The sequence below is a fragment of the Hyperoodon ampullatus genome, assembly GCF_949752795.1.
Source record: "Hyperoodon ampullatus genome assembly, chromosome: 18".
Taxonomy (NCBI): domain Eukaryota; kingdom Metazoa; phylum Chordata; class Mammalia; order Artiodactyla; family Ziphiidae; genus Hyperoodon; species Hyperoodon ampullatus.
In genome coordinates this window covers 2,028,308-2,083,711 of record NC_136931.1, presented here as the reverse complement: position 1 = coordinate 2,083,711, position 55,404 = coordinate 2,028,308, and the positions used below count along the sequence as shown (strand labels likewise).

Genomic DNA, 55,404 nt, shown 5'->3' with positions numbered 1-55,404 from the left:
TTTTGTAAAAATTGTAGCGTTCCACGTCCACCATTCCATACCCTGCTTAGTGGTACACACTGTTTATAAGGCGAGTCTTCCGTCTTTGTCTTCCTTTTTTTTGGGGTAACAGCTTTATGGAGACATAATTCACATACTGAACAATTCACCCGAGTAAAGCATACAATCCAGCGGGTTCTAGAACATCCGCCAGCGTTGCGCAGCCAGCACCACAGGACCTTCTCGTCACCTTGTGGGTCTTCACGGCTGCCTTGGACTCCATTGTGGGCTTGAGCCAGTTTCTTTAAGCAGCTTCCTATTGCTCTGCCGACGTTTCTGAGATCAGGCGGCCTCAACGCCTGTTTCCTGCTTCCTTGCGGTGGGCGCCCACGTCTGACTTCGACCCTGCACACCCATGGCCCTGGGAACCTGCATGCACCGGGCTTATCGGGTGAGGTTCTGTCTCCCCGACCGGACAGGCAGCTCCCATAACCCGGGGGCTCGTGGTGAGCAGAGGAGGGCGAGGCCAGGCTCTCCTGTCCACAGCCCGTGCAGGGTTCAGGCAGCAGCAGGCAGCGGGAGGTGGTGGGGTGGGGGGCGGCAGGCCAGGTACAACAGGAGAAAACACCCCCGACTTCATGTAGACGGGGCTGAACTTCACCAAGCCGCCATCCTGGAGAAGAGCCCAGGCCGAGCGCCCCTGCCCCGAAGGCCAGAGGACACTGCCTGGCTCCCTGTGACGAGGCCGGACTCGGACCCACGAAGGACCCACTCTTCCCCCCGACCCAGGGAACACATGCTCATAACCAGACTCTGGTGACCTTCCCTCTCCGCCCAGACCCCCGAACTCAGCCCCTCAGCCAGAGGTGACAGCCCCTCCTGGAACAGGCCGCCTGGGGGATCTTCTCTCCCCACGCCCCTCCCGGCCGCCCTCACCCCACCCCCGCCCTGGCCCTTTCCAACCCCTTCCCCTCCCTGCAGAGGAGACCCTAACCCTCCCCCAGCTCCCCCGAGACGACTGCCCGTCCTGTGGTCAGGGCCCATCTGCAGTGACCTTTCCAACATCCCTCCTTACTCAGGCCAGATCTGGCTTCTATGTGACATTCTTTCCCTGGGGGATTCGCAGCCCGAGTCAAGGGACCGAGCCCAGAAATAAAACAGGAGCAGCTTTACTGGAACAAGTGGGGACTCAGCCCCCCCGCCTCCGTGGCTCCTTGAGAACCAGGCAGGGCCGTCCCACGAGACCACCTTCAGAGCCTGGAAAACGTCATGGTAGCCAGAGGGACGGGCGGGAAACGCAGTCACGTCCAGCGGCACCCTCCCGCTCCCGTGGCCGCCCGGGACAGAGCGGCCCTTGGCAATGGGAAAACGTTCGCTCTCCGGAGGAACCAGCCTCGCTGGCGGTGCAGGAGGGGTGATGAGGTGGAGCCCTGTCGAGACGAAGAGCGGCCCAGCCTTCAGTCTCTGGGGCGGGGAGACCCAGTCGGCCCTGAGGGCTCCTTACCCTGGACTTGCTCCATTCCCAAGTTCAGGGGCCTGGCTGGTCCAGAGAGCACAGATGGCCACTACCTGCCCGGGCTTGGAAGGGTTGGGACCACGAGGTGGGCAGGGCCAGACCCACGCCGACTTTGGGCCCCAGAGCCCTCCTTCGGTGGGGGGAGGGGGCGAGGGTAAGAGCCTGTCTGGGGGCCACTTGCCATCCTTCGACCAGCCTGCACAGAGGTCAAAAGGGAGAGCGGCTTCTGGAAGCTTCTGTGCCCCTCTTTGACCCAGAGAGGATGTGTTCTCCGGTGAAACAGGTAGAGACAGGTTCTGAGAAGATCTGATCACCCGGGGTGTTGGTGTGATTTAGGCGTTTAAGTTTAATCACCGTTGAGTTCCTACTTGCAGGATTAAGTCACCCTGCGGCCGGAGGACAAAGATCTGGGTCTTGCCAGACTCTGGGCCCCAAGAAGTAACGAGTGCAGCTCGGGGCCTGTGTGGCATGGCCGGGCACATGAAGGAATTGAGGAGCAGTTTCTGGCAGGAGGGTGAAAGGTCCTGAGGCCCCAAGGGATGCTGCTAGCCTGGGGCAGCCCCACGAGTGCAGAGGGCACCTTTGGGGGTGAGGATGTGCTGCTTTCCTGGGCCTCGGGCCACGCCCTTCACCATCTTGGAGGCCAGGGAAGGGTCACAGGTTTACGACACACAAAAGGGTCCTGTCCAGAGGCAGGAGCACCAGGGGGCGCTGCTTCCTCCCCGGGGTCCTCGTGACATGGTGGGGTGTCTGAGCTCTCCCACTGGGCCCGGATGTCCCCCCTGCCCCCTCCCACTCTGCCTGGAATCCAGTTCTGCTTGCCTGGCCCCCATCCCCAGTCCGCCGAGGTCCCACGCCCCCACGGTGGTTCTGGCTAACCCCACGGGCAGGGCTGGCTCAGCGGTCAGAGGTCCCTGCCTCGCTGCCGACAGCCTGACCCCACTGGCCACTTCCCCAGGCAATTTCCCAAGAATTCAGGGACTACGAGAAGAGGCCTCCCCCACCAGCCAGCATCCCGCCACCTTCCCCACCTTCTCCAAACAAACTGCTCTCTCCGTGCACAGGGTTGAGCGATGTAGGTTGTCGGGCGAATGTGCCCCGGTCCCCCATGTGGAGACATTTCTCTTTCCTTGCTCCCTCCTGCCCCAGAGGACCTTGACCAGCCAGCTCCGCTCAGACCACACGTGTGGGGCAGTTCGTTCAGGTTGGTTTGAGACCTGTCCTTCCGTGTCCAGACCCTTTTCCATCAGGGACCGTGAAAGGCACACTCGTTGAGGGCCAAGGAACGACCAGGATGCCAGTGCCCTTTCATGTGTCCCACCTGCCCTCATGGAGACGGAAGTAGGACTTTCAACACACTAGTCGATGCATCACGGTCTGTGCATCGTATGGAGCTGCCCCTGGGATTTTGTTCAGCTGGTCTCCCTGAAGTAATACGTTTTCTCCAGCAGAAAGTGAAGCTACATGGTGCTCAGAGACCCTGGGCACCCAACCCGCTGGGGGCAGCACCAGGACCTGGCCCGTGGCTGGTACTCGCTTGCCCCAAGCCCAGGGGTTGGAGTGGAAACCTCCCCAGTGGCACTCAAGGCCCCTGGTCCCAGCAGCCTGGGCTCGCTCGGCAGCTGCCATGGATGAGCCTCCTGCCCTCGCTGAGGTTCAGGCGGCAGCCGCCCCGCGATGCCCTTCCCATCCTGGCACACCCGCGTCCCGCCATGAAAGGCCCCGCGAGGAATGGAGTTTGCCGGCATCGAGTGAGGGCGGGCAGGGCTCTGGGCCTTGCTCCACCCTAAGGCTGTGATGACTACCCTCAGGGCTGCTGTGGAAGCTTGTCCCTTCCCTCCGACCCCAAGATGGCACGTGCCTCCTCCCGCCCTGGCGCTGGTCCTGGCCTGGCTGTCGCCCCAAGGCCAGGCCTGTTCTCCTCGGTCCCAACTTCACGGTCCCTCCTGAGAGGTGGATCCAAATTCCCCCCGCTCATCCCCTTGCCTCCTCCCTGGCCCTGAGCACCCACCTGTGGCCTCAAGGAGGCTGTTGGCGAATGAATGAATGAATGAATGAACGAACTGGGCAAGGAGGTGTATGGTCAACCCCACCCCCACCCTGACCCCGGGGAGGCACCTCCAGGAACCTCCCTACACCCAGAATCTGGCTCTGAATACAAGACAGAAAACCATCAGCAGTGCTTATAATTCTTTAAAAACAAACAAACCCCCCCCCACAAAACACAGAACTCCCCATCCCGAACTAGCCAAGCGTGTAACAGGTTAGCGGTTGGCAGAAGAGAGGCGTGAAGTCACACACACGTCACTGCGCGACATCGTGGTGGGCGGCTGGCGTAGCTAGGACCCGCGGAGCAGCAGGGCTGTACGCCACTCCCACAATAAATAAACACGGTGCCAACAGCATCCCTTACACTACTGAGACATAAGGATGAAACAAAGCAGAACGGTTGCACACTTGTTACGCCAAAATTTGGCTTAAAGAAAAAATTAACCCACAAAGGTGAACGCTCAGGACACTTGTCAGTAGTGTGGTCAGAAGGAGTGGAGTCTCTGCCCCAGAACACAGACACGCCTGCCTTCTAAGGGGCGGGCAGGGTGGGGGCCCTGGGCTGCACAGGACCCCACAGCCCCAAGAATCACAGCCTGGGCCCCCCAACCTGCCTTCCCACATGCTGGGGAGAGCCACGCTTCAGAACTACCTCTGACCTTTCAGTGCATAAAGGGACCCCATCACTCCTGCAGGGGTGGCACCACCCCACTTCCCCAAGATGCACATGGTGGGAAGGCCACTGCAGTCTGGACAGGGACACCTGGCTCCCTGCACTCTGCCAGGTCACATCCAGAGCCAGTGGTCTGACCACGATGTGTCCTAAATGTCACCCCGACACCCTGGAGGGAAGAGGCCAAAATCTGCTCAGAGGTTGCTGGACCACCGCGGAAAGGCAGTGGGCAGTGCACCCCAGGCAGCACCCTGCCCGCCACCTGTGCGAGGGGCTGCGGTGGCTACGATGGCCACAGTCTCCTCCTGAAGGGGCACAATCCCACCAGGCAGGTAGTACAGCAGCTGCAGCCCCCATTTACAGGTGAGAAAACTGAGGCCCCAATACAGAAAGTCTAAAATCAGGTCTCTGACTTCCTGGGTGACATTCTGCCTTCAGACATTGAGCTGGGCCCCTAGATGCGTGGATTACAGCCCCAGGACAACTGAGTTGGTGAGGAGACTTCCGTGGACGTCGGTCCTCACGTCAGGAGCTACAGGCAGGCAGGGGTCTCCTGACCAGCACGAAGAGGGAGGGGTGGACACGTGGCCACCTCTGTTTCAGCCTCAATGCCCAGCCTGGCCCCCCGCAACAAGCTGCTTGTCAGGTCTCTCTGGGCCCATCGGCCCACGTGGGGCCCCGGAGCCCAGGTGGGTGGCGGTGGATGGACTGGCCACTCGGAACTCACGTGGCCCCTGGGAAATGGCTACAGCTGAGCAGTGAGGCTCAATGCCCAAGGGCTAGTCTCAACCTCCCCCTGGTGGGAAGGTCAGGGGTCAGAGGCCAAGGCAGAGCCGCCAGCGCCTAAGAGGGGCCTGGAGGGAGCCAATCTGACCTTGGATGACGCTGCTCCCCAAGCTGACTCTGTGGACAGTGACAGCACAGGAAAGCCAGCTGGTGGCCAGGCCAGAGGAGCTTCTGGGCCTCGGCTGCCTCCCCTGGGGAAAATGCTATGGGAACCACAAACACAAAAGCCTGCGAGCACAGCCTCTCCGGAGGGGAGGGTGGGCGTACCATGCTGGTTTCAGCGGGAGCCAGACCCCCTGAGAGTCAGGTGGCCTCCAGAGCAGGTGCAGTCAGAGTGCCGAGGCCTGGACTCTAGCTCCCCAAGCCTGGGACAGGTGACAGGGGAGGGGACAGCAATGCCTTGGCCAGGAGCTGAGAGCCAGCCCCAGATAGCTGGCAGGGCTGCTGTCCAGCCCTCGAGGCCCAGGAGAGCTGCCTTGGGGGAACACAGAGGAGAAGCCCATGAGGGGTCACGGCGTCTGCTTCCAGATTTCAAGTGTGAAGCTTTGAATGGCTCCAAAACCGATGCAGAACAGACCTGAAACAGCACTGCCCACGTGCCCACCATAGGAGCTGCTGGAATCTTCTGGCCTTTGCTCAGGCTGCCGTCCAGGGAGGGACTGTACAGTCAGGAGCCCAAAGGTGTCCTGAGTGACAGGGTCTAGCCCCCAAACTGGCCCCGATCTACACGTCCCGGTGGGAGGTCCGGGGTCTCCCAGCTGCCCCTGACTTCCGCTCGGATCCCCCTGCCTGCAGCAGGCACCAGGGCACCACTGTTGATCAGCCCAAGGCCTTTCCTCCTACAAGCCTTTCATTGAGATGTTCTTTCTTTTTTGGGGTTGGAAAGGGAGCTAGCGCAGGTCTTTAAGGCAACGAAACGTGAGCACGTGGGTTAGTTTCACGAAAGTCACTACATCTACAATAACAGAGAAACGGCAAAGCCGAAGCGCGTGTGTCCAGGCCACCGTCCAGAGGGCGAGGCCAAGCCCGGAACACTGCCAGGGGGTTCTCAGAACCCCTCCGTTCTCGGAGACGTGCCGGAATCTGGCGACAGGATCTGGTCCCTCTGAGGCACATTGTGCTACGGGTGGCATTAGGGGAGAAAACGTCGCCCCCCCCGCCACATTTCTTTAAAAAATAATCATCTTGGTGGCATCGACGCGACCTAAGATTAAGTTAAAACAAAAATAATAAAGGGACTTCCCTGGCGGTCCAGTGGTTAAGACTTGGTGCTCCCAATGGAAGGGGCACAGGTTCGATCCCTGCTCGGGGAACTAAGATCCTACATGCCGCACAGTGCGGCCAAAAAAAATAAAATAAAGTTTAAAAAAAGTACAAATACACAAAGGTGAGAAGAGAGAAGGCCTGATTCGGCAGGAAGCCCACGGCCTCCTCGGTCCAACGTTCCCGCCTCCACGCTCGAGAGGTATCCAGACATCCGTCTTCTGGGACTAAATTCGTACCAGGGTTCACAGTGGCCCGGCCGCCACCCCGGGGGAGGGACAGTGGGGGCCCCCAGCTGAGCTGCCTAGATGATGGGACCGGAGTCGCTTTCTAAGGGGTGGGTGGTTTAAAACAATCTCTGCGTTTTCTTTCCGGCAGCTTCTCAGATCTTGTCGCTTACGTCTCCTGGGGAACCACATGCATGAGCTTCTGGCAAAGGACCGTCGTGGAAACTGCCAGGAGAAGAGCGGAGTTACTTGGGGATCCTGTGGTCCCGGGCCTAGGGGGTCAGGGCAGCGAGGGACGTGGGCTCACCCCGCCCCGTCGTGATGCGTCCCGAGGTTTTAAGAGAAGCCAGAAAGCCAGCAATTTATGTGGAACCTCCCAATTTGCGTGTGTGCGCGCGCGCGCCTGCGCACATCGGGCCCGCAGGCCTCCTGACGGTTACGTTACTCAGGGAGGTGTGGCCAAGGATCCTGGCAACAGGCGGGTGCTGGCTCCACCCCTCATCCCGGTTCAGATCCCAGGAGCATCAAGAGACGTAACTAGATGGTGGCCCCGCTGCTGGAGGGCTGTGACACCACACGTGGGCCACTGCCTGGCAGACCTCCAGGACCGGCAGCCAGCACGCCCACCGCGGTCCTCAGAGGGGCTGGAACAGGCGGGTGTGCCGGCGCCCAGGTGAACCCATCACCCAGAGAGCCTTCACGGGCATCACTCGGGGGAGATTTCAGAATGGAGGGGCCCTGCTCTGGGCCCTTGGTGTGTTCTGACAGCCCTTTAACAGGGACTACAGTCCGGGCTGGAGGCAAAGCTCCAGCGACATGACGGACAGCGTCCTGGGCCCCGGGCAGGTGCCCATCAGAATTCTGGGACGGCTACCCTGGGGATTTTGAAGCCCATGCAGGAGCCTGTCACACTAACAGCGGTCTCGGCACAGGGTCCTGAACCAAGCTTGTAACTGAGCCCTGTGGCCACAGTGCAGATCCTGTTTTCTCCTCCTCAGCCGGCTGGGTTTAGGCTGGCGGCAGACGGGGATTTCGTTACTTGGCAAGCGCAGCCTGGTTTTCTGGAATCCCTTGTTCTGAGATTAGCTGGTGCGCAGCTGAGCGCCTTACCCTGAAATATGTAGTCTAGGTCACCACCAGACATGCCCAGCTCAGTCTGCTCGGCCAGGGCCTCACACATCCCGACCCGGACCCCGACCCCCCGCTGACCCACGGCTGTGGGCACTGTCTGCCGTGTCACTCCTGGCCAGTGCAGATAAGGTCAGGGCAGCACCGCCAGGTGGGCGGGGCAGACCCCAGGGCGGGTGGAGGAGGCCCGGTTTGGGGGGAGGTACTCACAGATGCTCTGGAGAAGCCACTTGGGCTTGTTTTTCCACCAGACCCCGAGGAAGTAGATAGGCAGGCCGCTGAGGATGATGGTGAAGCCGATGCCGCACTCCACGGGGGTTTTCCAAAAGGAGACGGCGATCAGGAACAGGCAGGCCAGGGTGAACAACACTGGGAGGGCCAGGTGAACCTGGGGAGGGGACGCGGCTGACACGGGGAGCTGGACCTCTCCTCCTATCCTACACCTGTCGTGTCCTGGCCACCCCTGGGAGCACGGCGTCCTCCCTGTGCCCCCGCCAGAGCCGGCCTCGCCCTTGGGCCCACCCAGCCCCTCCCATGGACCCCCCCAGACAGCCCTGTGCCCAGCTGATCCTTCTGGATCCAAAAGGGCCCGACCTCCCGGGCTGCCACACTCGCCGTGTAGCGTCTCTACGGTTTACTAGGGCCTGAGGTTCCCGAGTCGTGCTGGCCTCTTGAGAACCGGGACCCCACCTTGTTCTCCGTTTACCCACCTCAGCACCCGGCGCTGGGCGGTAATTACCCAAAGCCCAGCTGGTGCTGGCGGGTGAGCTGGACCAACCAGGCTTCCCAGGTTGGCAAAGGTGGGCCCCCCTGGTTCCCACATCGCAGGGCGGGACGCCCCGCCCCGCCCCTCACCACGGTCTCCCGGTGTTGGGGCAATGCCTCTGGGAAGGCCGTGGCCACCCGCTAATAGGCAAGGGGCGCCCACCTCCTCAGAGAGTCCTTGCGGATGGACTGGACCACAGGCTGCGTGGCTGCTTGGCAGACAGCCCCGCCCACACAGGGCCCGGAAGAGGAGCCACAGAGGCACCCACAGCGCAGCCAGGGCCCCAGGAACACTTGTCCCGTCTCTGCACCCACCGTGCCTCCCACCAGGCGGCCTGTCCACACCCGGAAGCCGCCCTCTGTCTACACCTTGGCAAGAGACCCTGGGGTGAGCGAGGGTCCCATCAGGTCGGCCCTCATGCCTGCTCCACCCCCAGCTCCACAAGGACAGGCCCCCACAAGCAGGGAGCAAGGTGGTCCAGGGCACTGAGGTCACCGGGTCCCCTGGCGGAACCTGTCCAAGACAGGAAAGCGGGTCCTGGCTGGCACTGCAGGACTGCTCGGTGGGTGAGGAGCCCGTGGACAGGTGCCAGCTGCTGGCCACACGCCACCAGGACTGGATGTGGGTCAGGAGCTGCCGGGCGGCAGCCGCCACGCCACGGGCTCTGCCTTCTCACTCCGACATGACTGTCGGGGGCACAGCTGACGCGCTCACCAGGCCTCCCCAGCAGGGGTTTGACCCCCTTTTTGGAGAAACAAGGTCGCCCTCGGGCAGCTGTGCCCAGTACTGAGTTCACGAGGACACAGAGAGCCGACCTCAGGCCGGGGGCGCGGTGGGCAGCCTGGTCCCGAAAAGCCTCCATTCACTCAGGGGCAAAGTCAGGGGACGTGCCCCTCCCCAGACAAGGTGGGGCCCCTCCCCTCCGCCCACGTGCAGTCTGCTCGTGGCCACCCCGGCCGCCCGGGGCCGCAAGCTTCTTATTTCTGCTCCTCTCCTTCTGCCAGAAGATAAGCTCTAGGAAGATTAGGTGCTGGGGGCAGGGGGTGTCTATCGTGTCCTCTGACGAACCCCAGCACCTAGAATCAAACAGTCATCAATAGAACTCAAGGCTTCTCACCAGGGCCCTTGGAGAAGGGTGCCCTGAGCTCCGGTGTGCAGAGGGGACGGAGGCCCACAGAGGGACGCTGGCTGCCCGGGCACACGTGGGGACCGCCCGGACCCTCACCTTGATGGGCCGCTCCAGATCTGGCTTCTGGTAGCGGAGCCAGATCATCCCGATGATGGCCAGGGCCACACAGAGCCAGTTGAAGAAGCTGAAGAAGTTGATGACGGAGAATATGTCTTTGGAGAAGGCGTACAGCAGGGTCATGATGCACTGCAAGCACGGGGATGGGCCGTGAGCTGCTGCCGCCGCCGGGACACACCTGGCGGGCGGGCTGACCGCACGCGCCCACTCCCGTCTTAAAGGAGGATGTGGTCTGTGGGACACGCAGGCCCTCATGGCAAAGGAAAGTGCTGACGGGGAAGCGGCCAAGGCGCCTGGATTTCAAGGAGAGGTCACAGGCCACGCGCTGCCCTGCGGGGGAGGTTTGGCTTCACACGCCTCCAGGTTGTTTTTGCTTCTTCTTTCTCTCTCTCTTTTTTTTTTTTAATAACCACCACGTATTAATTTTGGAACGAGAAACAAAACACTATCCAGCGCCCTTTGGAGTTCAGGGCAGCGTGTGGTGAACAGCACGACGTGGAGAAACACTTTGCGCTATAGCCCGTCTGCATCTCCACCTTGGCCTCCAGCCCGCAGTCCGGTGACACTAGGCGGAGCCGGGACGGCGTGGCCGCTCCCCGGACTCCCTCTGCAGAGCCCCCAACAATCCCCCAGGGACACGGATCCCTGAGGGACACGCCCACCCTCCACCTCGCCCTGCCAGGGACCCCCGCCCCATGGAGGGCGGACACTCACCGTGAACACGAGCGAGGGCACGGGCGTCAGCAGCTGCGGGTGGATCATGGAGAGGACGGAGGGCAGGTGGCCCTCCCTGGCCCCCACGAAGAACAGCCTGCGGACAGAGGGGACGGTGGTCGGCCTCGGCCAAGGGACCCAGGCAGGTGGGGAACGGAGGGGGCCTGTGCTGAGGACTGGGCTCCCTGCCATGGGCCACGGTGTCCCTCACGGACCCAGCTGGCAAGGGGCCCTGTCACCTCCAGCCCCCCGCAGGGCTCACATGAACCCGTGAGAGAGCCTGGACGGACACAGCAGTTGTGTCACCTCTGGGCAGGAACGTGGGTTATTTCTGTGTCACTTGAATGTTTTGACAGCTATGTTATTACTCAAAGTAACAAAAAATAGAGCCCTCCGAGCGCACGTGAGAAAGCCACATGTAGTGGCTCGCCACGCGCTGCTCCGCCCGCTCCACCGCTCCGCCGCCAGAGCCTGAGTGACCGAGGGCGGCGGCCCTGGCCGGGCTCACCTGGAAGACGTGAAGAGGGACCCGTTGACGGAGCCAAAGCAGGACAGACCCACGAAGACGGGGATGATCCAGGACATGACGCCCAGGTGGTAGTTCCCGAAGTCCTAGACGGACGCCGAGCGTGAGCCCTGCCCCGTGACGCCCCCACTGCCCCGCCTGGCCGCCCGCATGCTCCTCACCGCCCCCCACCCCCGGGCTGGCCCCCACACAGTCCCCTCCCGAGGGCTCAGTATTTATTCGGAAGGTGGGGCTGGAGGTCCGCAATGGACTCAGCCCCTGGGCTCTAAGAGCGACCACCACTGGGACCACCACAGACGTGCCAACTTAGAACTGTTCAGGGTGGTCTGGGCACCAGCGCTGCTAAAGCCCCCTGTGGTCCCCACATACAGCCAGCGCCCCGCACCCGCTGGCAGGCTTGGTAAAGCACCAGCTCAGCCCCTCTGAGGAGGAGCGCAGTTTGCAGACGAGGGGCCCGGCCTGCTGCTCATCGTGGGCTCAGAGGGCCGCGGCCGGCTCTTAGCGGCAGGTGGCATCTTACCACGGCCACAGCCTCCGACGTGAGCATCTGCTCAGGGGACAGCGTGGTGAAGTAGGCCAGGTTCGTCAGCACGTACACCAGGGTGACGATGGGGAGGGAGATGATGATGGCCAGGGGCAGGTTTCTGCAAGGACCGGGCGGGCACATCACCAAAATGAAGCCCAGGATGGGACCGGGCCTGTCCCTCGCTGCAGGTGAAGCGGCACGTGACCAGCAAGTGGCTGGAAGGTGGCGCTTGGGGCAGGGCAGCTGTGCAAACGTGGGCCAGCGACTCAACCCTGCCGGCCTCCACGCCCCCATCTGTGAAAGGGGCTTCCTGCCCATTCTGAGGACGAACCTTCTTCCAGATCACACGGCCCCCATGATCCTAACCCCAGGGGCCCTCCCGCAAGGCCGTGCACTGCTTTTGTCGGGGGCTGGGCTGAGCCCAAGGATGGGCTCTTGGACAGAACCAGGCTTCTTCCTTCTCTCATGTGAAAATGATAAAAACACGTGTCTCTGTTCACATACATACCTGTACGGATTAATCATCTCCTCTGTGACGAAATTCAAGTAATTCCTAGAATTTAGAGAGCAGACGTTTATTATACGTTCCTCCCGCAGGCATCGGGAAGAAAGAATGCAGGTTCCATGGGGAGTCCGTCCTGGCTGCCCTGGGCCGGTGGAGAGGGGACGCCCACACCCCCAGGTCCCTCCTGGTGAGCAGCTGGGGGCATGGGGGCGCCTCCTGAGATGGCGATGGTCCTGCCCCTCCCCAGCGCCGTCCCCCCTGGGAAGCAGCACCGTCCCTGAGGTGTCAGCAGAGGTTTATCTCGGGGCCCCGTTCTCGGGGGCAGGACACGAGCCGAGAACACCACTGCTATGAAGGCCCCTCTGTGCTTCCTCGGGAAGCATGGGGTTTCCTGCCCCTGCCCCGTAGAATCGCCCGTGGATGGCCGAGAGGTGTGGATTTCTGGACACTTTGGGGTCCGGCACGTGTGCCCCAGGGCCCAGATGTTCTAGAACCTACCATCCCCCGTAGGCAAAGAGGCCACTATACAGCGCCAGCACGATGTTCCCCACGTCCACTTTGGTGCCTTCAAACGAGGACTTGGGGTCCAGATTGGACGTGTTACCTGGCAGGGGCCAAACAGACAGATAGGGATTCTGGGTTAGAGATCGCGGCACAGAGGCCAAGCCGCAAGTTCCTTGATCAAAATACAGTAATAGACAAAAATGCAACAGATTAAATGCACCTGTGAGCCCCCAGGCTCCCAGGGGACGGGGCAGGCAGGCAGGGTGAGCGGGGTTCTACTAGGTCTGTGGCCCCTGGCCACGCCCATTCAAGAGGGGGAGGGCAGCTCTGCAGACCCCCGGCCGGGCAGACACCCAGCGCCCATCTGTGCCTGAGGGACAGGATGCCTGGGACGGGCGGGCACCGGGGTGGGTCTGCCTTGCCTGGGCTGCAGGGTGCTGGGCGCCTCAGAGGACGCTCCCTGCAGACCCCAAGATGCGGCCAAGTCAGGGCACCTGGGCTGCGTCTCCACTCCCCCCCTTAGTGCTGGGAGCCCAGAGCTGCTAAGTGTAAGCCAGGCTTCTCGTCTGGGCACACGAGCTCCCGAAGACAACCTGGACCCGCCCCGGGACGCGGCTGCACCCGAGGGGCACAGCTGGTGAGGGACGGTGGGCTCAGCTCTGTTCCCTAACCCAGATGGACGTACTGGGCTCTTGGACACAAGGGGGTCGGCTTCTCTGCTGACCATTTCCACCCTGAATGGCCCCAGGGGTCCTGGGCTTGTGGCTGTATCACTCCAACCTCTGCCCCTGCCTTCACTGGCACCTCTGCTGTGGCTCCTCTTGTGTCCCAAAAGGACACCTGTCATTGGACTTAGGGCCCAGGATGATCTCAGCTCCATCCTTTCCTTAATTACACCTATAGAGAGGCCCTTTTCCTGAATAAGGCCACATCCACCGATTCCGTTGGACATGTTTTGGGGGCCACCACTCAACCCAGTATGGTAGACGTGAAACGTGGGGGCCTTAGAAGGGTCCCTGGCTACTAGGACAGTGTCTGGCCCTTTCTGAGGCTGTTACACCATCTGTGAAATGGCCCCATAACACCCAGGCCCAGAAAGATTCGCTCCATAAGGAGGGACCAGCCTGACAGCCAGGTGCCGACAGACACGGGCCGGGGCTCGGCCAGACTCCACAGGGTTTTAGTTCCTGGCTCCCCGGCTCTGAGTGCGGCCGTGACACAGGCCCCATGGCTCTGGATATGAGGGTCTATGCCCCGTCCTGCTGAGAAGCACGTGGTCCAGGACCCGAGGGACCAGGCTGAGATGTGACCCTGGGGCTGCTACATGGGTCACTGCCGCCCGTGGCTGGAGGATCTGCAGGGCCCTCGGGGGATGGGGGGATGGGGGGATGGAGGACGCCATGCCTTCCACAAGGGTGATGGCCTTGGTCACCCCAGGAACACAACAGGGTGATGGCATGAGGAGGTGGAAAAGCGGACCCGTGGCAGGGAGGCTCCCGTAAAACCCCATCACTCTACCCAGTCAATGCCTGCACTTCAAGGCAGCACTGATTTCCTCTGGCAAACACCGTGGGGGGAGGCGAGGGACCCCAAGTTCCTTTCTGGGTCCAGATGCTCTGGATGCCTGGACTCTGCCCTGCAGGCGTGCTCAGGCCTGAGCTGGGAGAAGGACTTAGGACACAGGAGGTCCCTTCCACTCCCCAGATGAGGCCACGGTCTCGTGATGAGAAAAGGCTCCAGGGAGGCTGGCACCTCACCAAGCCCGCCACCCACACGTGGATCTGTGTTGGAGGCCCGGGTCCTGAGACCGCCTGGTCACAGGGTGGTCAGCAGGCTGGTGGGCGGGGGCAGTGCAGAGAACCGGCTCAGGACAGGGCACCTCAGCACAGCACCCAGAGCCTGGCTGCTCCCCACGGAATGTTCTGGAATGTGCCTTCCTTTACATCTGTGAGGAGGGGGAGGGGCATCTGCCCCACAAGTCAGGGAAGCTGAGGCTCAGGCCACCTGCCCACGGACCTGGGTCTGGCATCCTGAGCAGCCAGCCACTCCCAGACGCTGCAGCTGCTCCTGCTACCCCAGGTCTCCAGAAGACCCCGCAGCCCTACAGGGTGTTGCTGCTGCCAGTCAGGGTCTTGCAACTACTTCTGGAACATTAAAGGCCTTTCACAGCAAGGGCTCCTTACAAGTAAGGCACTTGTGATTTTCTCTCAGTCTCTACCATTTCCCCATCAGGACATACTTTGATCTCCTGCTTGTGCTTCAAGGGGAACTGTTTTTCGCATACGCTGGAAGATAGATCTTGGTGCAGCCATTAAAACTGGCTCCCAGGACTTCCCTGGTAGCGCAGTAGCTAAGAATCCGCCTGCCAATGCAGGGGACACGGGTTTGAGCCCTGGCTCAGGAAGATCCCACATGCCGCGGAGCAACTAAGCCCGTGCACCACAACTACTGAGCCTGAGCTCTAGAGCCCAGGAGCCACAACTACTGAAGCCTGCATGGGCCTAGAGCCCATGCTCTGCAACAAGAGAAGCCACCACAATGAGAAGCCTGTGCACCTCAACAAAGAGTAGCCCCCGCTCGCCGCACCTAAAAGAAAGCCCGCGTGCAGCAACTAAGACTCAATGCAGCCAAAGATAAATAAATAAATGAATAAATAAATCTATAAAAAAACCTGACTCCCACCTCAAGCACGATCCTGAATTAGTGACACTGTACACACGTGTGTGCACGTGCATGCACCATGGATACACGCACATGCACGCACCATGGATACACGCACATGCACGTGTGGGCTGGAGACGCGGCTATGCAGAAGGACAACCTGTGCTCTTGCTGAGAATAAAATTCAAGGCTTGAAATACAGGCTGGGGTTACAGAACCACCGTTTTCAGCCCTGAGGCCTGGGAAGCCTCTATGCTTTCATCAAGGGGCTCTGTGCTAACAGCTCCGAGTCCTGACGTAAATGCGTCATCGCCCTGAGACAGTGAATGGAATTCCTGCTGCAGAACGGTTATTTCCTGGATTTACAGAGTGACTTTGCAGCCTCTGAAACCCCAAGAAAATACTAGCTGCTCTGGCCCAAACGCAGACTGAAGACTCTCACGGGCTACACTGGGGGCCTCGGTAGACAGGTGTGGCCGGGCTGTCCTGCTGGGGGCTCTCTTGGTTATCCGGGGCCTCTTTCCCTGTCTACAAAGCGCCCGAATCCCCTGGAGGAAAGTGGGCATCCAGGTGCAGAGGCCAGCACACCCCCTGCTTCTCTCCTGGCACGGTGTGGGGGGGTTGAGGGGAGCTCCGCCAGGAAGTTGGCTGCTTTGGGCTCCGATCTGCCACTGCAAGTCCCTCTGTGCTGCCCCCTCCGTCACCTCCCTCCTGCCGAAAGCCAGCGCCCGGATTGGGTGCACACGTGGGCCCCCTCAGCAGAACTCGGGTCTGTCCAGCCTCCGTCTGAGCTGGAGGGCCACCTGGATCAGACACGCAGCCTGGCTGGGCACCTGACCAAACGCTGGCCGAGCTCTGCCCTCCTCTCCACAGGCGCCTCGGAATGGGCACCGGACCTGCTGGCTCTGTGCGGCACTTAGCCCCGGGACCCCCAGGACAGGCACGGCTTGGGGGAGCCCGCCCGGGGACAGGGGCTCCGCCTGCCCGCGCCGTCCGGGCATCCTGTTGGGGCTGGAGCCCTCACGGCAGGTGGGCTTGCAGAGGTCTGGAGAGCTGGGGGGGTCGTGCGCAGCACCTGCCTGGCAGCCTCCAGAGCAGCAAAAGAAGCAAGGGAGGCAGCCACACCCCCATGGAATGATGTGTGTCCGCAGCTGCTCGGTGCCTGGCGGCCATCGCAGGGGACACACAAGAAAACCTCCCTGGGAGGGTAGATCAGGGCAGATCCCAGACCCCGCATGGTGGTCTCAGCCACCCACCGGCCCCAGCAACCAGGGGACATGCGGTGATGGGAGACACTTGGGATTGTCACGGCTGGGGGCGTCATCCAGTGGGTGGAGTCTGGGTGATGTGAATACCCAGCAACACAAGAGACGGCCAACACAGCAGACGGTGCCGGGCGGGATCCCGCTATAGACGGTGCTGGCAGGTGCCTGGCTCATGTGCTCGGCCGTCCCCGCCACGGACCCCAAACCGGGATGCCATCCTTGTTAAAAACACAGAGCTCCAGGCGCCGGCCAGACACGGGATGGATGACCTCGTTAACACCCCACCCCCGCCCATGACCGCCGAGCTCCCCACCCTGGCTCTGTCCTCATGGGGCCCCCAGGACCACAGAAGGCAGGCAGGCAGGCAGGCAAGTCATCACGATGGACAGATGGGGGAGCGCAGGCCCTCCCGCAGGGGCCGGGGGTGTGGGAACCCCAGGACCCAGTTTAACGGGGTCCCCTGGGCCACCCCGTCTCTGGGGCTTCTCGGCAGGCCTCAAAGCCGCCTCTAACTTGCTGCTCACCCAGAAGGCGGTGCCACCTGGGAGGGGTCCCGCCCCTGGGCTCACCGGCCGCTTCATAGGGTCTGCCCACCTCAGAGAGCCACAGGAAGGTGAAAGCCAGTGCAGAGCCACATCCTGGGCTCTCTGGCAGCCTCGGGAACCAGGGTGACTGGGGTGGGAGTGTTCACAAGGCCCCAGGAAGCCGATTTCAGGGAAAGCAGCCCAGACCCCTGCGTCACGCAGACAGAGCCATGGCAACCCTCGACCCGGGGGCACAGGGCACCCCACTCTCAGGAGCTGTGTGCGTGGGGACGGGACCAGGAGCCCCGGGGGACGTGCCAGCCCCTCTGACTCAGAGGACAAGGGCTCCTCATGGTGTCTGCGTCCCCCCAAGATCCTGCCGGGCTTACGTCACGCTCACCAGGGCTCGGCCTGGGCCCAGGCCCGGGAACCCGCAGTCTGTCAATGGCCAGTCTGGAGATGGCAGCTGGGGGCAAGCTGGAAAAATCCCAGAGCCTCAGGGTGCCCAGGCCGCGCCCTGCCCAGTGCTTTCCCTCCTGCCACTGCCCACGGGCACTCCTCCCAGGACGGTGATGCTGACTGTGAGAAAGTCATTCCCCAAACCAGGGTGGGCAGGTGTCCACTGTGCAGGAACCTTCCACCTGGTCCCTCCTGAACCCTCTGGGGTTCCACATAACGGTCGTGTATGTGGTGGAGCGCACTGAACAGGGTACCCCCAAAGTTCATGTCCCCCTGGAACCTCAGAAGGTGACCTGCTCTGGAAAAGGATCTTTGCAGATGTAATCAACACAAGGATCTCAAGGTTGAGACCGCGGACTAGGGTGGGCCCTAACTCCCCGAGAGCGTCCTTGTAAGAAACACGGGGGCCACGTGAGGACAGGAACCACGAGCCATGAGCCCGGGAACCACTGGAGCTGGAAGAGGCGAGGAGACTCCTCCCTCCAGGTTTCAGAGGGAGCTCGGCCCTGACTTTGGACTGACTGCCAGCCCCAAGACTGTGAGAGGGTAATTGCTGTTGTTTTAAGCCCCTGGTCTGTGTCCTGTGCCGCGGCTGCCCCAGGACACTCCCTGTTTCCACTGTGCCTTCACAGGCATGGTCAGGACATGCAACAGCCGTGGCCTTGCATCCCGCCTCACCATCACGGGCCAAGCGAGCAGGTGCTCGGCCGTGGGACTGAGCCCCATCTGAGAGTCAGCTCTGTAGGACCCCTGCCCTTAGCGGGTCTCCTGCTCCACCCAGAGACCAGGCACCCTTGGGAAGCTGCATCCCACAGCTGGCTTGCCACGGGCCCCTCTCTCCTGTCTCCACACCCCGGGCTGAGCGCACGGTGTCTGGTGCCTATTCTCCTTCACTCTGCCTCGGGCGTGGTGGTGATGGTGCCCATTCACCGTGGCCAGCATCTGTCTCCAGTGTCGTCCGTCTCTTAAACTCCTGGAGGAGCTGCCCCGGGACCTCAAGATCAGCTTCAAGCCTCAAAGGACCCTCTCTGCACTGTGTAGGCTGCAGAGACCCCTAGGCACTAAGTGTGCCCAGCACAGGGCCGTGTGGCTGCCGCCCTGTCCTGCTGCGGCCCCGTCCAAGCAGCTGACCACCCAGGGCACGGGTGAGCAGGGTCGGCAGGGGGAGAGAGCCAACTTCCAGGCCTTTGATTTCATCCCCGAGGGTGGCATGAGCAAAGCATGTGACTTCCCATCTGTGATGACTCTGGACTCGGAATCTGCACAGAGACACGCAGGCCGACGGAAAAGTCTCAATTAAAAAGAAGCAAAGAGAACCCAGAGGAAAAAGCCACCCGTGTCACAGTCCTCCCGCGGTGGCCGAGGGGTGCCCACGTCTGCCGTGCGACCTGCTGCTCTGGGCATTCGGTGAGGCGCAGACCGGCCCGCCCTCCCCCTTGGCCCCACCCGTCTCCTGGGGCACAGGTGACCATGGGGAGAACTGAACCCCAGCCACGTGGCCCGTTACAGCATCCTGCAGTCCCAGCATGACCCTGAGCCCCTCTGAGACGGCCTCCATCACAGGTCCCCTAAGTCCTGCACTAGGGGAGGCCGAGCCCGGGAGCCCCCAAAATGTCTCCCCTCCCTGTGAGGACAGCAGCCGGGTTCACAGGCCGCCCGAACTGCCTGCCAACACCCTGAAGACAGTTTCAGGCGGCCACCAAGGCCTGGGGCCGCTGTGGCTACTGTGGCCACTTCACACACGAGGACACCAAGGCTCCAGCAGGCAAAGGGCCCTGCTGAGTCCCAGACCCTCCCAGGACGAGGGTCTCCTCCCTGCCCCCCAGTGCTCTGGCCACCAGGCTGGGCTGCCCAGGCCCTTCCCCACCAGCTCCGGACACCACCCTGGGACAGGACGCAGGGTGGGCCGTCCACCGAGGGAGCTCTCATCCCCACACACAGTGCCCATCGTCACAGGCCTTGTGGGGTCATGACTGGACCCCGACCCTCCTACAAGCCGGGCAGGGTCGGGCCGCCACTGCTCTGTGCCCTGGGGGCCCACTAACCTAAGAACTAAACACACACTGTCAAGTGACTCCCAGCCGAGTTCCAGCCCTGGGGGCACGCTGGCCTTCACAGCTCCACCGGGGCCTCCCTGCTGCCAGGGCCCCCTTTGGCCCAGGTGGACCCCTGCCACCCCTGCCCTAGGTCACCCCATGGCAGTGCCCGGACACAGGTGACCAGCACAGGGGCCGGGAGCCTCCACGCCCAGGTCTCCTGGACACGGGGGCCTACGTCTCAGCGCCAGGTGATCTCACAGGGCCATGGAGGCCAGGGCCCTGGGCCGGGCCTGTCGGTTCCCCCTCCCGTGAGCTCCCCCAGGGGGCACCCTTTACCTGCAGGGTGACGCCACCTGCTCCAACTGCTCCAGGAGACGCCGGGGGCCCGCCCACCGGAGGACACAGCCGAGTAAAACCACAACGGTCCCACTGTGTGTCCTCCAGGAGAGCCCGCCGGGGCTCAAGGGACGAGCCTTCCCCACTCCCACCCTCCGGTCTTGGAATGGCCTGACCTTGGGCCGTGGGCCTGCTGGGTGTTGTAGGTAAAGGGCCGACAGACAGAAGTAAAAGGACAAAAGCAGGCACGAAGTGCCCTCTGCCCACTGTCGTCACTCAGCCCTGGTCCTCGGGGCACCCCCTCCACACCATGCGCTAGGCCTGCTTCTCTCTGTGGCCGCCCCTGGCCAAGTCTCCCCCACCCCACACTTCGTGGCCACTGGGATCTGAAATGCCGGCCTGATTTCAGTGCCCCCCTCCTGAGAAGGCTGGGGGAAAATCCAGAGGCCTCGCGTGGTGCCAGGCCCCGCATGCATGACTCCCCCGGCCTCCGGGCCACCTGAGCCCCTCCCGGGCCCTGCAGAGCCAGCCCCAGTCACACCAACTCTGAGCCTTCATCCAGCCGTCCCTCTGGCCCTCAGAGGGGCCTTCCTGATCGGGGCCGAGCCCTGCCTGCCTGTCTGCGAGTCTCCTGTGCACATGTCTGATGTCCGCACACCAGACACAGCGCAAACCCTGGACGGCAGGGCCGAGTCCTCAACTGGGTCTCAGCAGAGCCGCACCTGGGGCCTCAGAAAGTTCTGGTGAAGGAGGACAGGAAGGAGGGCAGGACTGCCCACGAGTCTCACTGGTGATAAGGACGAGGCCTGGAACAGAGGCCTGGAACCTGGACCTGCCGGGCCCCATGCCCCAGCCCCTTCTGCAGCCCCCAGGCCCCTCTGGGCACCAGGCAGGCCAGGCGGGGCCAGGCACTGGTTAAGGACAGAGATGGCGCGTGGGCCGGTCTGTGAGATGCGGGTCATGTCCTCCAGGTGCACCGTGGCTCGTGGCCGAGCTGGGCACCATCACGCTGAGCCCCTCCCTGAGGGGTCCCGGCCCTTCCGCCAACATTCAGCATGGGATCCTTGGGGCAGCCGCCCAAGGGGGAAGTCAGGCGACTCTCGTGGGGAAAGGGCTGTTTTCACAAAGCGTCCTCTACAAGGGAGGGCATCCATCTGGGAGGGAAACCAGCGGACAGGAATTTTGCAGACACTGCACTGCCTCCCAGGTTCAGAAAGGAATGGCTTCGGGGGGAGGACGTTTTCGATGGCAGTAGAATTATAAACACGTTATGTATTCAGACTGAACAAAGGCTCTTTGCTATCCCCGCTGAAATTTGTTTTTACAAAACTCCGGCCCCCCTACATTCTTCATCAGCCTGTATCTAATCACACCAGCCAAGCAAAACCTTCACCAGCAAGCCCTCTTCAAATGACACTGACGTGCTTCCCAGCTAGGCCGTCTGGGGGGCGCAGGATGGGTTTTCCCTCCTACCCACTGGTTTCCGCCCACGAGCTCTCAACGGCAGGGGGTCCCCCTCAGCTCCATTGGTGCTCCCATCTGCAGCACTCCTGGTACCCGGATCCCAGCCTGGCCAGGGTCCTCCAGACAAAGTCTTGTCTTTAGGAAGATGCTGGAACCTGAGATCCCAGGAAGCCAGGGGACACAGAGGCTGGTCTCCCCGCTCCCCGACACACGGGGCTACGGGGGTGGGGGTGGTGTTGCTCTGTGTCCTCACGGTGACCTCAGCCCCTTTGAGACCACAGATCTGTGGCAGCCACGCAGAAGGCTACCGTGGGCCTGCCATCCAGCCGTCCTGGAGAAGCCGGTACCTCCGTTCACCAAGAGACACCGAGAACGTTCCCAATAGCATCCCTCTCAGTAGCCAGAAACGGGGAGACTCCACCTGCCCACAGGATAAACTCTGCGGCACATTCACGAGAATGCGGCCCAGCAGGAAGACACACTTGCCACCAAACGCCACTGCGTCGGCGCCCATCATGGGAGGGGTCGGCATGGCGGGCAGCCATCCACAGGGCACAGGGACCCTGCTGGGGGCTGGGGGCACATTCCCGTGTGGAAGATCCAGTGGCACTGGCAACGGCACCTCTCGGCCGTGCTCCTAATGCAGAAGGTGCGTCGTCAAGCTCTCCCCCACGAACCACCGCCCACCCCGGTCACCACCAGGCCCGCCCTGTGTGGGCAGGACAGCGGCCTCTGCGTGGTGGACCTGTTTCGCCTGCTGCTCTGGGACGGACGACCCGCGGGTGACGTTCAGCCCACCTAACTCAGTGTCAGTACTTCTCCCAGGACCGCGTGACGCGCCGACTCCAGTGACACCCGTTAGCTAAGGCGGCGGATCTGGGGCCGGGCACTCAGAGATGGGGACCCCTCCCCGCCCCAGGCTCAGCAGGGCCTTCTGGGACAGCTGGGAGACCCCAGGGGCTGCACTCACCCTTCCCGAGCTGGATGAAGCCGAGGAGAATGATCAAGGCCAGCGCCAGGAGCTTGGCCGCGGCGAAGGCGTCCTGGACGCGGGTGGCGGCCTTCACGCTGTAACAGTTGACGGCCGTGAGCAGTACTGTGGAGACAGGGGCAGCGAGTGAGTCCTGCGGAAACGCGGGCAGAGGGGCTGGCGGGGAGAACCCCAGTCCTGAGGTCACAGGCTGAGAGAGAGCTGTGAGCCCAGGTGCCCCGCAGGCTGCCAAAAAGGCCTTTCTGTCCTAATGAATGAATTTGAACACCTCACCGCCACCTGAGTCCGTCCTGCAGGAGCCCTCGAGGACAGCGCTGTGTTCAGAGCAGGCTGAACGCACAAACTGCCATCTCGGCGGGGGGAGGGGGGTGGCGCTCAGTCACCTTTCTGCTCCCACCTGACACTTTAGCACAAGTGTCAGGCTCTCCCACAGGCACCCAAACTTCTCAAGGTGGGAACCCTCTCTTTAGAGGGTCCTCGTAGGATCCCACAGGGACACAGGGGGCGCAGCATCAGCCTGACAAGCCCGGGGGGGTGGTCCACGGGGGCTGAAGGAGATGCACAGCCCAGGGTCCCAGTGGTGAGAAGAGCAAACGAGCACCAACTCTGCGGCTGGTGTCACAGCAGATACTCAAGACCCAAACTCCATGCCAGTCACCACCACAGGGAGGGAGAGGAGACAAGGGGTGGGGGGGGCAGCTAAGCCAGGTTCCCCAAATGCGCCGACACACGCAGGCCCCGCCTCGGACCCCAGGGAGACCCCTCCAAGTCCTGAGCAGAGGTGGAGGCAGCACTTAGCGTTCAGGGACCTCACGAGCAGCCACTCTGCAAACTCATCACAAAACAAAATTAGATTAAAACAAAGGCAGCAAACCAACACTCAACACCCGTGCCTTCCTACTGCAAGTCCTACCTCTCAGCCGAGTCCCACGTGGAAACACGCACGCCGTGAGGCCAGCGCTCCAGTGCCCACACCACTGCTGACGCCAGCTACCCAGGAAGATGGCCGGGGCGCAAATGGGGCCTTTTATTCTCGGTAGGCTGGCGGTCAAACATTAACCAGCACAGCCTGGACCCAAGGGAAGGGTGTCTGTCCACCACGCCCCGCACACACCAGCTTTTCCCAAGGGCTGCAGTGGGTGAGGAAGTCTGGACCCGGCTTCTGCTCCAGACAGAACCAACCCCGGGCTGGCAGATGCCACGTGGCTTCTTCCCCCAGCTAAATCAATTACATGTACTTTTACAATGTGAGGGAAAGGCCACAAAGAAATAAATCCACGCTAATTAACTAGATGAGACCTGACAGTTCAGGTGTAAGAAAAACAGGAAATGGCCCCTGAGCTCTGGTTAGGACTGGGGGCCCATACTGCACCCCGCCCACGCTTATGTCTTCCGGAAATTAACTGATACCCAAATACCACCCTCCCCTGTCACTTTCTCTTTGCTGCTCTAGGCCTGGCTGATGCAGCTGCTGACCAAGACTGTTTGCTATGCCCTCAGAAAGTTCAGGTTGAAAACTGTTTCAAAACCAGTTGCTTTTGGTTGCTACTCCTAAACTGAAACCCTCAGATGTTCCCAGACCAGATATGAAGGCAAAGAGCTGGCACAAATGGCCCTGGAGGGGCCCTCACTCGTGGGGACCCTGGCCGAGTCTGCACCTGCCAGAGGCTCGTGGTAAAATGAGCTGCCTCAGGGTGGTGGGGCTTACACGAGGCTGTGAGAACGTGGGGACAAAGTATCCATGTCACAGCACTGAAGCCACCTCCAGCAGCAGGAGCTGAGCCCGGGCTCAGATGAGGGGGCCGACGTGTGCAAGGGACAAACAGCACCAGTGACCTTCACCGTGTGGCTCTGGGGTGGACACGCTCTCAGTCCAGGCCCTCGGGACCAATGCAGAGACAGCTGTCCCGTATTAAGTACATGAGCACTGCCATTCCCAGCACAGAAGGGGAAACAGGCTCAGAGAGGACCCCTGTACACGGTGCTAGGGGCAGACCCAGATCTCTGAGGCCCGTCTGATCTCCCACTGCCAGGTCGGGGGTGGGGGCGGGGGAGGAGGTTGAACAGCAGAATTCCCTTCTCCTGGGCATCCAGGCTGGTGCGACCTGCCACGTGGCTGGGACCCAGGGTGAAGGGGCCTTGGAGGGCAGCCCAGGTTCTTTCCCACCACCGGCCCCAGGGAGCCTGTGCACAGTAAGGCGGGAGGGGGCTTTTCCGGGACAGTCGCACATTATGGGGAATGTGACGGCCCTGAGGCCTTCCCTTCCGATGTGCCAAGAGCCTGACAGATTGCATCACACTCCTCCATTCATACTGGGCAGGAAGTGGGGAGAGCCGTGGCCAAGCCACACACGGGGAGGTGGCGCTTCCCACCGCCAGCCCTGCCCAGCTGCCCTCACTGTCACCGCTGCACGACTCACCTGGTTTGACTGACCCCATTTGGGGTGTGCACCCCAAGGGGAGCAGGGGCACCTCTCCCCACCTCACAGATAAGGACCTGGAGGATCCAGGAAGGGGGTGTGTCTGGCCCAGAGCCCCAGCCCCAGGGCCGTCCCACTGCGGTGGTCACTGGGGGCGGGACGGACCGAGGCCCAGGGCCCCTCCTCTACCGACCCAAGGCCCTCCCCTTCAGGAACACAGGGTGCCACCCTGCCTGTACAGAGCGGAGCCTACCCGGCAGGTGTCCGAGCCCCTGTGGACAGAGGGTATTGTTCCATGAGCTCAGCTCCGTGTCACAGAGTGGACAGGCAATGCCGGGCTGGCTGTCTGCAGTAGGGAGGGGAACGGGCTGGATCCCAGAACAAAGCGGACTTTGTAATATTCATTTCTTTTATAGAAATAAGAACTGAAACATATGATGAAACTTTAACGTCTACTGACTTCAGCTGATGAGTAAACAAATGCTTTATTATCCTCCCTAGTGACCTTTCTAAGAAACTCTGAAATGAAATAGAATCTAAAGTAAATAAGGGGATTCACTAGGACCTGTGTCTCTTAGCCTTAAGGAAAGCAGTGCTGGGAGGCTGTCTGGGAGGCTGGATTTGCCTCTCGGCCACACTGGTTTTAGGCCCCATCACCTGGACAAGGTGCCTGACTCTTCAGATGGAGGGGGGTGACAGGGATACAAGAGGTTCCGGGTATCACACAGGGTCTGCTGCTGCCGCTACCACTACTCCCGGCAGTACCCCCCAATCTGCGCTGCGTGGCAGGGGGAGGACGGTCTACCCCAGGGCACCCGCAGGCGGGCTGCTGGGTGAGGCCAGCACACTGGCGAGGGGGCACCCCGGCTGGCAGCCAGCCCCCTTGGGGTTCCCCGTGCCAGCACCCCCAGATAAGCACCCCGCAACAGCTGGGGCCGGGGAGATAGAGCCCAGCGGCCTCCGGAGAGGAGTGGCAGTGGGCTGCGTGCAGAAGGCGGGGGCCGGCGGGGCCTGGCAACTGTTGCCACAGGCCAAGTGGGAAGCCCACCCTTCAGGGCTGTGCCTGTCCTGCCCTCGTCCTGCTGTGACATGGCCACCTATCTGGCCTGCAGTGGCGCCCCAGCTCAACCTCGCAAATGAGCTGGGGGCCCTGGGGCTGTGCTGGAGGGCACGCCACCCTCTGCAAAGTCACCGTTCCTCTGCCAACGGACCCATGAACTCGCACTCACATCCTGGTCCACCGCCCCCCACCCCAGGGGCTCCACCTGTACCCCATCCTCGTGCCCAAGACAGCAGGAAGTGCTGCCCAGTGGGGGAGGGAGAACCCCTTGGCTGGCCTCCTGGGCTGCTCTCACCCCGTGGCCCTGGGGACAGCTGGTCACACTTAGAGCTGGGCCATGAGCGCCAACTCCAGCTGCGGCCTGGCCGACCAGGTGGCTTGAGTTCAGAGTCCTGTCTGCAGACCGCAAGGGCCACACGTGCCCAGGGGGCCACCCGGGCCGAGGACAGGGGCTGGCCCATGGGCTCGGGGATGCACGGCAGCTCCCCCATCTGTTATTTCTCAGGACCCCCTTGAGTAGCGCCTCCGGGACCCTCCCAGACCCTGAGCACAGGGTGGCCGGTGGGGAGCTGCCACTGCTCCGCCCACCAGCGTACAAATGGGACGGGTGCCACCAGTCTCTGGGAGGGCGCTTATCTGAGCAGTTCCCAAAGGCTCCTGCCCAGCCTCGCCTGGCGTGACCTCTCACCCCGGCCTGACCGGTTATCTCACTCTCCAGGCCCCAGGGTCCACCTCCCGATGATAACTCTTCACACATAGGCTGCTGTCAGCTGTCAGCCACTGCGGGCCAGCCTCCCAGCCCCCTGGTACATGCTGCGCAGCCGGCTGGCTGTCTCACTCACAAGGGAGAGCTTGAAATGCAAGGGGGCCTGTTTTCATTTTAAAACACCAAAACAAAACAAAACAAAATACAAAAAACACACCCAAATCTTAGTTCCCCGAACCTGCACCCCCTGCATTGGAAGCGCGGAGCGTTAACCACTGGACCACCAGGGAAGTCCCTCTGCTCAATATTCTTTAACACCGTAAATGGGAAAAGAATTTGAAAAAGAATAGATACGTGTGTATGTATAACTGAATCACTTTGCTGTACGCATGAAACTAAAACAACATTGTTAATCAACTATACTCAAAAATAAAATTAAAAAATTTTAAAGTTAAAAAAAAAAAACACACACACCCAAATCCATTTCCCTCTCTGACAGACGGTAACACCCTGATGGGATTTATCAGGCCCAGTGACCAGGGCTGCCCCTGGATTTTGTGTATGCCGGTAACAAAATCTTCAACAATCCTGGCAACAAGGGCAAAGTATGAGCACCTGCTGCATGCTCTCCGTCACTCTGTGTCCTCGGCACTCCCGGGGGTCCCCTCATCCCCTCTGCTGACTCAAGGACAAACACACCAGACAAGGTCATGACCGAGGCCGACAGAACCATCTGAAACCAAAGCATCTGGGGACGGGCTGGCCCCCACTCATCAGAACACCCGTCTACTGTCCCCATGCCTCTGATGGGGCCGCAGCCGTGGACCCTCCCTTGTCCCCGGCCCAGTGTCTGTAGGTACCGTCCCTCCAGAATAGAAAGGGGAGTGCAGGTATCACTTGGGTTTCATGCAGGGTCCACGGGTCAGAGCCCCAGAGCCTAGAACCTCACTACCAAGTGAGTCCTACTAAGCCACCAGTGGCGTCCTCAAATGAGTCTCTGAAAAAGGTGCTTTCTGCACGTGGCTTTAGGACGCTTAATAAAAAGGGCCAATACTTGAGGCAAAGACAGTGTGAGGCCCAGCAGTAACTGCCACTCCACACAGGTGGGAGGGGCCAAGATGCCAGGCAGAGGAGCACCGTTTTACCCACAGCTCTGCTGGCAGGTCCCCGGCGGCCCCCAAGACAGGAGAGGAAGTGGCTGGCAGGCTGGGCGTGTTGCAGGAAGCCGGCCCAGCCCGGTCTCTTGGGGCAGCAGCTGTCACGGGGCCAGAGAGCAACAGCAGCTGACTCCTGTGACTGAGGCCGGACGAGCCCTGGGCTCAGGCAGCCGGCCCACCTGCCGTCCGGAGCCCCCACCCGCCAAACAGCAGCACTCGCTGGGCACCTGGACCCGGAGCCCTGGCTGCAGGTGGGCCGAGGCTCCTCGACTGTGGCCAGTGAAACCCTGGGCTTGCGTGACCCAGGCGGCTGGGAGAGTGGCCAGCAGCGGGCGTGACCACCAACACAGCATCCAGTCGCTCTGGCGTTCTTGGCCTGCCTTTACTGTACAAAACCGCCCAGCACACAGGGACCCAGGGTTCACAGCGGGTGCTTGGTGCATCGGGGCCTCTGCTCTGGTCCTGGACACCCAGATGTCCACTGGGCTTGGTGAGAGCCCCCTCCAGCCCAGGCCCGGCCCCCATGGCGGCCTGTGCCTCCACAACCCAGCATCTTCCCCTCCTGCCCTAACTCTGCTGCCTCTTAATAACAGGTAGGTCTCCCCCCTCCCTGGAGCGTATCAGAGTCCCCTGAAGACCTCGTAAAGCAGTTCCCCGCACCCCAGAGCGTCTGACTGGGCAGGCCCGAGAACCTGCATTTCTGACAGTTCAGGGAGAACCAGGGGGTGACTTCACGATGTGTAATTCACCTGTACTGGCTCTCAGAGAGTGCACGCACAGGACCCAACTGTACCCCAAACACGTGAGAAGGCCGACCTCGCTTCCAGGCGTGCTCAAATACAGAGCCTACTCAGGGTGACAGTCCGGCTCCGGACCCACCCAGGACCCCACCACCGGCCACTCCAGATCAGAGCCTCCAGAGAGTCTGGAAAACTGAAAGAAAATGAAGGAATTCTCAGGGGCAGGGGCTGCTCAGGTGGAACCAAGGGCTCCAATTCCAGTAACTGATCTCCGCAGAGAGAGGCAGCGGCCGCAGAAGCAAACGGCCGCGACACCTCAGTCCAGTTGGGACGATGCCCCTCCAACACCCCCACCCTTGTCGAGCCACTGATTTCCTGCAAAAAGAATTGCTAACGGGCTCAGTCACATTTTCAAATGCGACCAGCCCTGGAATGTGTTTCACGTTTTCCATTTTTAACTGGGGCCGGGTGACGCCTGGCCACAGAGCTCCCCCTGCTTGGTGGTTGGGGGTCTCAGCGCGCACCAGGAACAGGGCTGACACTTCATTTCAAAACACACTAGGACTTCCCTGGTGGCGCAGTGGTTGGGAGTCTGCCTGTGAAGGCAGGGGACACGGGTTCGATCCCTAGTCTGGGAAGATCCCACATGCCGTGGAGCAACTAAGCCCGTGCACCACACTACTGAGGCTGTGCTCTAGAGCCCGTGAGCCACAACTACTGAGCCCGTGTGCCGCAACTACTGGGAGCCCACACGCCTAGAGCCCGTGCTCCACAACAAGAGAAGCCACCACAATGAGAAGCCCGTGCACCGCAACGAAGAGTAGCCCCTGCACAGCAACGAAGACCCAAACACAGCCAAAAACAGAAGTAAATAAATAAATTAAAAAAAATAATAATAAACAAAACACACCAGAAAAAGGCAGATTCAGTTCACTCTGAGATCTGCTGATACCCGAGCCCTGAAGTTAGCAAAAACCCCTCAAGTCTCACTTTTTTGGGTTCTTCTGAAGCAGAGCCCTGCAGAATACAGAGGTTCCCAAAGGTCCCCCCGCCTTCAACCCCGGCCCCAAGGACAGCCAGGGCCCATAGGAGGGAGCCCCCCTCCAAGTTGGCCCTGATTTCTAACATGCTGTGTGACCTTGAGCAGGTTACTCAGCGGGTCTGAGCCTCTGTTTCCTCATCAGCTAAATAGGAATACTGCTGCTGGCCCCACGGGTGCATTTTAACATGCAGACACACCGACTGGCACGCCTGCCGAGTGAAGACATGCCGAGGACGGCTGAGGCTGTGTGTGCAGGGGACTCCGTGGTTAGTCCCCATCCCTGGCTCGCACCTCTGTGGTTTGGAATCCCACCCACCCACCCACCCAAACCTGCTGCAGCACCTGTGGGTGAGAGGACACTGCAGCATCCACCCAGCCCCCTCATTTGCTATTTGGGGTCAGTGGAGCTCAGAGAGGTTGTCCGACTTGCCGGAAGTCACACAGCAGTCGCCAGGGGAGTGGGGTGAGGATGCCCAGGCCTCCTAAGTCCCACTCCCATGTTCTGGCCACTCGACTGGGATCTTCAACCCCAGCTGCCCGTGACAGGCTCCACCCCTCGCTCCCCCAGCACACACTGTATGCACTATTACAGACCTGGCTCTGCCTGGGAGGGCCTGGGCGTCAGTCCTCTGACCACGTGGTCCAAGGTGCAGCCAGGGAAGAGACCCACCAACCAGGGCAAGTCCCACAGGGCCCCACCCACCACGAACACACATCTACTGACACCCTTGGAGGGCAGGGGACGGCTGGGTGGGGGGCACAGAAGCAGGCTGTCGCGGTTGGGGGGGCGCTGGCAGGGCTGACTTCAGAACCCTTCGACCCTGGACAACAGCCCGGCCTGAGAGGCCCTCCCCACACGGCCAGAGGGCAATCCCTGGTCACCTGGGATGAGGCCAGACGTGGACCCTCGACGACCCTCTGTGCCTCAGCAGGTGAGCTGGCCCCCCAACCCCCCGGCCCAGGAATAAGTGCTCATAACCGGACTCTGGTGACCTTCCCTCCCCACCCAGGCCCCCGAACCCGGCCCCCGCCTTGTCCTTTCCCTCAGCTCCGAAGGGCTCTGACACCACGGCCGGTAACACGTGGTTGCTGCTGTGTGGGGTGCCCAGCCAGGGCCCCTCCACCTGCCGCTGTGCCAGGCACACCTGCTCCGTCGTGCTGCATTCCTGGACAGTCCTTCCAACCCCAGACCCTCGCCGTGACGGGCCGGCAGATCACACGCCCTCTGCAGGCACAGCGTGACCACCCCGCCGTGCTCCAGGCTCTGAAACACAGGCCTCGCGAGGCCCAGCACCCAGGCCCCGGGTCATGCAGCCGGAGAGCCGGAGCCAGGGCCCTCGCAGGCCTGCCAGCTCAGGCTGACTCAGGCTGACAGGGTGCCCTAGCAAGGGACCAGGTGAGGACACAGCCCTGCAGCCAGCGTCCATGCCGAGGGCTGAATCTTGCACCGGCCTTGGGCAGCTCACGTGGACAGGGACAAATCGCTGGGTGGCTACAGGGTTACAGTGGGCCATGGGCCCACATCTCTGGGCAGAGGCCTCGGTTCTATACTGGCTACACTCGGGGCGACTCACAGACGATCAGGCTGTCAGCCAGCAGCCAAGGTCAGGGTGACTCAGAAGGCAGATTGGGTTCCCGGTATCATGCTGGAGGCTTCACAGAGCAGGCACATCCCACTGGGGGAGGGTGGCGCAGCCCAGAGAACGCCCCTGCCTGAAGGCAGGTCTGGACGGACAGGCATGGGGGTAAAACCACACCCCTCCCCTCCGGCTGCCTGGTCAGCCCACCCTCCCAAGCAAGAATTCAGGATCCTGCCAGGACTGAGGAAAGAGCTGGGTGGGGAACTCCTGCCAGGATGTACATGGGACCCCAAACATCGAGCCAAGAAGCTGCTGGACTGGGCAGTGGTCCTGCTGGGGGAGAGAGGACAGGACAAGGCCCGTTGGTGGGGACAGGCGTGTTCTGGGCAGCTCCCCCAGCCAGTAATCCAGACAAGGGCCCAGGAAGGTCACCCTGACTGACTGGGGGTGTGGAATCACGTGCCCCCCGGTCCCCGGCACCTGCTGTGAGTCACCGAAGGAGGGGACAGGAACTGGAGGCCAGCGTGGGCATGGGACAGGGCCCGTGGCCACTGGGCAGATGGAACCCATGGGGCAGCTGTCAGCCACCATGCCCTGGAAGCTCGTTTCCAAAATTCTGAAAGGAAGTTAGAGATTTTTCTAGATGGTTCCCTATAAGGGGTCCGACTCCCCACAGTGTGGGGGCAGCGCTTCCCGGAGAGCCCAGGACACACACACACCTCAGATCCACTAGTGTGTGCCCCTGATGACCGGGCACCTGGACATGGCGACCGACACTGTCCTGGATGCCTGATACCCCCAGCACGGACACGGCTGTGTCCCCACGCCGGATGACAGAGGCGGCTCCGGAGGAGAAGGGCGCCACAGCCCCGCTCCCGCCCACCGCGCTGCAGTCTCCCTGGCTGTAAATTGGGGGTGATGGCACTGATTTCAAAGGCTGGGCCGTTTATGCCGTGACGGGGGCACTGCTCTTGGGGGGGCGGGGGAAGGCTCCCAACCCGGACGGGGCCCCAGGGTTCTGGGAAGCTCTCACCGCGAGTCTGGGGTGAACGAGCAGGGTGGACACCTCTGAGCAGGGTCTGCACATTCCATGGGATCATCAAAGGGGTCCGTGACCCAGGGGAAAAGGGTCAGAAATGCCCTCCCTCAGTCATGCGCTCTGTGAAATACCTGCCACGCCCCGTGACTCCAGCTGGAGCGCTTTCATGTCTGGCCCAGGAAGTCGGATTTCAGGGCTAATTACCATGCTGTCGTCTACACTCAGCTCACAGCTCGCGATTCTGGGGTTGCCAGCTCCTTGGAAACACCCAGAAGCCTCTGCTTCACGTGGCGAGGGGTTCAGGCCGGGCGGCTGGCAGGCGTCCAGACACCCTGAGCCGGCCTCGGGCTGTGTGCCGGCCTCGCTGTGACGGGCCTGGGTTGAGGCCCGGGGACAGAGCGGTGGACGCGCCAGGAGGGGGGCCACAGCGGGAAGCCTGGGGGAGCAGGTGTGCTGCCACACCCCACCCCCTTAAACCGACCCACTCAGCCTGGAGCCAGCTGGCCGTGGCTCACCCCCAGCCACAAAACCCCTGCCTCATCCGCACCCTCCCCTGCGGGGGACAGCTGTGCCCCAGCCCTGGGCGGGGCCGCCCCCCCAGGCAGGGCCACGGTGCCACCTGTGCGATGGGCAGCTCAGCTCAGCCCCTGACAGGGAGATGCCGGCCTTCCCTCCTCCTCTCCAAGGCTCTCCTTCCTTCTTTCCGCTAATAGAGGGGAGGAGAGCAGTTTGCAGGGCGGCTCAAGAGGTCAAGGGCAGACGCCAGAAGGAGGGCACTGCTGAGAACAATCACAGCCACCGTGTGACTGGGGCCCCTGGGTGCCATGCTCGTTAGACACGCAGTGGCCGAGGGTCCTCACAAACACCCACCATGAACCCCCATGTCACAGATGCAGAAACTGAGACTAGGAGGTCCCGCGAATTTCTCAAATCAGAACCCGGGTCTGTCCACGTGCAGAACGCAGGCTCTTTACCTGACACCAGTGGAAAATATCTCAGGTCACGGGTCCCTAGAGGAACAACAGCTGTGGACCCCCTGCCCCCACTCCAAGCAGGTTTGCCCGAGTAAGGGTGACAGTGGGGCGGGGGCAGCTCACTCTAGGGGAGCCTTGGCAACCCAGTCTGTACCCTGTGAGAAGGCAGGAAGGAAGTGCTTCCCAGGCCACACCAAGGGCCACCAAGCTGGAAGGGGACGCAGAGTCCCATTCTTGGCCACCAGCAGACCTGCCAGGTCCTACGAGATAGATGGAGGACGTGCACGGCCACCAGCGGGGAGAGGGAGAAGGGCGGGCGACCAGGTCTGCAGCCACTTTCCTGACACCTACGTGTCCTGGGCAGGAGCGACCACAACAACTCAGGCCCCGATCCAGCAGAGGGAGATGGGAGCCTGTTCAGACCCCCTTCTCTTAGGAGCTTCTCCATGAGATAAAGGACTCAGGTCGCAGCTGTTTCTGAACCACAACGGCTCCCAGGTACCTGCCCTGGGCAGCTCCTCGCTGTGTATGCCTCGTCCAGCCTCTCCAGATCCCACCGGACCCATCACAGAGAGAGGCGGCCAGGAAGGCTAGAGAAATTGCAGACAAAAACCCGGCCAGGCGAGAACCTCACCTCTCCCGAGTGACTTCTGTCGCAAAGATAAAACCCAGTGTCACCTGAATCTCAAACAAACGCTACCAAGTTTTCGCTAAGTGATAAATAACCCACGCAAACCTAGACTCACAGGCTTCCCTGATGGCGCAGTGGTTGAGAATCTGCCTGCCAATGCAGGGGACACAGGTTCGAGCCCTGGTCTGGGAAGATCCCACATGCCGCGGAGCAACTAGGCCCGTGAGCCACTACTACTGAGCCTGCGCGTCTGGAGCCTGTGCTCCGCAACAAGAGAGGCCGCGACAGTGAGAGGCCCGCGCACCGCGATGAAGACTGGCCCCTGCTCGCCGCAACTAGAGAAATCCCTCGCACAGAAATGAAGACCAAACACAGACAAAAATAAATAAATAAATAAAATTTTAAAAAGTATTTTAAAAAAACCTAAACTCACGCCAAGCTCCCGGGGCCATCGGCAAAGAGTTACGGAGCTCGTGTTCCTCTCTCACCTTCATGACTCGTTAAAAACATGGAAACACCAGGGCTACGCCATGAAAGGGCCCCATTTCGTCAGACCTACCAGAAAAGGGACTCCTCCCCTCCGCCCGCTTATACTGTCAGTGGGAGCATTCTAAGCACCAAAGCCAAACTGAGTCACAATAAGCAGAAAGGAGCTGTCCTGGGGCGAGACCAGCGGACAGGAAAGATCAACTAGCAAAACCGAGAAGAACGTGTTTCCAGAGCCCATGATACACTGTTCAAAGAGCAGGCCCCGGGGCCGTTCATGAAGCACCAGCACGGGCTGCTGGGCCAGGGGTGCATGTGCCCCCTGCGGGGAGGGGCTCAGGAAGCACGCGATGCAGAGGCCCTTTCTCCTCTCGAGGAGAAGTTCTAGAACCCAGCCCGTGTGCAATAATCGAACAACACTCAGAAACTTTCTGTGGCTTTTTGCTGCCTTCTCAGACACCCCGAAGAGCAGGCCCCCTCCCTGGATGGCCAAAACCTTTCTCTGTGCCCGTGAGAGCAGCCCGGGCCAGCGGCGCCGAGTTCCGCCAGCCTCGGACAGGCCCACGTCCCCCTCTAGACACAGCAGGCTCTAGACTAGCGCTCACTCCTGCAGACAGCGTATCCCTTTTTGTTACTGAAAACCTCCTTTCCATCAGAAAAATCAACAAACACACACAACACACTCACGTGGGTGGTTCAGAAGAAAAGAGCTGAGAATGGCTGATGGACACACGAAGAACGTCACCCTAGCTCACACCAAAAGGGGTTCCTGTTCACATGACCCTCCACGCTGGTGACTGGAGTCCTGGTGAGGGTGTACCCACCACAGCCCCTCCAGAATCCATCCCAAGCCTTTACCTGCTTAAACCCAAAAGTTTAAGAAAGTAAGGGATCCATTTTCCAAGACTAGAAAGTGGGCCCTTTAAAGGCAGTATTATGTCATTACGTCCTGGGCCGAAACATTAAATAAGATCTAGCAATGATGAAAATCACACAATTAAAATTCTTTAATTGGGGCTTTTCTTACTCAGCCCAAAGCATCGTCCGAGAAGCCCACCAGAAGCCACAGGTTCCCCCGTCCTCAGGCACATCGACTGTTGCTATGACTATTCCTAGATTTGGACCAAAGGTTTTTATAAGCTGAGATCCTCATCGCTGAGACTCCCCCCAAAGGCAAAACGCCCCCCCCCCACACACACAGCGTAGTTGCTCTGTCAGGGTCTCAGGTCTCCTGGGGTCACCACTTCCCAGAGCGCGCCTCAGAGCCCTGAAAGCCCCTCATCGCTACCAGCACCACGCAGTGAGCTTATGCGGAGGCTGGTCCCCACGCTCAGAATCCCAACAGCATCAGCGTGCACTGCTGGTCAGAAGCCGCTCCAAAGGACGGCCCAGTCCCCTGAGTCTTGGGGCTCGGAGAGAAACCACAAAGCAGCCCTGTTAGCTCTGCACTTCTATGCACCATCAAGGTGCAGACAGAGCCTCAAATCAGGTGGCAGCTCTGAAAGCAGGACACTTCCATCCTGCAAGCCTCCTTAGATGTTTGCCAAGGGGTAGGCGTAAAACTGCAGCAGCCAAAAAGCAAAGAAAATTGCGTGGCTTTGGGTACAAATGATTTCCCCCCCCCTGAAATCCCACCGGAAAACAGCCCACCAACGTACCAGGACCTCCTCCACCAACATACTGGGACCTTATCCACCAACATTTGGACTGTACCCAATGGCTGTATTTCAGCACAGCTTGGGACCCCAAAGCCACCCTGCACACATTTAAGTCTCAGCCAAGCACTTCTCTTTTACAACTCACTAGGCAACCTTCAGGGGACTCAACACTGCTGCCTACACGAGCAACTCATTCACTGCCCACACAGAATCTTATTACTATTGGTTTTGCATGAGTCAGCCTTTCCCGATTAGCTGGTTTGAATGAGGTGTGTGGGTTTTTTTTGGTATTTTTCTTTTAAAACTATGATTTCTCTCTTGATAAAGAGAGTTTCCTTTGGGAACTCAAACAGACAGGTAGTTGGCTTTCAGGCACTCCACGTGGGTGCCTTGCAAGAAAGTAAGGATATTGCTTCAGCTCCAAGAGCTCTGGATAGACTAACTGGAAAGGTTAGTTCCGGCTAGAGGCTCAGGGCGGGGACCCTGCTGTCGGCAGAATTCCCAAGGCGGTGAGGAAACGAATGAATGAAACGCACGTGGGTTCTGGGGCTAGTGCCCTCAGTCTAAAACTGCGGGGTCGCCCCGGGGCCGCGGGATGTGGGGATGGTCCAGGAGTGCGGGGAAGGGCCCGGGACGCAAGCGCGGCGACCTCGGCTCAGCGCCCCCCACCCGCCCGCCCGCCAGGGTCCCGGGGCCGATACTCACGCACGCAGAGGCAGGCCACGAGCTTGGCGGCCTCCTCAGGCACCGGGCAGCTGGGGAAGAGCGGCTTGAGCAAGTACGTGGCGAAGACGAGCGCCACGATGTACTGCGAGGAGGGCCGGATGATGAGCAGCTCGATCCAGAGCTTGAGAAAGGCGGGCAGCGAGCCGTAGACCTCGAGCATGTAGGCGTAGTCGCCGCCCGACTTAGTGATGGTGGTGCCGAGCTCTGCGTAGCAAAGCGCGCCCACGATGGAGAACACGCCGCACACGGCCCAAACAACCAGCGCCAGCCCCGGCGAGCCCGCCTCCTTGAGCACGCCGGTGGGCGTCACGAAGATGCCCGAGCCGATGATGGTGCCCACGATGATGGCCACGCCATTGAGCAGCGTGATGTTGCGCTTGAGGGTCACACCCTCGCCCTCCGCGCAATCCGCGCGCCGCGCCGCCAGCATCCGCTCCCGCGCCTGCCGCTCCTCCTCCTCGGCCGCCGCGGGGGCCGCAGCCCCGCGCCGCTTCGGGCCCGAGCCCGCCATGCTGCCGCGCCGGCCGCGCAGGACAGGGCCGGACAGGGCCGGACACGGGGCGCTCGCCTCCCAACGGAAAGAACCCGCTTTGCCGGCGTGACCGCTACGTTAACCGGCTCCGCGCTGCGCCTTTTATACGCCGCCGCCGGCCCCGCCCGCCAGGCCCCGCCCCCTGGCCGCGCCGCCTGCCCTGCCCTGCCCGCAGCCGTTTACTCGCCTGGCTGGGGTTCGGTCCCCGCCTCTCTTGAGAAGCACCGGCCGGCCCCGCCCCGTGCACGTGGAGCGCTCGGTGTCCCGCGGAGCATGGCGGGCGGTACGGGCCCCACGTGGTTCCGGGGGATCCCAGCTCCGCCCCGCGCACGTGGAACGCTGGGCTCCTTGCCTTCCTAGCTAGCTCCCTCGTCGCCCCCGCCCCCCTCCCGCGGTGGCCCCGAGCGCGCACTGGGGACCCCGCTGCTCGTGTGGGAGCGGGCGGTGCGGCAGGGCCGACCTGGGGCCACTGCACAGGATGGATGGGATTTGGGGCGCCTTTGGGGCTCAAAGAAGGCATGCTTGTTCGCTGGCGGGCGCCCAGCCCCGAGGTGGTAGGATCTCTCACGGTCTGCTCACCCTGGGGACTTGAGAAGTATTAAGATGATCAGAACCACCTCTCCTCCGGGGGAGCTAGAGGGCCTGAGAGCCAGAATACCAGGCTGAATGAGTGCGATCTCAGAGAAGGGGGAAGCGCTGAGGCAACATCTGAACTCATTCCTGGGCTCAGAAATTCTCATTTTATCCCAAGGGGAACCTCCTTGCCAAAGAGCAGCATTCAGGGGCTCACAGATTGGAGAGGTAGCGACACAGACTCTGGGAAACCAGGAATCTGCAGAACCTCAGTTAAACTGACAAAATGGGGGTTCCCTGAAGGAGCACCGTGAGAACCCCCTCCCCCCAAATCTACCTGGAAAATCCGAAGGCAGGCTGCAGGGTGAAGGGGCTTTAGACTTAAAGAACTCCAGAGGCTCCTGGATAGGAGGGGCGGCCAGGTAGCTAGGGGTCAGAACGGGGAATGCAGGATGACCAGTCACCCCAGGCCTGGAAGCAGGAAAGAATCAGAAATACTACCTGATTAAACTGACATGTGCACAGGGAAAGAATTTAGAATCCCATCGCAGGCGAGTTTAGCCAAGGCATGTCATTTGGACCTTCCACGTCCCCCCCAGTCAACAACCCCCCCGCCCTTAAGAGGCCAGCCCCTCATCTGCAGTGCTCCAACCAAATGAAATCTTGGCGGCTGGAAGGTCACACAACACAAATCTTAGCTTGCAAGATGTCTACGTTGGTGGCTTAGGGGGAATCAGAAATAATCTCTCCGCTCTTGTTCTCCCCACTGTCCTTTCCGAGGGTGCTGCTTGGCAGAGACCAGATGACCAAGGGCTGAGCAAACTTCCTGAGCCTTTATCAGGCACTGTGCTGAGCCCTGGGCGTGCAAAGCCTTATCTAATAGAGGAGGTGCCGTTGTTTCTATGCACGAGGAAACTGAGGCTTAGCGGAGCAATGGAGCTTGTCTGACCAGTACCCTGAACCTCCATGGTGTACTTTTGGTCGTCCTGCCACCCCTCTTCTTGTGGTTTATTTACCACTAAATACATCTTGGGATGTATTTTGCTTTCACGAGGATGGCAGTTATTTGGCAGTGCTCTAAGGAGAGGTCCCAAGCACCTCCACCCTGTGTTCCCACAGCTGACACCTGCAGGTGCCGGCCACTGCACCGGGTTCCAGGCAAGTGGCAGTGAGTACCTCCTCCAGACACAGAGAAACAATCAATAATTGCACACGAGAGTGTAAAATTAACAACCGTGATAAGCCAAGGGCCCTAAGGGGCCAGACAGCCCGTCGGAAGGAAGCAGGACACTCCAATCCAGCTTTCCTAGAGTGAGAATTAACAAGGGATGCGGAAGGAATGGAACATGCAAGTGGACTGTTGGTGCCTCCTGTGGGGGCTCCTGGGAAACTGCAGGAGACTTAATAGCTAGAAGGTGACAACACTGCAGGGGTGTCTCCACCATCCCACAGCAGATACACCACCACTGTCAGTTTCTGCTTGGTTTTCATATGATACCGTACTAGATTTCCAAGGGCAAACTTTCTTTGAAATATATATATATATATATATATATATATACATACTTACACGTGTGTATATGTACACGTATGCGTGTATCTCAGAATTCCCTGATGCAAGTTAAACGAAGTGGTAAAACGCCTTACTGAAAATCTCTCTAAAATCTTAGCTAAGAGCACCATCTAGTGGTGGAATGACAAAGGAGCTTTTTGTTCGAGTCAGGTTCAATCCGCTCACTCTGCCTTACTCTTCCCAGTGGTAACCAGTAATTTCTTAAAAGTTGTGTCATTTATGAGCCCTTTGGGGAAGCCTCTTTCTCCTGTTTGGAGGCTCAGCGGCTCTGGTTCCAATCTCGAGAGAGAGAAGCCCATCACAGGAAGATAGGCTGGACGTTGGGCCAATGTAGGAGCTGCCTTGAAGCTTTTTCTGCACGCTCTCTGAACTCTGTTCTGTTACCTCCAAATCTTCAGTGATTTTTTCGGATTCCTGATGGAAAAATGTGGGCTGCAGAAAATGGGGAGGGGGGTGGGGAAATGGGTGAAGGTGGACAAAAGGTACAAACTCCCAGATATAAGGTGAGTAAGACTTGGGGGATCTAATGTGCAGCATGGGAACCATAGTTAATAACACTGTACTGTATATTTTGCTAAGAGATTAGACCTTAAAAGTTCTTGTGACAAGAAAAAAATTGTAGGTATGTGAGGTCATGGATGAGAACCGAACTTTTTGTGGCAATCATCGTGCAATATAAACAAATATCAAATCATTATGTCATACATCTGAAACTAATGCAAGGTTATATGTCAGTAACACTGGGGGAAAGGAGATGGGAGAGGGCTTTCATGGCAGCAGTATAAACCATGGGCTTGAGAGTCAGACTGCCTGAGCTCCCACCTGGGCCCCGCTGCATACCAGCTGAAGGAACTTGGGTAAACCCTACCCCGCTCTGGGCCTCAGTTTCACTTTCTATAAAATGGGAATAATAGTACCTACTGCAAATGAACTGATATATGTAAAGCAGTCAGATCAGTGTCTACCTCCCAAAACACAACTTGATAAATAGCAGTCCCAGGTAGTAGTAATAGTGTCTATAACATGGCTGGAAAATCGAAGACATTTACACCAAAATGGTAACAGCAGCCAGTGCAGAACTGCACTGACTCTCATGCACGCAGAGGGGCTGGTGGCCCAGGCTCCAGAAGGAAGCTCTGGTGGGGTCAACCCAAGCCTTGGCTTCCACATTTGCAACACGGGGGCAAGTAATAGTACTGCTTTCTTACATTGTTTGAGGTTTTAGTGAGACAAGGCGTGTACAACCTCTCAGGCAGCGCCAGAGTAGAGAGTGAGCCCCCTGTCCTCCCTGACCAGGGTGACCTGTGTCATCCTTCCGTCTCGTTGGTGAAGAGGCAGAAAGTTGGGAAGTGGGTAAACAAGACAGGTCTCTGCATGCTGTTGCAATCGCGGCCTTCTTACCGCTCGCTCAAGGTTTGTGGTTTTTATCCCTCTGAAGAATCCAAGGGTGATGGCCTGGAGTATGTATAGTCCTATTACGTCCTGGCTCTCCTTTTTTTTTTTTTTTTTTTTTTTTGCGGTACGCGGGCCTCTCACTGTTGTGGCCTCTCCCGTTGCGGAGCACAGGCTCCGGACGCGCAGGCTCAGCGGCCATGGCTCACGGGCCCAGCCGCTCCGCGGCACGTGGGATCCTCCCGGACCGGGGCACGAACCCGTGTCCCCTGCATCGGCAGGCGGACTCTAAACCACTGCGCCACCAGGGAAGCCCCTGGCTCTCCTTTTGAACTCTTTCTTTTTCCTGGAAAAAAAATGTACCTGATAAAACCTTCACTGACGTGGAAGCTTCCCCCGCTTCGGGTGGCTGCACTGCTGTGTTTGTTCTGTCGTATGGAACAAACGTTTGTGTTCTTTTCACATAGCAAGTGTCTTTTCTTCTGCTTGAAATTTGTTTTTAAAAGCCGTGCTTTCATGGTGCTCAGCTGTTATTTTCTTTCCTGTCTGCGTGCTTGAAAAGGTGGGACCGCCCTTAGCAATCTCCAAAGTTAAGTTCTGTTTTCCGAGCAGGTGTGTGTGCATCGCCATCACATTGACCACTGAGCCCGGACCAGGACTCGAAGATGTTTTATGTCATTTAATTATTGCATCAGCCATGGCTAGACCCCGATTGTGGCTGGAGGAATAAGACAGGCAGTGAGTTCAGTGAGCGGTCCGCCCGGGCTCAGACCCACAGTGGGCCTTTAATTGCAGCTGCGATGCTATGGCCTCTCTCTCAGCCAACCAGGCCACCTGCCCTCCAGGACCAGACTGATGAGCATGTGGACTCTTCTGGTCAAAAGTGGCTTTATTTTAGCTCTCTTTGTGGCTCCTGGCAGTTTCACTTCCCTCACTGGAAACCCCCCATCCTTGTGGAGGGCAGGACACGTGACTTCCCTGCACAGGCTTTTCAGCTCCCTTCAGATGCTCAGCAAGGTGACCCGATCTTCTGAAGTTCCTAAGGTGGATGTGGTGATTGACTCTGTAACTCTGGGTAGAACCAACGCCTGGGGATTTCTGAGACATGGTAGAAGCAAAACTAGAGATCTTAGGGCTAGATTTTCCATGGCGGGCTCCATAAGTTAAAACAAGAAAAATAAGAGTTTGCCTGGGTTTCGGGCTCCGGGCTTGTGACAGGCCGCTGTGAGGGTTTCGCCGTCCGCGGGCTTGGCTTTGTCCATGTGCTCAGAAAGCGGGCCCTGCTCGTTGGCGATTTCAGAGGAGTGATACTGTAGTATAGTAGGAAATGGGGCTTGAGAGTTCAGGCCTGCCCATCAGCGGATAGATGGATAAACACATGTGGCCCATGCACACAAGGGACTGTCATTCAGCCATAAAAAGGGGGCGCCGACACACACCGCGACATGGATGAACTGTGAAAGCCCTGTGCTCCGTGAAAGGGCTGGATGCACGGTAGCGTCTGGTTCCATTTATACGAAACGTCCAGGAAAGGTGAATCTGGAGAGACAGAAAGTACGTTAGTGGTTGCCGGGGCTGGGGGAGGGGGCTGAGGAGAGGGTGGTAGCAGGGACCAGGTTTGGGGTGATGAAATGTCTTGGAACTAGACAATGGTGAGGGCTGCACAGCAATGTGAATGCCCTAAATGCCACCGAATTGTCCACTTTAGAATGGTTCATGGTTAATTTTATATTATGTGAATTTTTACCTAAAAAAAGCATGCAGGCCTACAGTCAGAGGCCCTGGGTTCAAATCCCGCCTCTGCCTCTGTGGCTAATGGGGCTCCCGGGAGGGACACCACTCAGCTTCTGGAGACTCAGTGGGAGGAGCAGGGTGAAGCCCCCATTCCTAACAGAGCTGCAGCCGGTGGGCTGGTGTGAGGGTGCAGCCAGAAAGTGGGCCGGTGGACTGGCCGGCTGAGTGCCAGGACCCCACCCTCGACATTCCCAGTAGAGGCTGAGCTGGACCACGTGTCAGAGGAGACGTGGAGAGAACGGTGGTTCCAGCAGCCCACCCATGACCATCCTGTGATGAGCGGCAGTCCCTTGTTAGGGCCTGGTCACTCGTCCAGGTTCTATCCCCATAGGTATGGGTTTGGGACTCAGGGTCCTCCTGGGCTTTACTCCAGACCCCTGGGTTGACCAGCCAGAGGACTGGTTGCCGGACTTTGGTCTGAGTCCGATTTCTTCACGCGGAAAAAATGCAATCAGCACTTCTGTTCTCACCGTGCACCTCCCTGCACGGGCTCGTTTGGGAAGCACTGGTGCCCTGTCCCACTGTTATTGGTTAAGGTGTGTCCCCCCAGAACAGGATGCTGAAGTCCTGTCCCCAGAGCCTCAGCATGTGACCTCCTTTGGAAATAGGGCTGCTGCAGATACAATGAGTTAAGATGAGGTCATCGTGGACCAGGGTGGCCCCTAACCCGGGATGGCTGGTGCCCCCATAACAAACGGCCATAGGAAGCCAGACGCCCAGGCCTGGTGGAGGGCCGCAGTTGGGCGGATGTGGCCAAAAGCCAAGGCCACTGATGACACCAGAGCTGGAAGAGGCAGGAAGGACCCTCCCCCGCAGGCTTCAGGGGGAGCTCGGCCCTGGCGCCGGACTTCAGGCCTCCAGACCCTGGGAGGATAGACTTCAGATGTTTAAAGCCCCCAGTTTGTGGCACGTTGTCTTGGCAGCCCCAACCCGCTCTGTGAGATGTTACAAAAGGTGGAAGTCTTTCCACGTGTGGGCCCCCCCTTGGAGCTCACTGTTCCGTTACTCTGTGCCAGGTGCGGGGAGGCCCCGCCTGGCCAGTACGCAGCATCCCCCCCGAGTCCCTCCCTTAACACCTGCATCCCTGCGCCGCCAGCTCTGTGGAGAACCCGGCCTTTCCCGAGTGAGGTGAGGGGCACGCAGAGGCAGCAGCAGCTGGGGAAACTGCCCTGGAGGACCAGCGTGTGGCTGGGAGGAGGGAGAGCAGATGGGATGCTGTCCTGCCGGGAGCCCCACGGGGGTCCTGCAGAGGGTGATGTGAGCCTGCAGGTCCTCAGGACCCAGGGTGCCCTCCCTCCTCAGAATGGCCACCTCCAGGAGGGACATGCAGAGGGAAGGGTGGGGGCATGAGGTGGCTTAGAGCGCTCAGCCAGCTCCTGGGGACCAGCGCGGGCGGGTCCGGACTGGGTGGGGGGCTCCGGCATGATCTCTTCTGACCCTGTCCCCAATTCCACCCCGAGTGGACACAGTGACGGGAAGGTCTCAGCTGTCTCTCCCCCCCAGGCCCACGTGGCTGGACAGCTCCCTCAGGCCCCGGGGATGAGACCCTGCTCCCTGCGCCCGACCGCCGAGCAGTCCATTTTGGGGGTGTTACGTGTGTCACCCTGAAGCAGCCTGGGCTCCCATGCAGCCCATGGGGCTGCCCTGCTGGCCGAGGGTCTGAGAATCTTCCCCCCCTCAGCATACGCCTCTGCTTTACCACATTTTGCCCCTTTAGCTTCCAGAAATGAGTGGGAAATGGAAAAACAAAAAGGCTAAGGCTAAAAATGTAGCTCTCACAACTTAAAATGACCAGAGAAAGTCAGAGCTGCAGGTAGTGGGAGGTCTTTAGCCTTGATGATCAGCTTTCTCCATGCGTTCCTGAGAGCTTCTCTGCCCCCAGCCTTCCCGGTCAGCCGAGGGCAACTCTGTCCTCCAAGCTGTTTGCACCAAACCCCTTGGCTTTATCCTGACACCCCACTTTCTCTCGCACCCCCAGCCAGTATGGCTGGAAATCACAATGCAACTGTGTCCCACATCCAACACTTCTCACCACCGCTGCCGGCTGGGTTCCGCCTAGGGTTTGCCCGTCACCCTGCGTCTCCCCAATTTGAGAATCTGAGTGAGACGTACCCCTGCCCTGCAGCTTTCCTCACACCCCTCGGAGCAAAGCTCCCACCTACATGTGAGCCCCAAGCCCACTCTGGATGTGGCTCCTCTGATCAGGTCTCTGACCTCTTCTCCTGCCACTTTGCCCCTCGAGCACTTCATCCAGCCACGCGGGTCTCTCTGCCGCTCCTGAACCTTCCAGAACCATTCCCACTGTCTGCATAGCCCAACTCCTCACCTCCTGCAAGTCTTTGCTCAGAGGTCAACGCCTCAGTGAGGCCCAGCCTGACCGGTCACTTGGATCCCTGCCCACACTTTGCTTTTTCTGGAGTCCCGCTCACCTGTAGCTTATCTCCCACTTGCTTGCTATACCTGCCATCTCTGGACCATCTCCCCTGCTGATGTAGACACCACGGGGCCCAGGGCCTGAGCTGCTTTGTTGTTTGGTCACTGATTTTCCCCAGTTGTCTTGCACACTAACCGGTACACGCTGGCAGGAGGTGTTTGATAAACAGTGATATCAAATTGCAGTGAAGCTGTGTGTTTCGTTATGAAATTATGAAACAAACCAAAGACTACGGCAAGTGGAGCCTGAGTGTCATGCCTGTTTTTGATGTCCACACCTTTGATTTGTGTTTATGTGTTCAGGGACCTAGCACACCACACATTCAGAGGGTGGTCCCCTCCGAATTTCCAGAATTCAGTAAAAAGGATCAGAAGATTTCACTTTGCTTAAAAATAATTTCCCTATTTCAATGCCAGTAAAGAAACCAAACAAAACAAACACAAAAACTTGCAAACTGACACAGGAAATTCTGACAGAGAATAATCTCGACATTGAAAAAATATACAGCTTTTATCTTCAATGCAGCAGTTAGTGAACATATCTTAAGGATGGCGGAATCAGAGGATCTTTCTTTCCTGTTGACAGACATTTTCACATTTCCACAGACATGGGAGCCAGGCATTCCTACTGCTGAGCCTCCAAGGTGTGACCCAACCTGTGTGTTAGGAAATTTGGGGATGAGCTGCCTCTCACGTTGGACTTGCCCCTGACAGAGAGGAGGGCTGAGCCTTCATCCCACATGCCACGCTAAGCAGTGCCGGGGTCGAAGCAGCTCTTATAATTCTGTCGAGTCTGGAGGGACCTGTGCTCTTTGCCGCCAGAGTTTTCAGAGCTGCTCACCTGGGCTACTTTGTTCTTCCTCCCAGCTCCTGGCACAGAGTCTGACGGGAAAACGCCACATACACCAGGGTAGGGGTGGGAGGTCAGAGCTGCAGAGGCAGATGTCAGGAGCTGAGAGTTCAATTGTGTATTTCAGAAACGTCTGGGAGAGGACCTTGCTGGTGGTCCAGTGGTTAAGAGTCTGCCTTCCAATGCAACGGACGCGGGTTTGATCCCTGGTCAGGGAATTAAGATCCCACATGTTGCAGAGCAACTAAGCCTGCGCGCCGCAGCTACTGAGCCCGCACGCCTCAACTAGAGAGAAGCCCACACACTGCAACAAAGAGCCCGCGAGCTGCAGTGAAAGTATTTTATTATTTTTTAAAATTTATTTATTTATTTATTATTTTGGGCTGCCTTGGGTCTTCGTTGCTGCGCGCGGGCTTTCTCTAGTTGAGGTGAGCGGGGGCTACTCTCCATCGCGGTGCACGGGCTTCTCACTGCGGTGGCTTCTCTTGTTGTGGAGCACGGGCTCTGGGCGCGCGGGCTTCAGTAGCTGTGGCTCATTGGCTCTACAGAGCAGGCTCAGTAGTTGTGGCTCATGGGCTCTAGAACGCAGGCTCAGCAGTTGTGGCTCGCGGGCTCTAGAACGCAGGCTCAGTAGTTGTGGCACATGGGCTTAGCTGCTCCGTGGCATGTGGGATCTTCCTGGACCAGGGCTCGAACCCGTGTCCCCTGCGTTGGCAGGCAGATTCTTAACCACTGCACCACTAGGGAAGTCCCGAGTCACAATGAAAGATCCCACGTGCCGCAACTAAGACCCAACGCAGCCAAGTAAGTAAGTAAGTAAATAAATAAATAAACAAATAAATCAAAGAAATGTCGGGGAGGATGTTGTTAACTCTTTATTAACCACCTCCTGTGGTGAGGGCCGTACACTGTGGCTGCTCCCTGCTTCTCCACGGTGAACCATGCCCACTCCACGCCTGCCCCACGCCTGCCCCACGCAGATCCACACCTGCTGCACTTTGCTTCTTCCTCTGGACTTCTCACATTATAGGCATCAGGTTCTCTGATTGGAGGTGAATTTCTGATTATGTTACCTGAAGCATCTAATACCTTAGCTTTCTTCCATCTACTCAGCTCACACGTCATGATCGCTAACTTTGCCAGAACAAAACGTCTGAGGACCCAGGGCCTGTGGGTGACCTGTAAGCACCTGAGAACATGGGATACGTCTGAAAACACACATGGGCAGGATGGGCACAGCACAGACGGCTGGGTGATGGGAGGAAAGTATCACAGGACAGGAGGCTGTGGGCTGAGTCTGGAAGCTGGAAAGAAGTTTAGGAACAGAGCTGGAGGGGGAAGGGCATCCCCAGGAGGGGTCAGCGTGTCAAGGGCGTGGAGGCGGCGCACACAGCTGACGGGGGACGGCCAGTAGCACCCGGCTTCAGGAGCTGGAGCACCTCGGGCAGTTTCCACCGAAAGGATATGTATACAGTGCTGTGAACCCGCAAATAGGTGAGGACGCCACCCTTGGGGGGAAACCAGTGGTGAACGAGGTAACAGCACGATGTCAGCAGTGGGTGCCCAGACCCAGACCCGGTGGGATCAGAGGCTGTGCCCCCGGCAGAGGCTGTCGGGGGTGGGGGGGTGGATGGGTGGTGCCCGTGCCGATAGACAGGGCACAGCAACCCAAGCCAGGGTGGGGACCCGAGTGCAGAGTTCCACGGGAAGGGAGCTTGGGGGTCCAGATCGCACAGGAAGAAGCTGGTGCTTAATTCCAAGCTTAGTGGTTTTGCACAGGGAAGCAGAATGGTCAAGTTGACATTCCCCGCCCAAACCTCTGCACTGCTAAGAGAAGAATGCATTAGGTGGGGACGGGGAGATGCTGGAAGGAAGTGGTGAAACCAGAGGGCTGGCGATATCATTCTGGCTGGAGATGGGGGCGAGCTGGGGGCAGTGAGAACGCGGAGAATGGAAGGTGGACGTGTGGCACGGAGGGGTGCCACCAACGGGACCCACTGACCCCTTGCACGTGGGAGTAAGGGGCAGGGCGCACCGGGGGACTCCCTGAGGCTGGCCTTACCTCTGAGGAGGCCTCTTGGCAGGAGGGACAAGCCCTTTAGAACGAGGAACCCTGCTATTGCTGGGGTACAGCTGTGCACCAGGAGCTGTCTGGGGGCCCCCAGGGAGTGGGTGTTCCACGAGAGGAGGAGGAACAGATGTCAGGCAGGTGGGAGAGTGGGGTTTCCAGGCCTCCAGGGATGGCCGTGGGGAATGCCGGCGTGGGAAGGGGCCGGATTCCTGGTTGGCACAGAACAGACAACGGAGAGGGTGTGGGCAGGCGCCCACATCTGTACTTTTACAAAACGAGAAAATAACATAAAAGCAAAGGGAGGAAGCTTTGAAGTTTAAAGGCTGGCCAGGAATTCCACAGCACACTCCTAAACTGCAGTCACAGGGACAGGTCCCACAGACCCAGCGGCCCTCAGGATGGGGAGCGGCAGCGCCTGTGTTTGTTTTCTGTACCGTGGCTTTGAGGGCTGAGATCAACGTCTTTCCTCTCCGTGTGTTTATGGTTTCTCTGCCCAGGCTCCGCATGGTCCCCGGGAGAATCTCGGTGTTCCAGGGCTAATGCCACATATTAAAAATAACTTACAAAGCAGAACATCTACCGCGAGACAAAACTTCTGTGCACACAGAGGAAGGCCCTCCATCGCCATGAAAGAGGAGATGGAATCACCCGCTTGCTCTTGGGGCTCTTTTTGGGACAGAATGTCACCGTGGGGCGGGTGGGGTCCGGCTCAGGGCCCTGCGGTCCTTTCTCCTCCTGCAAGGCCCCTCTGGACACTGGCCTTTCTCTGTCCCGAAGTCCCTGTGGAAATGGACGGCCTGTGCACAGTTGACACATGGCTGCTCTCTCCCCCTCCCCCAAGTCCCAACCCGGAGACCCCCCTCCAATTGTCAATACTGTCCTTCCCTCCATAGCTGGGGACACCACCCTCACAAGCTGCAGGACGTCTGAGCAGCTGCTTCTGGGGCGGAGCTTCCATCAAAGTACAACTGCAGGTCCTTACACCGTAAGATTTCTCACTCAAGTGTAAAGTTCAGGACTTTGGGTTTTTGCCCTGAGGCTACACCTTGTCTTCAACTGCACACGTCACAGAGGAAGGGGCAAAGGCTGCGCGGCCCCGAGGATGGCCTTTCCTGCCGGCTCTGCCTTTCCTTCTCCCACCTCTCCAGCGAGCTCAGTTTCCCCATTAAAACCTGGGGGTGACCCCACAGAGCTTTCACAGAGCTTGTTACAACAAATGTAAATGGGGTGTCTGGGGCCTCATCCCCACCCACACAATCCAGTCGCCGGGGAGCTTTTTAAAAACACTGTTCCTCAGACCCCGGGAACTACAGGCTTTGGGCGGGCAGGGCCAGGCCCCTGTGTGGCTCCAGCCGCAGAGGGGTTGAGGACGGCTGAATGTCCATGAGAACACTCAGCCCAGGCCCGGCCCGGGAACGCGGCCTCACTGTGTCACTGACATCGGTGGCGGTAGCCCTGTTGCTGGGTAAACACCTCCGAGTTATCGATTATAACTGAGCAGGGACGTCAGCTCAGAAGATGGACAGAAACATGTCCTTTTTGCTTTTGTTCCTTTTTCAGCAGCTGTTTTGACTCCTTCAAGTCAATCCGATTTCAGCAGCATCACCACTGAACCGGATCCTTGTAAGAGATGAAACGCATTTGTTTTAAACCATCTTGGCTGAGAACGGATCACCTGTATCCCGCCTCAGTAAATAGAGTCCACCATCCCTGGTGGCGCCGGTTAGCTGGCGGCAGTGACTCCGTGATGCCCTGGGTAGCTGAGGAAGGATGTGAGCGGAGGGCTGCCTGCCGGGCTGCCACTCAGTGACCTGAAGTCCCTGATCCATCCTTCTGCGGCCCCTGCAGCCTGGCAGCGTGTCCTGGCACTTCTGATCCCCGCTGTGCACCACCTGCTCCCAGAAGAGCCTTGGAAACCTCAGCTCCCAAGGGGACAGCAATGTGTTTTCTGTAAATTGGGGTGCAATGTACACCCCGAGAGTGTGTAAAGTGCATTAGTATTGAGTTCACTCAATGCATTTACAAACACACAAACCCATTCACACCAGGTCAAGACAGAGACCTACGCATCCAGCTTGCTGGCCGCTGGCCTGCCACATGTGATGTTTCAACTTTAGTTAAAATTACATGCAATGCAAATTCAGTCCCTCCAACCTGGAAGAAATGGACAAATTCTTAGAAAGGTATAACCTTCCAAAACTGAACCAGGAAAAAATAGAAAATATGAACAGACCAATCGCAAGTAATGACATTGAAACTGTGATTAAAAATCTTCCAACAAACAAAAGTCCAGGACCAGATGGCTTCATAGGTGAATTCTATCAAACATTTAGAGAAGATCTAACACCCATCCTTCTCAAACTCTTCCAAAACATTGCACAGGAAGGAACACTCCCAAACTCATTCTGTGAGGCCACCTGATACCAAAACCAGACAAAGATGTCACAAAAAAAGAAAATTACAGACCAATATCACTGATGAATATAGATGCAAAAATCCCCAACAGGGCTTCCCTGATGGCGCAGTGGTTGAGAGTCCGCCTGCCGATGCAGGGGACACGGGTTCGTGCCCCGGTCCGGGAAGATCCCACATGCCGTGGAGCGGCTGGGCCCGTGAGCCATGGCCGCTGAGCCTGTGCATCCGGAGCCTGTGCTCCGCAACGGGAGAGGCCACAACAGAGAGAGGCCCGTGTACCGCAAAAAAAAAAAAATCCTCAACAAAATACTAGCAAACAGAATCCAACAACACATTAAAAGTATCATATACCATGATCAAGTGGGACTTATCCCAGGGATGCAAGGATTCTTCAATATACGCAAATCAATCAATGTGATACACCATATTAACAAATTGAAGGAGAAAAAACATACGATCATCTCAATAGATGCAGAAAAAGCTTTTGACAAAATTCAATACCCATTTATGATAAAAACTCTCCAGAAAGTGGGCATAGAGGGAACCTACCTCAACACAATAAAAGCCATATATGACAAACCCACAGCTAACATCATTCTCAATGGTGAAAAACTGGAACCATTTCCTCTAAGATCAAGAAAAAGACAAGGATGCCCCCTTTCGCCACTATTATTCAACATGGTTTTGGAAGTCCTAGCCATGGCAATCAGAGAAGAAAAAGAAATAAAAGGAATACAAATTGGAAAAGAAGAAGTAAAACTGTCACTGTTTGCAGATGACATGATATTATACACAGAGAATCCTAAAGATGCCACCAGGAAACTACTAGAGCTCATCAATGAATCTGGTAAAGTAGCAGGATACAAAATTAATGCACAGAAATCTCTTGCATTCCTATACACTAACAATGAAAGATCAGAAAGAGAAATTAAGGAAACAATCCCATTCACCATTGCAACAAAAAGAATAAAATACCTAGGAATAAACCTACCTAAGAAGGTAAAAGACCGATACTCAGAAAACTATAAGACACTGATGAAAGAAATCAAAGATGACACAAACAGATGGAGAGATATAACATGTTCTTGGATTGGAAGACTCAATATTGTGAAAATGTCTATACTACTCAAAGCAATCTACAGATTCAATGCAATCCCTATCAACTTACCAATGGCATTTTTTACAGAACTAGAACAAAAAAATCTTAAAATTTGTATGGAGACACAAAAGACCCGGAATAGCCAAAGCAGTCTTGAGGGAAAAAAATGGAGCTGGAGGGATCAGACTCCCTGACTTCAGACTATACTACAAAGCTACAGTAATCAAGACAATATGGTACTGGCACAAAAACACAAATATAGATCAGTGGAACAGGAGAGAAAGCTCAGAGATAAACCCACACACATATGGTCACCTTATCTTTGATAAGGGAGGCAAGGATATACAATGGAAAAAAGACAGTCTCTTCAATAAGTGGTGCTGGGAAAACAGGACAGCTACATGTAAAAGAATGAAATTAGAACACTCCCTAGCACCATACACAAAAATAAACTCAAAAATGGATTAAAGACCTAAATGTAAGACTGGACACTATAATACATAGGAAGAACACCCTTTGACATAAATCACAGCAAGATCTTTTTTGACCCACCCCCTAGAGTAATGGAAATAAAAATAAACAAATGGGACCTAATGAAACTTAAATGCTTTTGCACAGCAAAGAAAACTAAAAACAAGACGAAAAGACAATCCTCAGAATGGGAGAAAATATTTGCAAGCGAATCAACGGACAAAGGATTAATCTCCAAAATATATAAACAGCTTACGCAGCTCAGAATTAAAAATACGAACAACCCCATCAAAAAATGGGCAGAAGGGACTTCCCTGGTGGCTCAGTGGTTGGGAGTCTGCCTGCCAATTCAGGGGACATGGGTTTGAACCCTGGTGCGGGAGGATCCCACATGCCACGGAGCAACTAAGCCCGTGCGCCACAACTACTGAGCCTGTGCTCTAGCCCATGAGCCACAACAACTGAGCCCACTTGCCACAACTACTGGAGCCCATGTGCCTAGAGCCCATGCTCCGCAACAAGAGAAGCCACCACAATGAGAAGCCCGTGCACCGCAACGAACAGTAGACCCCACTCGCTGCAACTAGAAAAAGCCTGCGCACAGCAAGAAAGACCCAATGCAGCCAAAAATCAATCAATCAATCCATCAATCAATTAATTAATTTTTAAAAATGGGCAGAAGACCTAACCAGACATTTCTCCAAAGGAAACACACAGATGGTCAAGAGGCACATGAAAAGCTGGTCAACATCACTAATTATTATTTCTCTAATTATTAGAGAAATGCAAATAAAAACTACAATGAGGTATCACCTCACACCAGTTAGAATGGGCATCAGCAGAAAACCTACAAACAACAAATGCTGGAGAGGGTGTGGAGAAAAGGGCACCCTCTTGCACTGTTGGTGGGAATGTAAACTGATACAGCCACTATGGAGAACAGTATGGAGGTTCCTTAAAAAACGAAAAGTAGAATTACCATATGACCCAGCAATCCCACTACTGGGCATATACCCAGAGAAAACCATAATTCAAAAAGACACATGCACCCCAATGTTCGTTGCAGCACTATTTACAATAGCCAGGTCATGTAAGCAACCTAAATGCCCATCGACAGATGAATGGATAAAGAAGATGTGGTACATATATACAATGGAATATTACTCAGCCATAAAAAGGAACAAAATTTGGTCATTTGTAGAGACATGGATGGACTTAGAGACTGTCATACAGAGTGAAGAAAAACAAATATCGTATATTAACGCATATATGTGGAATCTACAAAAATGGTACAGATGAACCAGTTTGCAAGGCAGAAATAGAGACACAGATGTAGAGAACAAACGTATGGACACCAAGTGGGGATAGCGGGGGAGGGTGGTGGTGGTGTGATGAATTGGGAGATTGGGATTGACATGTATACACTACTATGTATAAAATAGGGAACTAATAGGAACCTGCTGTATAAAAAAAATAAGTAAAATAAAATTCAAAAAAAAGAAAAAAGAAAGAAAATTCAGTCCCTCAATTGCACTGAACACAGTTCAAGTGCGCAATGGCCATGTGTGTCCAAGGGCTGCCCTGGAGAACGGTGGAGTTCTAGAACATTCCACCATCAGAGAGAGTGTCCACATCCCGATCTCGTGACCTGTGGATGTGTGGCCTCACAAGGCAAAGGGACTTTGCAGGTATGATTAAGTTAAGCATCTCGAGATGGGAAATGATCCTGGCATCTGGTGGGGGGGCCCAGTATCCTCATAGGGTCCTTATGAGAGGGAGGCAAGAGGGCCCTAATTCATGGCCATTTGTTCTGGTGGCTGCAGGAAACTCCCTATGGGCTAAAGCCCACTTCACTTGAGACTCAAGACTGGCTACATTTTCCCCAAAGACAAGAAACCATTTGGGCTCCAAACCAAACTTTAAAATGTCTCTTTCCCTCCTGGATCCCACGGGTCTGCAGCGGTTGTGGTCACCCACCCACCCAGTTCCCTGCTCCAGCTGGGGCAGCTGTGCTCAAACCAGTCACCAATGCACCCAAGCTCTCTTGTTTGACTCTGTGTCCCATGTAAGCCTGATTAAAGCTTGTTGTGCTGCATTTGGTCAGCATTGTCATTTGATGGGCAGTGGTGAGCAGTTGTACTTTTTCAGGAAAAACGTGTATAAGGAAGTTTAGGATTGCTTTCTCTGTAGTAGGTGCCAGAACATTGAATAGCCCAAAGCCAGAGAGTAAATTGTTGATACCACAGGAAGTTCTGTGATTGGAAAAAAAAACTATAAACCTCTGTCAAAATAAACCACATCCGTAATATAGGGTCCCTTTGGTCTTAGATGTTTTTTATGGATTATAATAAGTCTGTTTGTTCTTTATCTCCCGAAAAGAAATGGAGTTTATCACTGTACCTGGGTAAGCACATGAGTATTTGCTTTCTTTTCTGGGCTGTTTTTTCTGTGTTTATCTGACAGTCAGGTAATGTTGGAAGATGACGTGATTGCTTGCAGAGCTGCATCTCTACCAGAGGGGAATGTGTTTAATGCTATGAAAATAAAAATACCATGATCAATTAGGATATTATTCAGCCTTAAAAGGGGAGGAAATTCTGACACCTGCTACCACATGGATGAAACTTGAGGACATTATGCTCAGTGAAATAAGCCCGTCACAAAAAGACAAATACTGCCTGGTTCCATTTATGTTTGCTTCCTTTGAGCAGTCAAAATCTTAGAGACAGAAAGTAGGATGGTAGATGCCAAGGACTGGGGGCAGGGGGGGAGGAAATGGGGTGTTGGTGTTTAATGGGGACAGTTTAAGGTGAGAAGGTTCTGGAGGCGGATGGTGGGGATGGTATCAACACAGTGTGAATGCACTTCATACCACTGAGCTGTGGTTAAGATGGTAATCTTATGTTATGTGTATTTTACCACAATTAAAAAGACCCCGCAGTGAGAAACCATTACACCCCCCCACACACACACAGAATGACCACAGTTAAATGGTAGCATGTCCTGAGCAACCACTTTGGAAAACTCCTTGGCCTTGAAGATGGAGGGAGGGGCCACCAGCCAAGAAAGCAGATGCCTCTGGAAGCTGGAAAAGGAAACAGATTCTCCCCTGGAGAATGACTCCGGAAGGAAGCTGCCCTGCTGACACCTCGAATTTGGGTTTCTGGCCTCCAGACTGTGATTCAATAAATTTCTGTTGTTTTAAGCCCCCAGTTTGTGGCTGTTACGGGCTGAATTGTGTCCCCCTCCCCAATTCACATGTTGAAGCTTGAAGCCCCCACTGTGGCTGCTGTCTTTGGAAACGGGGTTTTTAGGAAGTAATTAAGGTTAATGAGGTCATAAGGGTGGGGTCCTAATCCAATAGGATTGGTGGTCTTATAAGAAGGGGAAGGGAGAGAACTCTGTGTGTGTGTGTGTGCACCAAAAAAAGGCCACTCGAGGACACAGCAAAAAGCCAAGAGACCCTCCCAGAACCCAGCCATGCTGGCACCTGGTCTCAGACTTCCAGTCTCAGAACTGTGGGAAGGAAAATACATTCTGCTGTTTCCCCCCCACCCCCAGTTTGTGGTCATTTTACAGCAGCCCCCGGACACTGATACACCAGGAATTTGGAATTGGGAAGAAAAGACGTTACTCCCAGTCTGTGTTGCCAGGGCGTGGCCGTCTGGAGAGAGGACACCATGGACCTGAGAGAGGGGTGGGTGGATGACCCCGGTCAGTGGAGCTCACTTGCTCCCTAAGTTCTGTGCACTGCTGTGGGTCCCTTGAGATATTCCGTGTCCCAGATTTCCATTCCCTATTGTGCTTAAGCTTCTTTTTTTTTTATGAACTTATT

The 55,404-nt window shown here is 57.8% G+C and overlaps 1 protein-coding gene across 1 annotated transcript; it reads right to left on the bottom strand.

The window, feature by feature from the left end:
- Nucleotides 1-6,391: 6,391 nt before the first annotated feature.
- On the bottom strand, nucleotides 6,392-36,877 carry SLC7A5 (solute carrier family 7 member 5; the record flags this gene model as incomplete). The annotated part of the gene is made up of 10 exons (XM_079723776.1): nucleotides 6,392-6,718; nucleotides 7,832-8,009; nucleotides 9,613-9,762; nucleotides 10,348-10,444; nucleotides 10,856-10,959; nucleotides 11,394-11,517; nucleotides 11,908-11,952; nucleotides 12,403-12,508; nucleotides 22,127-22,252; nucleotides 36,346-36,877. The coding sequence occupies 10 exons, from the start codon at nucleotides 36,875-36,877 to the stop codon at nucleotides 6,663-6,665; spliced, it is 1,518 nt and encodes a 505-aa protein (XP_079579902.1). The 3' UTR covers nucleotides 6,392-6,662.
- Nucleotides 36,878-55,404: the final 18,527 nt, after the last annotated feature.